Source organism: Pseudophryne corroboree, chromosome 8, assembly GCF_028390025.1.
Source record: "Pseudophryne corroboree isolate aPseCor3 chromosome 8, aPseCor3.hap2, whole genome shotgun sequence".
In the NCBI taxonomy this organism is placed as follows: domain Eukaryota; kingdom Metazoa; phylum Chordata; class Amphibia; order Anura; family Myobatrachidae; genus Pseudophryne; species Pseudophryne corroboree.
The window spans coordinates 361,659,978-361,732,066 of record NC_086451.1 but is presented as its reverse complement, the minus strand read 5'-3'; the positions used below and the strand labels follow the sequence as shown (position 1 = coordinate 361,732,066).

The window sequence follows — 72,089 nt, the reverse complement described above, 5'->3', positions numbered from 1 at the left end:
TCCCTGGATATTATATATATATATATATATTTATTTCTGGGGTACACTGGGTTCCGCAGGAATAATATTATGGGGGGGGGGGGGGGGGCACCAACAGGCTAAAAGCTTTGACTGTTCCCAAGATGCTCAGCGCTGCCTCCTCTATAACCCCACTTCTGTGCACAGGAGCTCAGTTTGTACGTTGGTTGGGCTGCAGCATAGGCAATCCTAGTGCTAGATGGCAGATTCTGACATCTCATGCTGCAGCTCCATCACCTCTCCCAGCGGCGCTGTATACTCCCGCACCCTGGTTGCCAGGTACTTACAGCGGAGGGCTCCGGTTCTTCTGGTCAGGCACACACACTCGCTGTAGCTCTCCATGATCTCGTGGACACATCTAGGTAGGAGGTAAGAGGGTCCCCCAGGCGGGAACCGCTGTAAATCGTGATCTGGCGCGCCCATTAGGAGGCGGGCCGCGCGTGCTGGCGTAGACACTGTGTTGGTACAGGGACCCCACTAGACCACCAGGGCAGGGGCACAGGTTGGATTCTCTTATAATCCATTTTTCTAAGGCCCACAGTACCTGGTGGTGAAGTCCAGCAAAGGGATAAATGGCGCCCTCCCCCAGGGCACCATTTAGAGTAATTGTTCCCGCCTTGGAGCTGCATCTCTCTGTCTGCCTCACTCCCTGTCAGCGTTTGGGCGCCATTACAGACATGCTGAGCTGATTCTGGGACTGCATGGGCAAAGTCTCCACTGTAAAGCCGCCTGCTTCATCAGTGCTGTGCATTTTACAGGACACTTAAGTATTCTACATGTCTGTTGACAGTGTTAGTTAAGAAACAGTGCATTATTTCACGGTTATGTAGTACAAGTACCCTGTGATATACATCCAGTCTTTACTGTGCATTGATATATCTATAAGTCTATATAGCTTTACTTAGTAATACTTAGTATTGCTAGTACAGTGCAGTTTTATTGTTTGTTATAATTTCTACATTGTACATGTTACTGTGTGTGCATATAGCTGCTGTGTGATTTCTGCTTCGTGTTTCTTACTCAGACTGCTATCTCTATATTCTGTACCTTGAGGGGGGCTAAGTGTGTTAGGGTTATTATCTGATATAGGTATTTCACAGGATATACTTATTGTGTATTTTTCTCTGTGATTTTCAGTCACTATATACCTCCTGAATCGTCTGTTTGTGCTCTCACGCTGCACAGGGGGTTCTGGGTTAGGTATTATACTGCTGATATTGTACTGTGTTGCCCGTGGTTCATGCTTTCATATTATGTCAGCTTCTAGGGGCCACGGTTCTGTGGCTCATCCCGCAATACGTGGTGGTGATGTCATAGACACATTTGAGGAAAACATAGCAGCGGAGGGTTCAGGTTCTGGGGGTTCTCTACCCCCCAGTAGGTCTGTAGCAATGGGGGTACAAAACGACCCACCTTGGGTTACTTTCTCTACTTTACTAAATACGCTAGTAACTAGACTTACGTCCCTATGGGACCTCACGTGCTTGTACAGCCACATATTGTCCCTGTGGTTAACCCACCATGGGCAGATCTCCTGACCACTCAGTTACAGAAATTGAATCACTCATTGAACAAACAGAAACCTAACCCTCGCCCGCCTAAGGCCAAGGGGTCCTCTAAGTGGGCCATTACTTCCTCACAATCCACCCATGTTTCAGGCACTTCGTCTGATGAGGATGGCGTGTATACTGACCCCTAAGACACTGATCCAGATGCTTCTGATGGGGAATCTGTTTCACAAGTGGATGTTCCTGACCTACCAGAGGCTATCAGGCTGATTCTTCAAATTGATGATGACCCAGAACCTGTTGTTACCTCTAAGAAACCTGATAGACTCAAACATCAGGAGGTTACTAAATTAGTTTTTCCTCATTCTGACCACTTAGTTGACATACGTCAGGAATTCTGGGAAAATCCAGGAAAGAAATTCACACCTCACATGGAAATGCTGGCTCGCTATCCCCTCGCTGCAGAGTTAAGTAAAAATTGGGAAACACCACCGCCTGTGGATTCGCAAGTAGCTCGGCTGGTGGTGTCATCTGCACTGCCTGTAACTCCTGTCACCTCTCTCAAGGAACCGACGGATAAGCGCGTGGAGGGTTGCTTGAAGGCTATTTATACCCTTGTGGTATCTGTGCATCGGCCCACTATTGCGGCTACTTGGGCTGCAGAAGCTATTGAAGCGTGTGCCCAGGAGGTGGAAGCAGAGCTGCCGTCCAATTTTTCTGATAATGCTAGACAATGTCTTTCAAATATTGTTACAGCCTCTCATTACATTAAGGAGGTGGCTTCTGATGCTGGTGTTCTGGTGGCCAAGGCCTCTACTACGTCCATTCTGGCTCGCCGGATTCTCTGGTTACGGTCCTGGTCTATGGATCTGGACTCTAAGAAAACCCTGGAGGTGCTCCCTTTTAAGGGGAACATCCTTTTTGGTGAGGATCTCAACAAGATTGTTGCTGACTTAGCTTCCGCTAAGACGGCATGTCTACCTAGTACTGCTCCTTCGGCCCCAAAGGTTAAGAGTAATTCCTTCTGTTCCTGTCGACCTCCAGGTAAAGCAAAAGGTCAGGCGTACCCAAAACAGACTCGCACTTCCAAAACCGCTAAGCCCAAACCTAAACGTGCCTGGGCTACACGTCAGCCTGCTTCCAAATCAGACAAGCCCACTGCATGATGGGGCGTGCCTCCCCCTGGGGGATCCCAGGGTGGGAGGCCGACTTCTAAGGTTTACTCAGGTATGATTGAAGACCACTTTTCGACGCCTGGGTAAGGGAAGTTGTCACTCACGAATAAGCCATATCCTTCAAGAATCGTCCCCCTCATCAATTTTGCCTGACAAACATCCCTTCAGATCAGGTGAGGCAAAAACTCTTCATTTGGTGGTACAGTCTCTACTGGACACAGGAATGGTAGTGCCGGTGCCTCTGGATCAGAGAGGCAGGCGGTACTATTCACCACTGTTCCTAGTTCCGAAACCGAATGGTTCCTCTCTGCCCATTCTCAACCTCAAGTCTTTGAACAAATTTGTGAGGGTCTCCAGGTTTCGTATGGAAACTCCTTGATATACAGGATGCTTACCTCCATATTCCTATTGCCATGTTGCATCAGCAATACCTGAGGTTTGCTATTGGCAACCTCCATTATCAATTCCATGCAGTAGCTTTTGGATTGACCATGGCTCCGCGAGTCATGGCGGTGATGACGGTCCTGCTCCGTCGTCAGGGTGTCAGGATCCTACCATATCTGGACGACTTGTTGATCCTGGCGAATTCCCCAGAAGTTCTCCTCCATCATCTGGATCTGACGGTCCAGTTTCTGCAAGCCCACGGGTGGCTCATCAACTGGAAGAAATCTTCCCTGGTCCCTTCTCAGAGCATGGTGCACCTGGGGCATTGTTGGACACTCACAACCAGCGGTTGTTCTTGTCACAGGAGAAGGTCCTGAACCTTCAAGACAGGATTCAATGCTTCCTCTCTCGCCCGCGAGTGTCGATACACTCGGCGATGCAAGTACTAGGCCTCATGGTGTCGGCTTTCGACATGGTAGAGTATGCTCAATTTCATTCCCGCCCTCTGCAGAAGATGATTCTTGCCAAGTGGGATGGCCTGCCTCACCGGATCAGGTCTCAAATGATCTCTTTGTCTCCAGAGGTTCGTCTGTCACTAAGCTGGTGGCTACAGGACCAACGATTGAGCAGGGGTCGTCCCTTCTGGATCTCCAACTGGGTCCTCCTGACTATGGATGCCAGTCTGAGGCGTTGGGATGCGGTGTTGGAGCAACACTCTCTTCAGGGTCGGTGGACCAGGGAGGAGTCTTTCTTCCTGATAAACATTCTAGAATTGCGGGCGGTGTTCAATGCTCTGAACCTGGCCCAGCATTGATACAGAACAGGCCTGTTCAAGTACAGTCGGACAACGCCACCAGGGTGGCATACATAAATCATCAAGGTGGCACTTGAAGACGCATGACAATGATGGAAATATCCAGGATTCTTCAGTGGGTGGAACGCCATCTGCTAGCCATATCGGCATTAAATCTAGCAGGCAGATGAGTTGTGTAACAGAAGTGAGGTAGTCAGGTTTTAAGACTCTGTGATAGTGTAGGACCTGCATGAAGGTGGGGTACCTTGAAAATCGGTATGCAGGCTTCCGTGCATTGGCCAATCCACCAACTAAACCCCCATCATTCATTTATTTATTGAATTGTTGAGGATAAGTGAGTTTACTTTGGATTTGTGGACCGAACTCCAGCTCACAGACACAGATGAGAGCTGAGTTCCTTCTTTTGGGGAGGCAAGACTGTCACCATTAAGGACAGTGGACAGGGGAGTCGAACCTAAAGATACCTTGATGGGAGTACGACGATACTTAGAATTGTGAGTTTGGGTACGCACAAGTTGTTCCACAGATTTTCATGCTACCTTAAAGATACCTTGATGTGTTTACTATCACCTTCATGAGTGTGAGTTTCTGGGTACGCTCCATCTAGACATTATAAGTTTCTAAAGATACCTTGATGTGTTTACCACCCACCTCGCGAGTGTGAGTTTTGGGGTATGCTCCACCAATATATTATTGACTACACCTATTTGCCAGGCGCAGTTCAAGTGAATCAGGCCTTGGTATTGGAAAAAGAAACCTTGATGGGCTTAGAAATATCTGATTAATGTGTGAGTGGGGTACGCTTAGAACCACCACTAGTTCCCTTGTAAAAGACTTATCTGATATATAGAAGGAATTTACTACGCATTGGTTTTTTCTTGTTTCTATATTTCCCTACATGTTGCCATATCCTGGAGAAATTACACCAGCCAATATCTATTGAAGGATTCACCACAGGAAACTGCTAATAAGGGATGTATTGGTGATATTTATATTGCAAGTGGTTTTGTTTTATTAGAGCGCTGTTGGCGTAAATACAGATCTCAAATTTCTGGTATTGTTAGCCATATCGGCAGTTTTCATTCCGGGGTCCTTAACTGGGATGCGGACTTCCCCAGTTGTCAGGATGTTCATCCCGGAGAGTTGAGCCTCCATCCAGAAGTATTTCAACTCCTAGTGGACAAGTGGGGCCTACCAGACGTAGACCTGATGGCGTCTCGACACAATCACAAGCTTCCGGTCTTCTTAGCAAGGACAAGGGATTCTCAAGCAGCATTCGTGGATGCACTGGCAATTCCATGGAACTTTCAGCTGCTGTACGTGTTCCCTTCGGTGTCACTCCTGCCCAGAGTAATAAGGAAGTCCAAGCAAGAAGGAGGAATCCTACTTCTGATTGCTCCAGCATGGCCCAGATGGCATTGGTTCTCAGACCTACAGAGTCTCTCGTTAGAGCATCCTCTTCTACTTCTGCAACGTCCCGACCTCCATGTTCAGGGCCCTTGTGTATACCAGGATTTGGCCCATCTGGTTTTGACGGCATGGCTCTTAAAGCATCAGTTCTGAGGGCCAAAGGATTTTCTGAGGCGGTCATTCTCACTATGTTGAAGACCCGTAAACCGGCTTCTGCTCGGATTTATCATAGGGTCTGGAATTCTTACTTTGCTTGGTGCGTATCTAACAATTATGACACTTACAAGTTTAGGACGGCCAAGCTGTTGGCTTTCCTGCAAAATGGCCTGGAGTTAAGCCTTCGTCTGGCCTCCCTCAAGGTTCATATTTCGGCCTTGTTGGTATGGTTTCAGAGAAAAATTGCGACTCTGCCTGATGTTCATACATTCACTCAGGGTGTTTTATGGATTCAACCTCCCTATGTCCCACCTGTGGCTCCTTGGGATTTGTCGGTGGTTCTGGAGGCCTTGCAAGAGTCTCTGTTTGAACCTCTTGAATCTGTGGACCTTAAGTGGCTTACTCTGAAGGTCTTGTTTATGCTGGCTATTGCCTCTGGTAGATGGGTTTCAGACTTGGGTGCCTTATCCTGTCGGTCACCTTTTCTGATTTTTCACTGTGACCAGGCGGGTGGACCCTGGTTATCTACCTAAGGTGGTGTCTTCTTTCAACCTTAACCAAGAGATTGTGGTTCCAGCCTTTATCTCTACTGACTTGTCTTTCAAATAGCGGTCTTTGGATGTGGTATGGGCTCTCCGTATCTATGTGAATAGGACAGCCTCCATTAGTAAGTCTGATTCTCTCTTTATTTGCCCATACGGATACAGGACTGTTCGGCACTTTCACATATCAAGTGAGTCATATGCATTTGCACATAGACCTACAGTCTATTTTAACAGATAAAAATTGTTATCATATTTAAAACGACACCTCCGGGGTCATATGTTTTAGATTATTAGGAATTTTTACAAAAAAAGAAATTCCATAATCACAACCCATTTGGGTATAGGAATATTGCATGTAATAGATTTTATGTTATGTTGAATTGTCTTAATTATACTCCCGGGAGATCTGTTGTTATAATTATAGTTTTATAAAATAAATGTTTTTTACATTTGATTGTTGAGCGCAACTTGGTTTTTGTTCTATCTGATTCTCTCTTTGTACTTTTTGGTTTTCACAAACGTGGCTGGCCTGCGAATAAGCAGACCCTGGCCAGATGTATTTTAACGGTGATTGCACAAGATTATGTACAGGCTGGTCTTCCAGCTCCTGCTACCATCAAAGCCCATTCTACTCAGTCGGTTGGACCCACTTGGGTGGCCCGCCGTGGTGTGACCCTTGAACAATTGTGCAAGGCGGCTATGTGGTCCTCAGTGAACATGTTCATAAGGTTCCATGCCTTCTATACTTCCGCCTCCCAGGATGCTTCCTTTGGACGTCGGGTTTTTGTGCCCGCTACAGTGCCTTCCCTTCACATGAGGAACTTCTTTAGGACATCCCCAATGTTATCCCTGTGGAACCCAGTGTACCCCACTGCAGAAAAGGAGATTTATGGTAAGAACCTACCTTTGTTAAATCTCTTTCTGCGAGGTACACTGAGTTCCACAGGGCGCCCACCCTGAGGCACTTAGCTTCTTTCGGTTTGTATGGCATTAGCCGCTGATACCTTCTCCTGTCGGGAGAATGTGGTGTAAGTGGCTACTAACTGTTGTCGTCTCTTTTACCTCCTACTGCATTGGACAGGTTAACAAAACTGAGCTCCTGTGCACGGAGGCGGGGTTATAGAGGAGGTGGCGCTGAGCATCTTGGGAACAGTCAAAGCTTTTAGCCTGATGGTGCCTCGGATCAAGATCCTACTCGACCCCCCCCCCCCCCCCCCGATGTTATCCCTGTGGAACCCAGTGTTCCTCGCAGAAAGATTTAGCAATGGTACGTTCTTACCATAAATCTCCTTTTTATATATATATATATATATATATATATATAGAAAAAGCGGATAAGATCAGAGCGACCACCGGTGATAAAAGTATAAAACTAGAGATAAAAATTTAAAAGCAAAAAGCGGGATTTATTTGTAACGAACGTAGTCAATTAAAAAAATATATACTTTTAGACACACATGACGATATATATAAAATGCGTATTTTTCTAAAAAAGATTTTTCGTTTAAAAGTAAACCATAAAAATATTTAGAAAAAAGGCATGTAACAAAAGACAGATGTGTGCTAAAAACAGGTCCTCATAATCATAATAGAGGTACCATGCGAGGCATTAATGTATCTAGAATTAGTTAAAAAAGAGAGGTAATGAATAGAATAAACAGCTTATCTTGAGAATATTCAGTAATGGCAGGAATCACCCAACGCGTTTCGTCTAGTTTGACTTCATCAAGGGGTAGTGAGCACAGTGTGACATGTCATCTATTTATACCCCTATGGGTCAGGAAGTAATTGGTGACATCACTTCCTGTTGCAGGATTTACAGAATACAGGATATGTTAGTAAGTTAGAAAATACAATATAAATAATGTCTGCAGTGAGGAATATTAACATCATGTAAAGCGCCTGAATTGCGCAAAAATACTGTGTCCAGAATCTCTGTAAGTACAAAAATACTTTTCAGTTTGTTTAAGTCCAGTTTTGACGCAAATCGCGTCATTTCCGCCCCATTTCCGGTGTCCGTGGATCCTTTCCGCGCATGCGCCGGTTGCTGTGAGAGGAAGTGCGGCGGCCATTTTCTTAGAGTCCGTATGATGAGACCGCTGCCTGTGCTGGAAGCAAATGACGGCGGCCATGTTTTCGTTGTTTATATGTATATACTTATGCAGTTTGGATACGCTGACTCCGTCTCCACACAGGAAGCCACACATGTAAATAGGAGAAACGAGAGTCAGTGAAGCTGCAGATGTGTCAAATTACTAGCTTATTTAGAGATAACACTGATTTAGTATAGATTGTAATTGGACTATGCATCATGACACTAATCATTTGATATTATAGTACTTCAAGAGTGACATATATTTTGCGGCGTCAGTGGTATTCTATTGGTCTGCATAAGTTATTGGCATGCAGGTTTAAGTTGGATAGAGGGAACTTATGCGGTGAGATCGGCATTTGTGATTGGATTTACGGATATAAATACACATATATTGTTTATAGAGCCAAATGAAAATTAATTTGGTTTAAATGAATACGAGTATAAATATGAGAATAAATATATAGAGACGTACATTAGAATGGGATGGGGGAGAGGGGGTGGGGGGGGGGAAGGGGGGGGTTGGGGGGGGGGGAAGGAGTGGGAGGAGATTGCAGAAAAATCACCAACCCATATTCCAGTTGTTATTACAGTACCCAGTCTTCTTGGGATGTTCCCATACCCAGTACTGACCGGGCCCACATTGCTTGGCTTCCAAGATTGGACGGATTTGGGCATATCCAGTGTGGTATGGCTGTAGTCTGAGGTTAGGGTAGTGAAAGAAGTGGTCCAGATGTTGGGGAGCCCAACGCTCCATGTTCCAACCCGGACTGAGCTAGAAAGAAGGGGGGGGGGGAGAGGGGGGAGGAACGGGGTGGGGGGGGGGGGGTGCGGATAAAATCAAGAATGTGTGGAGGGAATGCGAGCTTACGTTTATAGAAAGGGGGCTATTTCATAGCCTTCGTACAGTCCATTCGGATGAAGGGATTTCAATTCGTGTATCCAGAACATTTCCCTCCTTGACAGGAGGTTGGAGAGGTCCCCCCCTCTTTCTCCTAATGCCACTAACTCCAGGCCTTTGAACGTGAGTTCTTCTGGGTTCGAGCCGTGATGTTGTAGGAAGTGTCTGGAAACCGCGTGTGTTTGGACCCGGTTCTTTATGTTCCTTATATGTTCCTGTATGCGGATTTTCAGTGGTCTTTTAGTCTTTCCGATGTATTTCATCTTGCACGAGCATTCCAGAAGGTAGATGACGGAGCATGTATTGCAATTAATAAAATGCTTGATTTTGTACTCTTTGGTGTCACCTGTGTTTTTGAAGGTTTTTCTATTGGGGTTTACAAATTTGCAAATATTGCAGTGACCACATTTAAAACATCCCACACATCTCGGTAGTGTGTTTCTTGGAGTGTCATGATTCCTTAGCATGCTTGGTGCGAGCAGGTCCTTTAAATTTTGTGATTTCTTGAAAACCACTTGAGGTTCGGTTGGTAAATAGTCTTTAAGGATGGGGTCCATTAATAATATGTTCCAATGTGATTTGAGTGTTTGTTTGATCAAGTTGTCATGTTTACTGTAGGTGGTGATGAATCTAACCGTGTCTTTAGGAGTTTCCTTAGGTTTGTATTCCAGGAGTTTGTTTCTTGCCAGGGTTTTCGCTTTTGCATTTGCAGCTGCTGTAATGTGTTCAGGGTATCCTTTTTCTTTGAATCTCTCTGTATAGACTGTCATTTGGGCATCGCGATCATCCGTCTTCGTGCAGTTCCGTGCAATCCTTGTAAACTGAGAAAGGGGAATGTTATTCTTCCATCGTTTAAGGTGGTTGCTACGGTAGTGGACATAGCTGTTTGTGTCTACTTTCTTAATGAAGTTCTTCGAGATGATTTCCTTCCCTTGATGAGTCAATACTAGGTCTAGGAACTCTATCTGTTCCGTGCTGTTGTTGGAAGTGAATTTCAAGTTCCTGGTGTTGTCGGATATATATGCAAGGAAGTCATTGAGTGAGGTTTCATCTCCGTCCCATATGATTAGGATGTCATCAATATATCTTTTATAAAAGATTAATTTAGCATTAAAGGGATGATCCGTATAGATAAATTCATTTTCCCAGTGGCCCATGAAGAGATTGGCGAAACTAGGCGCGAAAATAGTTCCCATCGCTGTCCCGCAGGTCTGGAGATAAAATTGATCATGGAATTTAAAATAATTGTGTTTTAAAATGAAATTCATAATATCACAAATAAAAATCCGGTGGTCGTCCTTAATAGAAGGGTCATTCCTCATAAAAAAGTTGCAAGCTTGGATTCCTTGTTCATGTTTGATGCATGTATATAAGGACTGTACATCTACAGTCGCCCACCTGTAGGTTTCCTTCCATATTTGTGATTCCATTAGATTCAGAACTGATGTAGTGTCTTTAAGATACGCGGGTAGGTCCATAACATATTTTCTAAGGAAAATATCCACGTATTCCGACAGGTGGGATGTTAGGGAGTCTATTCCTGCCACAATTGGTCTCCCTGGTGGGTTAGTCAGTGATTTGTGCACTTTTGGGAGAAAGTAAAAAATGGGGGTGACGGGGTTGGTGCTAAGGAGATATTGATATTCCTCCTTAGTGAGTGTCTCGTTCCTGAGGCCTTTAAGGAGGATCGCTCTGAGTTCCTCCACGAATGATTCCTTTGGATCTGCTGCTAGTGGTTTATAAGATGATTCATCTCCCAGTAGTCTTTCAGCTTCCACGATGTATGCCGTACGGTCCATAATCACCAGCCCCCCCCCCTTTATCAGCTGGTTTTAAAATAATGTCTTTGTTTCCCTGGATTTGTTTAATTGCTTGTCTTTCTTTGTTGGTTAGATTCTTCTTTTTGATGGGTTGGATCTCAGCCTCACATAGGTCTTTTACCACTAGGTCGTAAAACATGCCTATGTTGTTTCCCTTGGATTCCAGGGGATAGAATTTAGAGATCGGTCTTAGTCCTGATTTTGATTGGTCATAGTTCCTTATAACCGCGTCATCCTTCCTTAAAAAATGGCGTTTCAGGGTAAGCTTCCTTACAAATTTATTCAAGTCTACAAACGTGTCAAATTTATTCATCCCTTTTGTGGGTGCAAATGACAGTCCTTTGTTCAAAAGGGAGATTTCGTGCGTGGTTAAGTCATGTTTAGATAAATTGAAGATGCCTTTAGGTGCGGATGCTTCTATTGTAGGTATCTCCGTTTGAACCGGCTTTTTTCTGCCATTCCCACGGCATCCTCTTCTTCTAGGTGCCTTTTTCGTGGTGATGCGTAGCTTGCTCCCTCCTTGGTAGTTGTGATCGTGTCCCTGACCTTTGTGCTTGGTCCTTGGGATAAAAAAACCTCTCCTGTTGAGTCTTGCTTGCGTAGTGCTGTGAATCTGTTGGAAGTTTGTATGTGTTTCCTTTCTTGTGGGGCTTGGCTTGGTAATCTCCTTTTTCCTTTTTGTGATACTGATTGCCAGTAATCCTTTCTCACCTTCTGTTCTTGTGGTCCCTCTTGGTTGAACCTGTTCCAGTTCTTTACTTTGTTATTTTCGTAGTCCTGTTTGTCCCTGCTGAACTTTTTTTCTTTATTCCTGATTACTGTGTCCTCAATGTGTTCAAGTTTCTTATTCAGAACCTTCTCATTGATTTTGAAGTCCTCCTTATCCTTGAAGGTCTCGAAACCTTTTTCGGTTTCATTAATTTCTGTTTCTAGATTCACTAGAATGCGTTTTTTCTCCGATACGAGCAATTTCATTAGATTGATGGAGCAATTGTGTAGGATGGTGTCCCATTCTTTCATAAAGGTTTGATTTTCAGTACCAAAGGTGGGTTGCTTTAGAATCCTAAGGCCTCTGGGGATTCTATCAACACTAACATAGTGTTCTAGACCTTTAATGTCCCACCATGCTTTTATTTCCTTAACAAGAAGTCTCTCCATGTCCCAAAACATATTGTCGAGGTTAGCTGAGGTGGGTATTTCCTCTGGTTTGTTAGTTTCATTGAAGATTTTATTACACAAATTGCTCCTTTTATCTGTACGTTCGTTTAATCTGAACATGCTGTGTAAATCTACTAACCCAATTTGAGGCAGCTGTAAGAAATAGTACAGAGATAGGTGTATATGGGGTAAACTGACAGCGCCAAAAAAGTAGTAGAGATAGTTTTTCACAGTATGTCTATTATATTCCCTTATAAAATATTTACACTCTGCGATATCACTCCCCTTTCTTTATGGGGCGTCTGCTCAATCTTAAATAAAACCTACACTTGTACGTGTGTAGAATAAAAGGAATTTAGAAAAAGCGGATAAGATCAGAGCGACCACCGGTGATAAAAGTATAAAACTAGAGATAAAAATTTAAAAGCAAAAAGCGGGATTTATTTGTAACGAACGTAGTCAATTAAAAAAATATATACTTTTAGACACACATGACGATATATATAAAATGCGTATTTTTCTAAAAAAGATTTTTCGTTTAAAAGTAAACCATAAAAATATTTAGAAAAAAGGCATGTAACAAAAGACAGATGTGTGCTAAAAACAGGTCCTCATAATCATAATAGAGGTACCATGCGAGGCATTAATGTATCTAGAATTAGTTAAAAAAGAGAGGTAATGAATAGAATAAACAGCTTATCTTGAGAATATTCAGTAATGGCAGGAATCACCCAACGCGTTTCGTCTAGTTTGACTTCATCAAGGGGTAGTGAGCACAGTGTGACATGTCATCTATTTATACCCCTATGGGTCAGGAAGTAATTGGTGACATCACTTCCTGTTGCAGGATTTACAGAATACAGGATATGTTAGTAAGTTAGAAAATACAATATAAATAATGTCTGCAGTGAGGAATATTAACATCATGTAAAGCGCCTGAATTGCGCAAAAATACTGTGTCCAGAATCTCTGTAAGTACAAAAATACTTTTCAGTTTGTTTAAGTCCAGTTTTGACGCAAATCGCGTCATTTCCGCCCCATTTCCGGTGTCCGTGGATCCTTTCCGCGCATGCGCCGGTTGCTGTGAGAGGAAGTGCGGCGGCCATTTTCTTAGAGTCCGTATGATGAGACCGCTGCCTGTGCTGGAAGCAAATGACGGCGGCCATGTTTTCGTTGTTTATATGTATATACTTATGCAGTTTGGATACGCTGACTCCGTCTCCACACAGGAAGCCACACATGTAAATAGGAGAAACGAGAGTCAGTGAAGCTGCAGATGTGTCAAATTACTAGCTTATTTAGAGATAACACTGATTTAGTATAGATTGTAATTGGACTATGCATCATGACACTAATCATTTGATATTATAGTACTTCAAGAGTGACATATATTTTGCGGCGTCAGTGGTATTCTATTGGTCTGCATAAGTTATTGGCATGCAGGTTTAAGTTGGATAGAGGGAACTTATGCGGTGAGATCAGCATTTGTGATTGGATTTACGGATATAAATACACATATATTGTTTATAGAGCCAAATGAAAATTAATTTGGTTTAAATGAATACGAGTATAAATATGAGAATAAATATATAGAGACGTACATTAGAATGGGATGGGGGAGAGGGGGTGGGGGGGGGGGGGGGAAGGGTGGGGTTGGGGGGGGGGAAAGAAGTGGGAGGAGATTGCAGAAAAATCACCAACCCATATTCCAGTTGTTATTACAGTACCCAGTCTTCTTGGGATGCTCCCATACCCAGTACTGACCGGGCCCACATTGCTTGGCTTCCAAGATCGGACGGATTTGGGCATATCCAGTGTGGTATGGCTGTAGTCTGAGGTTAGGGTAGTGAAAGAAGTGGTCCAGATGTTGGGGAGCCCAACGCTCCATGTTCCAACCCGGACTGAGCTAGAAAGAAGGGGGGGGGGAAGAGGGGGGAGGAGCGGGGTGGGGGGGGGGGGTGCGGATAAAATCAAGAATGTGTGGAGGGAATGCGAGCTTACGTTTATAGAAAGGGGGCTATTTCATAGCCTTCGTTCAGTCCATTCGGATGAAGGGATTTCAATTCGTGTATCCAGAACATTTCCCTCCTTGACAGGAGGTTGGAGAGGTCCCCCCCTCTTTCTCCTAATGCCACTAACTCCAGGCCTTTGAACGTGAGTTCTTCTGGGTTCGAGCCGTGATGTTGTAGGAAGTGGCATTAGGAGAAAGAGGGGGGGACCTCTCCAACCTCCTGTCAAGGAGGGAAATGTTCTGGATACACGAATTGAAATCCCTTCATCCGAATGGACTGAACGAAGGCTATGAAATAGCCCCCTTTCTATAAACGTAAGCTCGCATTCCCTCCACACATTCTTGATTTTATCCGCACCCCCCCCCCCCACCCCGCTCCTCCCCCCTCTTCCCCCCCCCCCTTCTTTCTAGCTCAGTCCGGGTTGGAACATGGAGCGTTGGGCTCCCCAACATCTGGACCACTTCTTTCACTACCCTAACCTCAGACTACAGCCATACCACACTGGATATGCCCAAATCCGTCCGATCTTGGAAGCCAAGCAATGTGGGCCCGGTCAGTACTGGGTATGGGAACATCCCAAGAAGACTGGGTACTGTAATAACAACTGGAATATGGGTTGGTGATTTTTCTGCAATCTCCTCCCACTTCTTCCACCCCCCCCAACCCCACCCTTCCCCCCCCCCCCCCACCCCCTCTCCCCCATCCCATTCTAATGTACGTCTCTATATATTTATTCTCATATTTATACTCGTATTCATTTAAACCAAATTAATTTTCATTTGGCTCTATAAACAATATATGTGTATTTATATCCGTAAATCCAATCACAAATGCCGATCTCACCGCATAAGTTCCCTCTATCCAACTTAAACCTGCATGCCAATAACTTATGCAGACCAATAGAATACCACTGACGCCGCAAAATATATGTCACTCTTGAAGTACTATAATATCAAATGATTAGTGTCATGATGCATAGTCCAATTACAATCTATACTAAATCAGTGTTATCTCTAAATAAGCTAGTAATTTGACACATCTGCAGCTTCACTGACTCTCGTTTCTCCTATTTACATGTGTGGCTTCCTGTGTGGAGACGGAGTCAGCGTATCCAAACTGCATAAGTATATACATATAAACAACGAAAACATGGCCGCCGTCATTTGCTTCCAGCACAGGCAGCGGTCTCATCATACGGACTCTAAGAAAATGGCCGCCGCACTTCCTCTCACAGCAACCGGCGCATGCGCGGAAAGGATCCACGGACACCGGAAATGGGGCGGAAATGACGCGATTTGCGTCAAAACCGGACTTAAACAAACTGAAAAGTATTTTTGTACTTACAGAGATTCTGGACACAGTATTTTTGCGCAATTCAGGCGCTTTACATGATGTTAATATTCCTCACTGCAGACATTATTTACATTGTATTTTCTAACTTACTAACATATCCTGTATTCTGTAAATCCTGCAACAGGAAGTGATGTCACCAATTACTTCCTGACCCATAGGGGTATAAATAGATGACATGTCACACTGTGCTCACTACCCCTTGATGAAGTCAAACTAGACGAAACGCGTTGGGTGATTCCTGCCATTACTGAATATTCTCAAGATAAGCTGTTTATTCTATTCATTACCTCTCTTTTTTAACTAATTCTAGATACATTAATGCCTCGCATGGTACCTCTATTATGATTATGAGGACCTGTTTTTAGCACACATCTGTCTTTTGTTACATGCCTTTTTTCTAAATATTTTTATGGTTTACTTTTAAACGAAAAATCTTTTTTAGAAAAATACGCATTTTATATATATCGTCATGTGTGTCTAAAAGTATATATTTTTTTAATTGACTACGTTCGTTACAAATAAATCCCGCTTTTTGCTTTTAAATTTTTATCTCTAGTTTTATACTTTTATCACCGGTGGTCGCTCTGATCTTATCCGCTTTTTCTAAATTCCTTTTATTCTACACACGTACAAGTGTAGGTTTTATTTAAGATTGAGCAGACGCCCCATAAAGAAAGGGGAGTGATATCGCAGAGTGTAAATATTTTATAAGGGAATATAATAGACATACTGTGAAAAACTATCTCTACTACTTTTTTGGCGCTGTCAGTTTACCCCATATACATATATATATATATATATATACATATACATATATAAAATACTATATATATATATATATATATATATATATACCAAAATACAAAAGCCGGCACTCCATGGAAAACAATGCAATACCTTGCCAGGGTGCTCTCCCGGGGCCTGCCAACCCACTACCATACATTCCAAAAGATAGAGGCACTCCCGGACTTGGAACAATTTCAAACAATCATGGTGGTTTATTCAACGTTTCGGGGTACTGCCCCCCGTCATCAGGACACACACAACACACAGTGCAAACACTGTGTTTGCACTGTGTGTTGTGTGTGTCCTGATGACGGGGGGCAGTACCCCGAAACGTTGAATAAACCACCATGATTGTTTGAAATTGTTCCAAGTCCGGGAGTGCCTCTATCTTTTGGAATGTATATATATATATATATATATATACTGTGTATTCATGGCATGGGGTGAAGGATAACGTGAGGATAAATAATAGAAATCCGAGTCGTAATATGAATTTTATTTTCTGATGTAACTATTTTATACAGTAAGCACAGTATAATACAGTATATAAATAGATCTCTGTTTAGTTAGCAGCAACAGTTTGGTCCAACCAGGATCTAAGAGCTGTCACACGAGCATATACTGCGGGAGTGGAGGTAGAGCAGGTAGAACTTCCCCAGGAGACAATTCCAGCCAAGGTCCATGCTCCATTTCTCTGGCACACAAGTGGTCCACCAGAGTCTCCCTAAAATGAAAAAAGGAAACTTTATAATATAGGCACATACCTTAATACATATGAGATTAGAATGTGTATAAACTAAGATGTTGATCATTATTACTTAGATGAATGCTGCCCACAACAAGAAGTCTAAGGGGTCTATTTATTAACATTATTTTTACTACAATAATGTGAAAAAGGGTGTTTTCACACCCTTTTCACATTATTTTAGTATCACCTGAATGTATCAAAGGGCATTTGGAGCAGTTTTCATGAAAAACTGCTCCAAACCCTTTAATTCACTTTTTTTTTAGTAACCCACATCGTATTCCCCATACTTATAATGGGAAATGTGTGTGCCAAATTTACTGAAAAAAAAAAAGTGAAAAAATATTGCAGTGTACCCTGTGATAATCTCACCAGCTCAGGCTGGCAAGATCACGGGGCAGCACTGCGATAGGCAGGCATTTGCCCTGCTTTCTCTGTCCCTGGCAGAGAAAGCTGTGCGGGACCCGGCTCCAGTGATCAGCTCTGTGTGTCCGATGGACACACAAGCTGATCACAGTGTAAAAATAAATAACTAAAAGTTTTAAAAAAACAACAATATACTCACCTGTCCAGGGAGCTGGTGTCCGCTGCTCCGGTGAGTGCTGCCGGGCCCCCCCTATGCTGCAATGTGACCCCAGTGCAGTAAAGTGATGCTGCAAAGCTGCAGCGCACTTTACAGCACTGGGGGTCACTGCAGCGCACAGGATTCGGCGCCCGGCAGCCCAGTAGAAGCAGCGCGGACCGGCTCCCTGGTATGGTAAGTATATTGAACTGATGGGGGGATGACCGCAAGCTCTGTCCTTGCATGCGATAATTGATACATCCCTGCGAAGTAATCAGTAATTGCAGTGCGAGTTGGGGCGATTTTATCACCTGTCATCCGCATCCTGGATGCAATGGTGATAAATAGGCCCCTTAGTGCCTACCCCTCCAGCTAGATTGTGCCATCAATGGAGCAGGGCTCTCTTCCCTCCTGCTCTCACAGACCTCTTCTTTCACTCTTTCACATCTTTCTCCTACGTAGCGAATGACTATACAAACATCTCCTCTTGCTCATTACTGTTTATCTCTTCCAATGGCTGCCTGCCCCTAGTAATACGCCGTTTACGCTTTTCCTTTCGTACATCTCAGCTGCATTGTGTACTGAGAATTGTGGTGCGAACTGTTACCTGTGCTCTGTTTTAGTTTTTCAGTTACTGTAATGTTACATTCTTTTTACCCTGTATTGTTCTAATGTGTGCCATATGTACTGTGCTGCAAAACACTTATGGTGCCTTAGAAATAAAATGTAATAATAATAATAATAATAGTACTACTCTAATGGTGCCCATACACTTGTGAGATATTAGGTGCTATCCTTCGATTTTGACCTCATCTGTGAGAGAAATTGAAGGATTGTATGCACATTTTAGGTACCTTGAGACGCGATGCACGGGCACTCCTCTCAAATGTTGCGCCTCAAGATAGTATGTGCTGCACTTAATATTTCTCGCATCGCAGTGCGATCGCATGTGGTATTAAAACCACATGCTATATATCGCACTGTGATGTGCGATGGACACCCGTGCCGATGACGTGCTGATCACATGATTACCATGCGATCTATCACATGATCGCATGGTAATCACTTTGACAGTTCAGGTGCGATTTCATTGCACCTGAACTGCTGGTGCGATGCCCGCGATGTCGCATCACAGGGCATCGCACAAGTGTATGGGTACCATAACTATCCACCAAGCCACATGAACCATTTTTTATTTAATATACATATGCATCTGGATAACATGAGGGTACATTAGTGTGGTTGGTAGATGGGTTTACACACAGGCCAAATAGATGTCACAGAAAGACAAGATTTTGGCCATGATCTGGAACCCATATCTTTCATTTAGTAAAAGTGAAAAGTTTGCTCGGTGATTATTTGTTAAAGAATACAGACAAATCATACATTGAAATCTATAGTCTACCGTACCATGCAGGATGAGGCACCGGAGGCTCCAGCGCAGATCATGGTGCTTTGGATTCTGGTTCCCCAGTGTCTCTGACATTCAGTGTTGGTCAGAAGAGGAAGAGACACCTGTTGCAGTTTGCTTGGTGTGTTTTGTGCTAAATATCAAAAAGCGATAAAACAATAGTTCTTAAAACAGACTAATACACACTATCATAATAGGGCTATATGATGCCTATACAAGTAAATTACTACACAGTATGTCTATGTTTCAGTGCTAGCAACTTTGCTAATTTACATGTGTATATTTACAATATATATATATATATATATATATATGGAGAGTTGGAGAGATAGGGTTCGGCGCTCAGTGTTGTTAAAAAATGGTAAAAGGCACACAAATATCTAAAAGTTTAAAAGATTTATTTTTTTAAAAAATTTTAAAATTTTTTTTTAATATATGAGAGTAAAACAAGGGTACTTAAAAACATACACGTATGGATCAAGTAAGATCAAGTAAAAAAAGGTCAAGTAAAAAAAAAAAAATTTTTTTCAAGTAAAAACATTTTTTTGGAATACTTCTTTGAAGAAGTCTGTTTGAGACGAAACGCGTTGGGTTTCCTGCACCAATCCCCTGCTGTTTCTTAAAGCTAAGTTAATCCTCTTATCCTTGTAAAAAATTTTACGTATTCCAAAAAAAAAAATTTACTTGAAAAAAAATTTTTTTTACTTGACCTTTTTTTACTTGATTTTACTTGATCCATACGTGTATGTTTTTAAGTACCCTTGTTTTACTCTCATATATTAAAAAAAATTTAAATTTTTTTTAAAAAAATAAATCTTTTAAACTTTTAGATATTTGTGTGCCTTTTACCATTTTTTAACAACACTGAGCGCCGAACCCTATCTCTCCAACTCTCCATAAATCTAGCAGTGTGGTACCGGCACTGCATCCTTAGGGCCCGGCAGACACCTTTAAATGAGGTTATGTGTGTTTTCTATGGTAAATTTTAGGTATATGTAATCCCTCTTTGTAAGGTTGATTCTTTTTACTGAGATATATCTCGCAAGTGGCGCTGCACCTCCCCCCCTTTTTCTATATATATATATATATATATATCCATATAGCAGGTGGCACTCCTGTCACCGGCCTGCTTTTCTGGCATTGGTCATACAGACAAATGGCCCAGACAGCCCTTATATACCCTAGACTCCTCCCCCTCCCGTACTTACAGACAAACAGCACTCGGGCGATTCTCCGTGATGCACGGGACAGCTACACAAAGTCAAATGACATACTTCTCCAAAATACCAAGATTTTAGTGGGTCTTAAGTTATAGGGTGGGGCATCGTTATTAAGCAATTACATTTTCATATAACAACAATTTCTTAACAGACGAGTTTAAAAGGAAAACAAATTTAAAGCGCGGGATGCACGGGACTTTATGTTCACTTCCTGGAGAATCGCCCACTCCAACCACTTTGCCTTTAAAAGAGAGGTCTTTTCAGCTGCTCTATTTTGATCACTCACATGCCTTCAGCTGTACCTCATAGCTCCCTCATAGCATTCCTTTAAATTTGTTTTTCAAATGTTTTAAGGCTGCTAAATAACTTTTCGGCCACTAGACCAATATTCAATAAAATAATGATCACTATGTTCAAAACATTGGTGAATCTTTCATATTCTTACTTGCAGCATTTACATAACCCCATCCAGTAGTAACGCATCTCTCTCCTCCATTGAAAACATCATTGGTAACAGCGAGACAAACAGGAGAAACAATAGTGTTGAAAGTAGCTGTGCTGGTTAGCTTCAAAAGAGTGATATCATTGACAATGGTGAAGGAACTGTAGCTGGGGTGTCTGAAGACCTGCCAAAACAAAACAAATCAATATATATAAAGCTGAAGACTGTTAGAAATGATGTCATCCCATCAACACTTTTGCTATTTCACTTACTCATCACACATGGAGATAATAGCGAATACCTCAGTAGGCGAGACCTTGGATAACAGTGATCACAATATGATCACATTTGACATTAGTATTCAAAAGCAGCACTCTAAGGGTACAACTAAGACTCTTAACTTTGAAAAAGCTAATTTTAACATTCTGAAACACGCACTAAAGGACATAGGTTGGTGAACTTTGTTTCAAGGAAAGAACACTGCTGAAATGTAGGATGTTTTTAAAATTATGTTAGACCAATATACCAATAAGTGCATCCCCTTGGGCAATAAAAATAAGAGTATTAAATTCAAACCAACATGTTTAAACAAAAAGGTACAGGAAGAAATGGCTAAAAAGAGGTGAGCATTCAAAGCTTTCAAATCAGACGGGAAGGCGGAGTCATTCCAGTACTACAAGGAATGTAACAAAAATTGCAAAGGGAAATCAGAGCAGCTAAAATAGAAAATGAAAAGCAAATCTCTAAGGAGAGTAAAAAAAAACCCTAAAAAATGATTTAAGCACATAAAGGTGAGGCTAAAAAAAGAGAATATAGGACCATTAAAAAGCAAACTGGGATTCCTGATAAATGACGACAAAGAAAAAGCTAAAATATTGAACACATTTTTCGCATCTCATCAATGTTTACTATAGAGGACCAGATTGTGGGATTAGTGAGTAACAATAACAATAGTATTGATAAAGGCCCATTGTTTAATACTTATCTGTCTGAGGAAGTAGTCCGTGAACTATTAAAAAACATTAAGACTAATAAATCTCATGGTCCAGATGATCTACATCCTAGGGTTCTGATGGAGCTAAATGCTGAAATAGCAAAGCCACTGTATCTAATTTTCACTGAATCACTTAGATCAGGCATGGTACCAAAAGACTGGCGTATAGCGGATGTAGTCCCAATATTTAAAAAGAGTATTAAACTTCATCCTGGTAACTATAGGCTGGTTAGACTGACATCAATAGTGGGGACCAGGGACGTGCAGTCAGGGGAGGCAGGGGAGGCAGTGCCTCCCCTGTCATTAATCAGTAAAATAATACAAAGAAGATACTTATGACACATAAGTATCTTCTTTATTATTTTACCTATCATTAATGTGTCAAAATCAGTTTGGGAGGCACCGATCGTGGTGCCTCCCGTAGTGATTGGGGAAGGTATGGGGAGCGGGGGGCGGGCGCGGGTGGGGCCTAGCAATGGGCAGGAAAAGCCCATTGAAATAACATGGGAAAGCGGCACCATTAGTGGTGCCGCTTTCCTACAGGGATGTGCTTTCAGCCTATGAAAGCACGTCCCTGTGAGTGAAGCCACAGTGATTGGCCAGCGGATCCGTCACTGGATCCGCTGTCAATCACAGTGTGGGCGTCAGTACCAGCGGAGGTGCGGGCGGCGGAGGTGCGGGATGCGGCGGGCCGGGCGGCGGAGGTGCTGGCGGCGGAGAGGTGGGCGGCGGTAGCGGCGGCGGGACGCAGCATTCAGGCCCCTTGTGCAGAGTTTGGCAGCGGAAGCGGTACCCATTTCAAAATGGGTCATTTTTGAAATTCAAGATGGCCGCCGCGAGCCAATCATGGGTCGCCGCGTCATCGCCCCGCCCCCTCCCGCTGACTTATATAAGTCAGCACGAGGCAGCGGCTGTCAGTCCAACGGCGGAGGAGGAGCGGAGAAGAGCTCCGGAAGACTGAAGACGCCGTGGAAGTCCTGGATGGGCGTCGGCTATGCAAAAGAGCTTAGCAGCCGCCGCCCACCAGGTGAAGATGCTGGAAGTCCTGGGAAGGCGGCGGCCATGCAAAAGAGCTTAAAGGCCGCCGCCTCCCAGGTGAAGACGTCGTGGAAGTCCTGGATGGGCGGCGGCTATGCAAAAGAGCTTAGCAGCCGCCGCCCACCAGGTGAAGACGTCGGAGGAAGACCCCAGAAGCCCTGGGGAGGTGGCGCCCCCCCAGGTGAAGACGCCGGAAGCTCTGGGAAGGCGGCGGCCATGCAAAAGAGCTTAAAGGCCGCCGCCCCCAGGTGAAGACCCAGTTTAATAAAGGATTTTTTAAAGAATGTGTCGTGGTTTTTTTTCAATATTTTCTTTACAGGTGGACTACAGGTGCCAGCGGGCGCTTTATGTCCGGGCATGCTGACACTTGTGGTTCTCCAAGTTCCAGCATGCTGGGGCAGGCTTGCTGGGACCTGTAGGCCACCTGTAAAGAACAATATTACTATTATTTGCAGGTGGACTACAGGTGCCAGCGGGCCCTTTATGTCCGGGCATGCTGGCACTTGTGGTTCTCCAAGTGCCAGCATGCTGGGGCAGGCTTGCTGGGACCTGTAGGCCACCTGTAAAGAACAGTATTAGCATACAATGAACCCCGCACCCACCGCCACCAGGGGTGCGGGGCATAGCACTGGGCTATCAGCCCAGTGCTGGTTGTTGCTCGGGAGGGGGGACCCCATTTAGATTTTTTGGGGGCCCCACTTTCCGAGGAATTCCAGCCCTGGGCTGACTGGTTTGGGGGGTGTTTAATGGCATGGCTGGGGGACCCCACACTGAGTGTCTCCCCTGCTATGGCATTATCCCCCCTGGCTGGTTCTGCCTGGTGCTGGTTTTAGTGGTGTGGGGGGACTGCACTTTTTTTTTTTTTCGGGGGGGTTTAGCTGCAGTGCCTCCCCAGCCACTGACCTCACCGCACGTCACTGGTGGGGACACTATTGGAAAGTATACTAAGGAACAGCATACAAGACTACTTGGAGAACTCCCATGCTATTAATAAGAACCAGTATGGTTTTGTGAGAAATAAGTCATGCCAAACTAATTTGATTAGCTTCTATGAGATTGTAAGCAACAATCTCGACCAGGGTAATGCAGTAGATGTGGTTTATCTGGATTTTGCAAAAGCTTTCGACACAGTACCTCACAGGAGGCTGATTTTCAAAGCTCTGTGTAGGTGACACTATTTGTACTTGGGTGAGTAATTGGCTTGATAACAGGGAACAACGAATGGTGATTAATAGGATGTTTTCCACCTGGGCTAAGGTAATTAGTGGAATACAACAGGGTTCTGTGCTGGGGCCACTATTGTTAAATATATTTATTAATGATTTAGGAGAAGGACTAAAAAGCACAGTGTCAATTTTTGAAGACGTTACTCAAATATGTAGGGTAATCAAGTCAGATGTGGATGTGGAGTGTCTTCAGAGTGATTTATTTAAACTGGAGGTTTGGGCAATGAAATGGTGTATGAGGTTTAATGTGGAAAAATTAAAAGTTATGCACATTGGGACTAAGAATAAACATGCAACCTACCAAGTAAATGGGGAAAAAATAGGAGAAACTGTATTAGAAAAAGATTTGGGGATGTTCATTGATAGTTGATTTAGGCAGTAACACACAATGTCAAAGTGTAGCAACAAAGGCGAATAAGGTGTTAGCATGAATTAAAAGGGGAATTGAGACAAGGGATGAGAGCATAATGCTGCCACTGTACAAAGTATTGGTACGGCTGCATCTTGAGTATTGTGTACAGTTCTGGGCACTGCACTATAAAAGAGACATATTAGAACTTGAAAAAGTTCAGGGCGGAGCTACCAAATTGATTAAGGGTTTGGAGACACTGGACTATGAGGAGAGGCTTTCTAGGTTAGATATGTTTACACTAGAAATGAAACGACTAAGAGGAGATATGATTAATATTTACAGATATATAAAGGGGCAATATGCAGAGCTACCATGTGAGTTATTTACTAAGAGACCTCTACACAAAATGCGCGGACATCCGCTAAGGCTTGAGGAGAGGAAATTTCGTACTCAGCGCAGGAAAGGATTCATCATTGTAAGGGCAATACGAATATGGAATACACTGCCAGAGAAGGTTGTAATGGCGGACTCAGTCAATGCGTTTAAAAATGGGTTAGACAATAGATAAAAAGATATATGAGGATATAGTCTTTAACCTACATAGAATAGGGAATGCAATATAATTCAGGTTGAACTTGATGGACTACTAATCCTTTTTCAACCTCACCGACTATGTTGCCCATCATGACAAAAACACAGACACTGAGAAACAACATCACAATATTATCCACAATCAGTGCCGTAACTAGACATTTTAGCGCTGTGTGCCAGAAACAGCATTAGTGCCTCCCCCACATGTTTAAAATAAGGCCAGTGCACGCCATAGGTGCGTGCAAAAAATATAGGGGCATGGCCACAAAATAATACCAATTCATATTACACTGCACAGTAGTCTCCATTATTCAAATTACATTGTACAGTAGCGTCACTTACACACATTACACCAGGTAGTGCTTGTCGCACATTACGCCAGGCAGAGCTCGCTTTTACACATTATGGCAGGTAGAGTCCCAATTTTACACATTACAGCAGATAGAGTCCCCTTTTACACATTACAGCAAGTAGAGTCCCCTTTTACACAGTACGGCAGGAAGAGCTCCCTTTTACACATCATGGCAGACAAAGCCCCCTTCTACAGAGAATTAGGCAATGGGCTGTAGTAAAAGGTTGTAACAGCCAGTGGAGGGACTGAGGAAGTCGGAGGTTACAGCAGCTGCCAAGTGCCAAGACACACAGCACAAGTGCACAACCCATGATTCGTGGGTCTTTGAAGGGAACGAAGCCATATTTCAGAGGGAGCGGGGCTTAAATAGCGGCTCGTGGCTCTGGCTTCTTTAAATAAAAAAAAGTCAAAGACCCCACCGCATGCAGGGCAGCACTGCAGTGGAGGTCGGCGGGAGACAGTAAGATAGAGCGGGCATAGGCCTTGTGGGTGGTGTTGCCAGATGGCACCACTGGCACACACCTAGTTACCGCTGTGTCCACAACCAACAATGTATAACAGTATAGATTAAAATAAAAGGAACACAGGGATACACAGGCCACATATAGAACAAAACATGCACTGAAGAGGAGATAAATGAAGAAAAAATGTGACACTGAGGATAATCGATATAAAGTAAAGCAGGTGCTTATAAGAGTAATAAAGGGAGAAGAGAGAAATGGAGCAAGAGGAGGTGAAAGAGGGGGACAAAAAGCGTAGAGGGAGCACTGACAAAAATGAGGAGAAAATAGGCAGGAGAGAGAGAGAGAACACAGGTCGGACCAGCTACAACATTTAGTTGTCCAGAAAAATCCTAATTTATATATAAAATCAATGCATTTTCTATCAGTAAACTAATATGGGGGTTGAATTCAAATTAATCCCAATTTGTAAACAACTGTACCATATTAGGATGCGGTACTGTGCAAGTAATGAAGTAACCTTAACGTCATCTAAACTTTTTCTATATTAAAGTGCTTATCATATACTTAATCGTTTTGCTTTAATTATTGTAAAAGACTTTTGGAATTGTGTTTTCTGTTGATTGTATTTAACTTACCCTGGAAATAGTTTTGGTTTGAATGGGCTCAGCATTGGAAGAACGATCATATTCCCCCAGAACGACACGGTGGGCAGTTCTGTGTGTATGAAATGTATAGCAGTTATAGTTACTGTTGTTACTTTGATTATAGTGTCAATTCAATTCATTATAAAAATGTTAAAAGTTCACACTTTTCCTTAGGATTCCTTAGTTAGACGGAAATGTGCCTCTGGAGTTTTACAACTGAGAGTTTTTCTTTCTTTCTACTACAAATCATTCATCAATTCTAGATAGCGTTACTACTGTACAATTCAACTTAAATACAAATCATAATATACATTTCTACACTCACATGCATACACAATATGGGGTAAATTTACTAAAAATTGTGATTGCACAGTTAATCAGAAGTCCTGTTACCATGGTAGCAGGCACTGATTGACAGGCAGCCATATGTGGGAACCATCACTTGCCAACTCATGTAGGTTCCGTCATTTGTAAAAGAAGAGCTATATGTCTACACATACTGTATGTATTGCTCTACTTAATCCAGATGGATTGGGATTGCTTTTGTTATTTTACTACCACCCGGGATGCTACTGGAGAAGAGGACCGACCAGCGCCTTGGATTTCTACTGGCCAGGGGACCGACCGGAGCCAGGGACAAGGTAAGCGTGTACAGTGTGTGTGAGTGTGTGTGTAATAAAGGGCTATCACATTCATGTGTGTGTCTTGTAATTATTTTTATATTTATTTTACAGGGGAACTATAGGTACCAGAGGGCCCTTAATGCATAATGCTCTGTATGCTAGCACTTGTGGTTCTTCGAGTTTCGCATGTGGGGGAGGTTTGCTGGTACCTGTAGTTCCCTGAAACAAATTATCTTTTATTAAATGCTATCGACCTCACACCCACCTCCCAGGGGTATGGGAGATAGCACTTAGCTTCAGCCCAGGCCTGGGGGTACCACACATCCTGAGGAATCCCTCTGTGAAGTGTGTCTCCTGGCTGCAGCATTACCCTCCTGCTAGTGGAGCTCAGTGCTTTTTTCACAGCCCTGTGCTGGTTAAGCTTGGGGGGCACACTCCTTTTTTCAGTTTTTTAAGGCTTTCTTAACAATTCAGACACAAACACCAATGAACACGCACACTATTAAATGGGATCCAGTCAAGATCCTGGCAGTCGGAATCCCGGCGGCAGAATCTTGACACTCCATGGAATGCTGACACCAGCATCCGGACATGGATCAAAATGCCATCACTGGGATCCTGATCGAGCTGTGCCAGGACTCCTGCATGGTAAGCTGTGGATGGGAAGGGGTGGGGTGGGGGCTTATGTTTGGGGTGCAGGGTGAGGATTAGCATTAGCCTTTGTAAGGGAGTGTTAGGCACCCCCGGGGAGGGTTACGGTTAGTCTGCAGGGGTTGGAGGGTTAGGATTAGGCATCACTGGGGAGGGTTAGGGTTAGGCTGCGGGGGGGGGGGGGGGACACTTTAGAGTTATGCTGCTGGAGGGGTAGGTTGGGGGGACGGTTAACATACTTACCCAACCCCTGTCGGTATTCTCTGCTTCGGGATGCCAGTGTCGGTCACATGACCACCGTCATCCCATCAGCCGGGATATCATACGTATGTATCCCCTATTAAACATGACTAAACACGATGGCATACACCTTTGTAAAACATGGTTCTGTGAAACACAATTCTTATTAAATCTGTGTATTTGATCTTGAAAACCTCTTGCATATCCCTGCGATGCCAGTCTTGTTTCAACTCAGACCAAACACGATTGTTAGTAAATGTCTGTAAATATATATTTAGTTCTTATCTTAGTAAAGTCTGTTGCACATTACTTACGTGACACCACAGTGAGCAGCAGTTACAACCCAGAGACTGTTGATCAGAGAACCACCACAGAAGTGGAATCCGGTGTTGTCCTACCAATACAGTATGTAAACAAAATCAGCGTTATTAATGCACTACAGTACATTACCGAGCAATGCATTATACTGGCTTGATGACGCTACACATATTCCAGGGACTAAGAAATTGTGTCTTGCTCTATGATTGTTGTAAAATGCTTATCAAAAATATTTGTTTACCTTTGTTTTAGTCTACAGTATTTTGCATTAAGTATGTGTCAATTAATTGTGATATTGGCATGTGATGCATTCAATATATTTTGTTTGTTGAATACTGCTGACAAAAATTCCTATGACCACTTACAGTAACTGGCTAATAGTTTTCAAATACATTCTCTAAAATTGTCTATTTTATTATTAAATTGTGTAAATCACATCTTTTTACATGTTTTAAAATGGCTCTATGCAATTTTATTGTAAACTAGTCAAGGGACATCAGTCTGCTCTGTCCATTCTGTCCACTTCCCACTGTCTAGCCCAAACCCACTCCACCCCGCGTCTGGCCCCACCCACTCCACTCTGTCTCTCATTGTCTAGCTCCCACCCACTCCACCCCACCTCCCACTGTCTGGCCCCCACCCACTCCTCCCCACCACCCAGTGTCTGGCCCCACCCTCGCCACCCTGACTCCCATTGTCTGGTCCTTACCCGCTCCAACTCACCACCCACTGCCTGGCCCCACCCACTCCACCCTGTCTCTTATTGTCTAGCCCCCACCCACTCCACCCCACCTCCCACTGTCTGGCTCCCACCCACTCTGCACTGCCTCCTATTGTCTGGTCCCAGCTCTGACTGCTGATGATCCTGTCCCTCCATCTCTACACTCCAATCCATCCCAAACTCCTCCCCGCTTCTTTACATCCTGATTGAACATCACTATTGCCTTGGAGAGGAGATGAAACTGGAGGGGAGCCCCTGCAGTGAGCCAATAACAGCTGCTGGTGGGCAATCCTGCGGCTGTGAGTGCATGAACCTTTTGGTATAGCTCTCCACTATGGATTGGTGGGAGGAGGCTAGGTGTAGAGGGGAAAGCACAGTGCACTGAGACTAACAGGTCACTCAGCTTGATCTGTTGGGTCTTGTTTTTGCTAAAAAGCATTACAGTATACAGTATATACAGCATTGTAAACAATTTCTTTGTAACACAAACAAAGCCTTTAGTACCTCATATGGTGGAGAGGTGAATTTTAACAAAATTATAATAATTAAAGCTCTTTGTATACTTATCTCTAAGTACTCAATAAAATTGCAATGATTCTAATTTGGTATATATAACCAATGCAAAATAATATACAGTATATATATACATAGTAAAGCAATGCATTTTAGGTAGAAATGTGCGCAGACCCTCATGTGTTGGTTTGAGTTTTGCCCAAACCTCCCTTAGTATTTTGTTTTTGTTTTTTGATTTTGGCAAAACCACCTTCGAGTATTTTGGTTCAGATTCAGATTTGGTTTTGGATTTCTTGAAAATTGATAAAAACATCTTAAATGATGTACGGTAATTTGGACATATTTTCATTCTTACAGTATAATTAACACCAATAATTAACACCAATGATTAATTTCCAGCCATTTCCAGACAATTTTATCCACACTCTGCTGTTTGAAATGGCACCTGAAATCACAAGGGAGGGACTTACAAGCAATCCAAATCCCAAGATTCGGAACGTACATTTGTGTTCCGGCACAAGAGAAGCTCCAAATCTGTACTCCATTCAATTCGGATCCTCTAAAGAGGATTAATACTCGGTTTGACTCGTAGCCCCTAAATATGGGTGAGTATGTAGTTTTTATGGTAACCCCCAGCTGCTACCTTATTCACTTTCCCTAAGCTTGTATAAAGTAATCTAATAAAAATACTTAATTACAGCAGGATAAATAATATTGCCAGAAACACTCTAAGATCAGCTGTGTGTAATTATTCTCTGAAATTATTTTGGACTGTACCTTAAAAAAAGGTCTCCCCATTAAATACTGTAGCTGTGACACATTGCACTTGGGGCTGTGACTGATTAGTACGAAGCCACTTTCCTAACACTCAGGCAGCGTTAAGCTTTGGATAAGAGGACAAGTGTTCATCAAATAAAGCATGTGCAGTAATTTAATAGTAACAGCAAACTAGTTAATGAGCTGTTCTTACATTACCTGCAGAGACACTTGCCATGGCCAAGACCCAGAAACGGCATTCTCACCATTCACAATCCTGGCATACCCGGAGACAACAGGTCTGATGCTTGGCACACCACAGCCTGATATGAAAGGTAAGGATATATTAGGTATATGTAAGGACTAGCTAGGCTACACATACACGTAAGATGCTAACGCAGACACATGTCTACTTACCATAGGTACCCCCTAGCACGGCAAGGCAGGACAGAAACCAAAGGATTGCCATCGTGATTCACTTCTTTCAGGTAAGTAAACTATGAAAGTGTGTTTGGTTTATATACTATCAATGGTTTATATGCGCTCAATGTATAACAGGTACGGAATATATTTTTAAACTCTGCTATCTAAAGACCTTGAATTAATCTAGAATAGTTCACCAGCTGTGCTTATACCAAAGATACGTGTGGGGAAATGAGGTGTTTCACAGCCAGCTTTTATATAATTCTATTACTATTCTTATGAAATTAACTGATTCCAAACATATATCACATGTAACAATTTCTTTCAAATGAAATGCTTGAAACTTTAAGTGGGAAGAAGCCTTTATTAAAGTGAATCAATACAGTAGTTCCAGTTCATTATTTAATAAGCTCTGAAAAAGTATAAACCTTATATTCAGGGTTGCATCATATGGATGTTGCGGCACATGTCTCTAGCCTGCAGGTACCTGGGTTGGTGTACCAGTGTTCAAAGAGGCAACAGCACCTCCTTAGGTCACGCCAGGAGCCCAGTCTACTGCTCCCTGCAGCGAAGGCTGGAACAGGGTGCAGGCGAGTCCTGGTACTACATTATTATTAGGGATTCGCGGGCACCCCCTTTTGGTAAGACGGCAAGTGTGTTCTCCCCCTGTGGTTGGACTACGGACGTTCCCATGCGGTTTCGTCCATTGCTCTGCTAGATGAGACATATATAAAGAAACTTGATGGATTAAAAATATGTGCATTCCGCTATTATACATTTGGTACATGTGTTGTCCATGTATTTTATATGTTTTGTCTAATCACTGTGGTTTTCAAAAAGCATTTGCTATGATGGTTGTCATGGTAACCATTGCATACTCTGCCCCCTGTAACCAGGAAGCCCACTGCTGTTGCTCGGTGATAGTGCGTTTGCTGGCGTCACTACCAATGTGTGGCATCATCAGCGGCGGACGGCGGCTCCCAGGTATGCAGCACGTGTCTTGGAGGGCTGGACGGCGGGCAGCGGTGCTATGGCAATCAGTTGAGCACAATTATGTAATTTACAGACATGTTAAATACCAGCTTTTGTGAGGTGACTTTCCCCTGATGACGGTTGGGGACCGAAACAGCTGTAGGGATGAGCTGACAATTTCTGTTTGGACATTTCTATATAAATTCAATTGATCTTGCACCTGCAATGGATCTTGAGGCCAGAGATGGGGAACCTTCAGCCCTCTAGCTGTTGTTGAAATACACATACCAGCATGCTTTGCTACAATTGTGCTATTTAGCCATGCTAAAACTGTTGCAGGGCATGCTGGGATGGAGTGACAAGGGGCAGTGTTCTTAGGGCTGGAGTGATTGGTGTCAGAAGGTTGAAGTTACAGGGGGCTTAGGGCTAAAGTTATAGGGGGCTGAAGGCTGGAATGACATAGGGCAGGAGGCTGAAGACACAGGGTGCTGGAAAAATGGAGCAGGAGTATGGAGTGATAGGGGGCAGGAGGCTAGAGAGACAGGAGGCTGGATAGACACAGGGGCAAGAGGCCAGAGAGATGGGTTGGGGTGACAGGAGGCAGGAGGTTGGAAAGTCAGGGAAAAGTGATTGGACACGCCTGAACACACCTCCTCCCTGGGGGGCGCCACAGCTCACACAAGATCTGGGCACCATGGAGACACGCTACGCCTCTGAGACTAAGTATGGGGCAGACTCAGAGCAGTGGGAGTGATCATAGACTCGGGCCCCTCATCCAGCCCCGGGGTAAATAATAACTGGCGACACTGCAAAGCATTACAATATTTCATGAGATGCTTCTTTTGTGATGTACAAAATAAAGTTTGGGTAACACTACAATAGGCCTCATCTCACAGAGAGGGGTTCTAATTCTTTATTGCACATACTCAGAGGCGTATCTACCCATTGGCTAGTATGGCACTCACCAGGGGCACCAGCCAAAGAGGAGCACCGCCCGGCGGTGTCACCCACGGCCGCGGGGTAGATTTACCTTGTAGTGGCAGCACCTGTGTCCCCTTTGGCAGTGCAGCATGTATTTTCCTGCCCGGCAACAAGTGGCAGGCAGCAGCAACCACTTTACTGGCGCCGGTATCCGCCACTGCTCCGCCGCACTATACTGTATAAACTGAATAAACTACAGCTCCTAGCAGCCCTTGGTGCAGGGAGCTCACGGCAGCAAGGACTGCTGGGAACTTTAGTTTATTTAGAGTTCTTGATTGTAGTGCAGTGCGGAGCCGGACAGGATGTGTGCCTACGCCTGGCTCTAAGGCTCCTCGCTCTTTATGCAGCAGAGCCTGATGAGGATCTCTGCAGAAGGGACATGCTTCCACCTCTCTCCCAGAGCCTGTTACCAGCCTGCTGTTACGGATGCACTCTGGAGCTCCCTGACTACAGCCCTCCTGCTCTGCTTCTTCCCCTGGGATATTCACTGCTGTCAGCAGGCATCCATCCCCAGCAGCTGAGGGCATTGAGAAGGCACTGTAGAGATAGCACACTGCCCCCCAGCAGCCAGCCAGGCAGTGCCAGTGGTACCCCATGACTGCATACTGTCCATTTACAGTACTTTTTCTGAAGCTGAAAGACTTAGGATCAATGCCAGCTTCTTCCAATCTTCCAAGTCTGCCAACACTATCAGAAGCTTTGTGGAAAGACACAGACCTGCAGATACAGTATGCATTGTACATTTCCAGCATTTGCATTGTTGAGCTTTCCATAGCTGTGTCCCCATACAGAGAAGTCATAACGGGTTGGGTATAAAATGGCGGCTGTCGGCAGTCAGGAGACCAACAGCAGCATCCTGACAAGAACTGAAAAGTACTGTAACCCTCCCTCTACCCTACCCTAACTTTTAGGTGCCTAATCCTAACGCCCCCACCTGCTCCATCTAGGAGTGGCACTGCAGTGTCACGCAGGATGGCCCTTCCAAAAAACACTCCCCAAACAGCACATGACGCAAAGAAAAAAAGAGGCGCAATGAGGTAGCTCTGTGACTAAGCTCAGCAACCCAAGTGGCCGACACAAACACCTGGCCCATCTAGGAGTGGCACTGCAGTGTCACGCAGGATGGCCCTTCCAAAAAATACTCCCCAAACAGCACATGACGCAAAGAAAAATGAAAGAAAAAAGAGGTGCAAGATGGAATTGTCCTTGGGCTCTCCCACCCACCCTTATGTTGTATAAACAGGACATGCACACTTTAACCAACCCATCATTTCAGTGACAGGGTCTGCCACACGACTGTGACTGAAATGACGGGTTGGTTTGGACCCCCACCAAAAAAGAAGCAATTAATCTCTCCTTGCACAAACTGGCTCTACAGAGGCAAGATGTCCACCTCATCATCATCCTCCGTTTAATCACCGTGTACATCCCCCTCCTCACAGATTATCAATTCGTCCCCACTGGAATCCACCATCACAGCTCCCTGTGTACTTTCTGGAGGCAATTGCTGCTGGTGAATGTCCCCACGGAGGAATTGATTATAATTCATTTTAATGAACATCATCTTCTCCACATTTTCTGGAAGTAACCTCGTACGCCGATTGCTGACAAGGTGAGCGGCGGCACTAAACACTCTTTCGGAGTACACACTTGTGGGAGGGCAACTTAGGTAGAATAAAGCCAGTTTGTGCAAGGGCCTCCAAATTGCCTCTTTTTCCTGCCAGTATACGTACGGACTGTCTGACGTGCTTACTTAGATGCGGTCACTCATATAATCCTCCACCATTCTTTCAATGGTGAGAGAATCATATGCAGTGACAGTAGACGACATGTCAGTAATCGTTGGCAGGTCCTTCAGTCCGGACCAGATGTCAGCATCAGCAGTCGCTCCAGACTGCCCTGCATCACCACCAGCGGGTGGGCTCGGAATTCGTAGCCTTTTCCTCGCACCCCCAGTTGCGGGAGAATGTGAAGGAGGAGATGTTGACAGGTCGCATTCCGCTTGACTTGACAATTTTCTCACCAGCAGTTCTTTGAACCCCTGCAGACTTGTGTCTGCCGGAAAGAGAGATCCAACGTAGGTTTTAAATCTAGGATCGAGCACGGTGGCCAAAATGTAGTGCTCTGATTTCAACAGATTGACCACCCGTGAATCCTGGTTAAGCGAATGAAGGGCTCCATCCACAAGTCCCACATGCCTAGCGGAATCGCTCTGTTTTAGCTCCTCCTTCAATGCTCCAGCTTCTTCTGCAAAAGCCTGATGAGGGGAATGACCTGACTCAGGCTGGCAGTGTCTGAACTGACTTCACGTGTGGCAAGTTCAAAAGGTTGCAGAACCTTGCACAACGTTGAAATCATTCTCCACTGCGCTTGAGACAGGTGCATTCCACCTCCTACAGTATATCGTGGTCAGATGTATAGGCTTGAATGGCCTTTTGCTGCTCCTCCATCCTCTGAAGCATATAGAGGGTTGAATTCCACCTCGTTACCACTTCTTGCTTCAGATGATGGCAGGGCAGGTTCAGGCGTTTTTGGTGTTGCTCCAGTCTTCTGTACGTGGTGTCTGTACGCCGAAAGTGTCCAGCAATTCTTCTGGCCACCGACAGCATCTCTTGCACGCCCCTGTCGTTTTTGAAATAATTCTGCACCACCAAATTCAAGGTATGTGCAAAACATGGGACGTGCTGGAATTTGCCCAGATATAATGCACGCACAATATTGCTGGCGTTGTCCGATGCCACAAATCCACAGGAGAGTCCAATTGGGGTAAGCCATTCTGCAATGATCTTCCTCAGTTGCCATAAGAGGTTTTCAGCTGTGTGCGTATTCTGGAAAGCGGTGATACAAAGCGTAGCCTGCCTAGGAAAGAGTTGGCGTTTGCGAGATGCTGCTACTGGTGCCGCCGCTGCTGTTCTTGCGGCGGGAGTCAATACATCTACCCAGTGGGCTGTCACAGTCATATAGTCCTGAGTCTGCCCTGCTCCACTTGTCCACATGTCCGTGGTTAAGTGGACATTGGGTACAACTGCATTTTTTAGGACACTGGTGAGTCTTTTTCTGAGGTCTGTGTACATTTTCGGTATCGCCTGCCTAGAGAAATGGAACCTAGATGGTATTTGGTACCGGGGACACAGTACCTCAATCAAGTCTATAGTTGGCTCTGAAGTAACGATGGATACCGGAACCACGTTTCTCACCACCCAGGATGCCAAGGCCTCAGTTATCCGCTTTGCAGCAGGATGACTGCTGTGATATTTAATCTTCGTCGCAAAGGACTGTTGGACAGTCAATTGCTTGGTGGAAGTAGTAAAAGTGGTCTTACGACTTCCCCTCTGGGATGACCATCGACTCCCAGCAGCAACAACAGCAGCGCCAGCAGCAGTAGGCGTTACACGCAAGGATGCATCGGAGGAATCCCAGGCAGGAGAGGACCCGTCAGAATTGCCAGTGACATGGCCTGCAGGACTATTGGCATTCCTGGGGAAGGAGGAAATTGACACTGAGGGAGTTGGTGGGGTGGTTTGCGTGAGCTTGGTTACAAGAGGAAGGGATTTACTGGTCAGTGGACTGCTTCCGCTGTCGCCCAAAGTTTTTGAACTTGTCACTGACTTATGATGAATGCGCTGCAGGTGACGTATAAGGGAGGATGTTCCGAGGTGGTTAACGTCCTTACCCCTACTTATTACAGCTTGACAAAGGCAACACACGGCTTGACACCTGTTGTCCGCATTTCTGGTGAAATACTTCCACACCGAAGAGCTGATTTTTTTGGTATTTTCACCAGGCATGTCAATGGCCATATTCCTCCCACGAACAACAGGTGTCTCCCCGGGTGCCTGACTTAAACAAACCACCTCACCATCAGAATCCTCCTTGTCAATTTCCTCCCAAGCGCCAGCAACACCCATATCCTCCTCATCCTGGTGTACTTCAACACTGACATCTTCAATCTGACTATCAGGAACTGGACTGCGGGTGCTCCTTCCAGCACTTGCAGGGGGCGTGCAAATGGTGGAAGGCGCATGCTCTTCACGTCCAGTGTTGGGAAGGTCAGGCATCGCAACCGACACAATTGGACTCTCCTTGTGGATTTGTGATTTCGAAGAACGCACAGTTCTTTGCTGTGCTTTTGCCAGCTTAAGTCTTTTCATTTTTCTAGCGAGAGGCTGAGTGCTTTCATCCTCATGTGAAGCTGAACCACAAGCCATGAACATAGGCCAGGGCCTCAGCCGTTCCTTGCCACTCCGTGTGGTAAATGGCATATTGGCAAGTTTACGCTTCTCCTCCGACGATTTTAATTTAGATTTTTGAGTCCTTTTTTTACTGATCTTTGTGATTTGGATTTTACATGCTCTGTACTATGACATTGGGCATCGGCCTTGGCAGACGACGTTGATGGAATTTCATCGTCTCGGCCATGACTAGTGGCAGCAGCTTCAGCACGAGGTGGAAGTGGATCTTGATCTTTCCCTATTTTTGGAACCTCAACATTTTTGTTCTCCATATTTTAATAGGCACAACTGAAAGGCACCTCAGGTAAACAATGGAGATGGATGGATACTAGTTTACTTATGGATGACGAGTGACTGACGACACAGAGGTAGCTACAGCCGTGGACTACCATACTGCGTCTGCTAGTATAGAGATGATAATTAATGATATAAAAAAAAAAAATATATAACTACTATAGGTATATATAATATAATGACGGACCTGGTGGACACTGTCAGCAGACTCCTAAACTACTAGTATGAAGAAGATAGAAAAAAAAGCCACCACAGGTAGGTATACAATTATGGACGAGTGACGACACAGAGGTAGGTACAGCCGTGGCCTACCGTACTGCGCCTGCTAGTATAGATAATATACTAAATATATTACTACTGTAGGTATATAATATAATGACGGACCTGGTGGACACTGTCAGCAGACTCCTAAACTACTAGTATGAAGAAGATAGAAAAAAAAACCCCACCACAGGTAGGTATACAATTATGGACGAGTGACGACACAGAGGTAGGTACAGCCGTGGCCTACCGTACTGCGTCTGCTAGTATAGATAATATACTAAATATATTACTACTGTAGGTATATAATATAATGACGGACCTGGTGGACACTGTCAGCAGACTCCTAAACTACTAGTATGAAGAAGATAGAAAAAAAAACCCCACCACAGGTAGGTAGGTATACAATTATGGACGAGCACTGACGACACAGAGATAGCCACAGCCGTGGCCTACCTTACTGCGTCTGCTAGTATAGATAATATACTAAATATATTACTACTGTAGGTATATAATATAATGACGGACCTGGTGGACACTGTCAGCAGACTCCTAAACTACTAGTATGAAGAAGATAGGAAAAAAAACCCCACCACAGGTAGGTATACAATTATGGACGAGCACTGACGACACAGAGATAGCCACAGCCGTGGACTACCGTACTGCGTCTGTGTTATGCACACCAGTGCCTGCAGGAATGTACTGGTGTCTGAACGGAGAGGTATGCAAAACAAATTAACTCACAGACAGACTGGGGAATATGACATTACGTACACAGAAGGTGATATGGTAACAAAATAAACACAAAGTGAACAGAGAAGCCCAGAGGCCAAGAAACTGGGTGTCTCCCTAGCATTAGGAGTGCTCAGATGGAAAGAAGCAAGATGTTGTGTTTTAATACGTAGAGAACCAGAAATGCTGTTGCTAAGGGCAACAGCAAAACCCTAAAGGGTTACCAACGGGTGTGGCAGTAAACTCCTTGGTCAGAGATGGAATAATAGACACAAGGAGAGTCTCCACAATCCTAGTCCTCACTTGCAGTGCACTGGTTCAGCTTACTGCCACTAAACTGACACCAGAACACATTGCACAGTGAGAAAGGATTTTTGGCAGGCAAGTCTGAGAATACAGCCGCAAACTTGCTAAGTTCACAGAGTAGCAAAAGAACCCCAGCAAGTTAAACGACTGACTCCAGTCTTACTGCTAGGTCTGGATTGGCAGAGTGTAGTACCAAATCCCAAGGCCTATTTGCAGTAAGCAACAAACAAATACAAAGCTACACAGTACTGGCTAACTTTCAGGAACTGACTAACCAACAAAGATTCAGCAGCATCTGCTTAACCTGAGAAAAGGCCCTATATAGCAGGTGCTGTCCACGCCCCACTCAGACCTCACAGACTGTGAGCACAAAAACCAGCACCGGATCCCCTTCCGTGCACAAAGCCTGCAACCAATGCACAGCAAAAGACCCGAACCGGAGCATCAGCTGCGCTCAGGCCACTCCGCCAGCACTTGTCTCCCAGTTGCCATGACGACGTGGCAGCACAGGGCAGGAGACCCTAACAGTACCCCCCCTCTGACGAGGGGTCAAAGAACCCCTACCACCGGGTTTATCGGGGAACTGCGAGAAGAAAGAGCGTATCAGTCTGGGGGCATGAAGATCACAACTGCGCACCCACGACCGCTCCTCCGGGCCATACCCCTTCCAGTGCACCAAAAATGACAGCCGACCCCGAACCATCTTGGAGTCAAGAATCCTTTCAACAACAAACTCCCTCTGGCCACGTATCAGAAGAGAAGAAGGTCTTCCACTGGAAGGATTACTAATCGCCCGTTTTAAAAGGGAACAATGAAATGTTTTATTGATACCCAAAGAACGGGGCAGATCTAACTGAAATGCCACCGGGTTGATAACCCTAGTGATCTTATAAGGGCCGATGAACCGGGGGCCTAACTTATGAGATGGCTGTCTCAACTTCAAATTCTTGGTAGACAACCAGACGAAGTCTCCTAATTTGAAGCTGCAGGGTCTTTTCCACTTATCAAAAACCCTTTTGGTCACTAATGACACAGACACAAGGGCTTTCTTTACTTTCCTCCAAATACCCCTAAGGACCGAAACCACAGAGGAACCACCAGGCGTGGAGTCCAGGGGGTCAAAAGAATTGGCCTTAGGATGATGCCCATACACACAAAGGAAGGGAGAGATCCCTGTAGCAGAGTGAGCCGCGTTGTTATAGGCAAACTCCGCCATGGACAGATGAGCAACCCAGTCAGTCTGACACTTGGAGACATAACACCTGAGGAACTGCTCCAAGGACTGGTTCACCCTTTCAGTCTGCCCATTAGACTGCGGATGGTAGCCTGACGACAAGCTGACAGAAATCTGGAGATCGGAACAAAATGCCCTCCAGAATTTGGCCACAAACTGGGATCCGCGGTCAGAGACCACATCAAGTGGCAGCCCGTGGAGGCGCACAACATGCAGCATAAATAATTCAGACAGGCGTCTGGCCGATGGCAGCCCAACCAGTGGAACGAAGTGCGCCATCTTCGAAAACCTGTCAACGACAACCCAGATGGCTGTCATCCCCGAGGATTTGGGCAAGTCCACCACAAAATCCATTGAAATGTGGGTCCATGGCTTAGATGGAATAGAGAGTGGATGTAATGGGCCAACAGGAACCCCTCTAGGAGTCTTATTTCGGGCACATATGTCACATGCCCGAACCCACTGATCCACATCTTTAGCCACCGAGGGCCACCACACCGCCCTAGATAGCAACTCCCGAGTTCTGGCAATACCCGGGTGACCTGCCGACTTCTTGCCATGGAATTCTAGGAACACTCGCTGTCTTAACCTAGGAGGCACAAACAAAAGACCTACCAGAAGGTCTGGAGGAGCCTGCTCCTGTGCTCTAAGGACTAATGACAAGAGGTCCTGGGTAATGCCCACTTTAATACATGATGGGGACACAATGGGCAATGGCTCCTCGGTGGTCTCCTGGATTGGAGCAAAACTCCGCGAGTGCGCATCAGCCTTGATGTTTTTTGACCCAGGGCGATATGTTATCAAAAAATTAAAGCAAGCAAAAAACAAAGCCCATCGTGCCTGCCTGGCATTGAGACGCTTCGCTGACACTAAATATGCCAAATTCTTATGGTCGGTGAGAATTGAGACCACAAACTTAGCCCCCTCAAGCCAGTGTCTCCACTCCTCGAGTGCATCCTTAATAGCCAACAATTCCCGGTTACCCACGTCATAATTCATCTCGGCAGGCGAAAATTTACGGGAAAAGTAAGCACAGGGATGAAGGCGATTATCAGACACTACCCATCTCAGCGGCATCCACCTCCACCACAAAAGGACGCTCTGGATCTGGGTGTCGCAGCACCTTGGCCGAGACAAATGCCCTTTTGAGACGGGCAAAAGCCGCTTTGGCCTCACAAGACCAGTGAGCAACATCCGCCCCTTTCTTAGTGAGTGCCACCAAGGGCGCCACTATAGACGAAAATCCAGCGATAAATCGTCTATAAAAATTCGCAAAGCCCAGGAAACGCTGAAGCGCCTTCAAACTAGTGGGCTGCACCCAATCCAGGACTGCCTGTACCTTGGAACCCTCCATTTGGAAACCTTCTGGGGAGATAATATATCCTAGAAATGCGATTTGCTGAACTTCAAATTCGCACTTCTCCAGCTTCGCCCCAAGCCGGTGGTCTCTGAGTTTCTGGAGGACTAAGCGTACATGCTTCCGATGTTCCTCCAGGGAATGGGAGAAGATTAGGATGTCATCTAAGTATACAACTAAGAATCTGTCCAAATATTCCCTGAGCACATCGTTCATGAAATCCTGGAAGACTGCCAGCGCATTACAGAGCCCAAAAGGCATCACCAAATATTCATAATGCCCTGAGTGGGTATTAAAGGCAGTCTTCCATTCATCCCCCTCTCTTATTCGGATTAGATTGTACGGTTACGCGGTGCGCGTAGGTCAATCTTAGAAAAAAATGGTGGCAGTACGAAGCTGGTCAAACAAGACCGAAATGAAAGGCAGTGGGTATGAGTTTTTAATCGTGATACGGTTCAATTCCCTGAAGTCGATGCAGGGTCGCAACGAACCGTCCTTTTTACCCACGAAGAAGAACCCCGACCCAACTGGAGACTGTGAAGGTCTGATAAATCCCTTAGCCAAGTTCTCCTGCATGTACTCTGCCATAGCCTGAGTCTCAGGACGTGACAGGGAGTACAACCTACTCTTGGGAAGCTTAGCATTCGGCAACAAATCAATGGCACAGTCATAGGGGCGATGGGGAGGTAGTACCTCTGCAACTTTTTTGGAGAACACATCTGCAAAATCTGCATAACATCCTGGCAATCCTGGCAAACTTAGCTGCGAAAGCTTGACTGGAAGGCTCAAGCAACTCCTGAAACAATCAGTACCCCAACTAAGAATCTCCCCATAGACCCAGTCAAATTGAGGATTGTGGGCCCTTAACCAGGGTAACCCCAACACCAATGGGGCAAAAGTACAGACAGTCACATAAAAGGACAATTTTTCAGAGTGTGTGGCTCCAATAAACAAAGAAATCTGGCTAGTACAAGAGGTAATTTTACCCTGGGATAATGGTTCCCCGTTTAACCCAAAGATCTCAATTTCCGATGCCAAGGGTACTAAGGGAACAGAGTGTTTTAGGGCGAATTGGCGGTCCATAAAAACCCCGTCGGCCCCACTGTCCACAAAGGCCTCAGTCTTGACAGTTTGACCGAGGATCTTCAAGGTCACCGGAATGATAAAAGTCTTCTTGGGAAATTCTGACTTCTGGCCTGACAGGATATTTCCCATCACCCTCAGGCCCTGAAGTTTTCCGGCTTTTCTGGGCATGATACTACCACATGACCTTTATTCCCACAGTACAAACACAACCCCTGCTGTCTCCTCCGCGTCTTCTCACGCGAGGAGAGGCGGGTAGCCCCAATCTGCATAGGCTCCTCGGAAAATTCCTCAGAGTCTGAGGTTCCCTTGGGAAAGAAGGAAACCTCGGTCTCCCTTTCAAGCCTACGCTCTCTCAGCCGTCTATCCACCCGGATGGATAACTGCATGAGCTGATCCAAGCTATCAGGCAAGGGATATTGTACCAGTTGGTATTTTATCTGGTTAGAAAGACCTCTTCGGTACTGGTGTCTCAGGGCTGGGTCATTCCACTGGGTATCATGGGCCAACCTCCGAAACTCCGTACAGTAAACCTCAACTGGCCTTCGCCCCTGCTTAAGGATCGAAATCTGAGCCTCAGCTGAGGCCGTCTTGTCAGGGTCATCATACAACATGCCCAGTGCCGTAAAAAAAGCATCAACACTTTTAAGCGACGGACAGTCAGGCTGCAACCCATATGCCCAGACCTGTGGGTCTCCTTGTAGCAAGGAAATCACTATGCCCACCCGCTGAATCTCTGACCCAGAAGACTGAGGCCTAAGCTGGAAATATAGCTTGCAGCTCTCCTTGAAACAAAAGAACTGCGAGCGATCTCCAGAAAAACGATCCGGGAGAATTACTTTCGGCTCCTTAACCCCTGAAGGTGCTGCTGCTGCGGGAGCTCCGCCAGCGGCCTGGGAGGTGTGCATTTTAATGGACAAATCATTAAATTGTCGAGTCAAGACCTGCACCTGATCGACCACCTGTTGCAAAGTATTTTGAGGGGTATGCTCCATATTCCCACAAAATTTCAACAGGAGTATTTGGCTGCTGAATATGTTATGCACACCAGTGCCTGCAGGAATGTACTGGTGTCTGAACGGAGAGGGATGCAAAACAAATGAACTCACAGACAGACTGGGGAATATGACATTACGTACACAGAAGGTGATAGGGTAACAAACTAAACACAAGGTGAACAGAGAAGCCCAGAGGCCAAGAAACTGGGTGTCTCCCTAGCATTAGGAGTGCTCAGATGGAAAGAAGCAAGATGTTGTGTTTTAATACGTAGAGAACCCGAAATGCTGTTGCTAAGGGCAACAGCAAAACCCTAAAGGGTTACCAACGGGTGTGGCAGTAAACTCCTTGGTCAGAGATGGAATAATAGACACAAGGAGAGTCTCCACAATCCTAGTCCTCACTTACAGTGCACTGGTTCAGCTTACTGCCACTAAACTGACACCAGAACACATTGCACAGTGAGAAAGGATTTTTGGCAGGCAAGTCTGAGAATACAGCCGCAAACTTGCTAAGTTCACAGAGTAGCAAAAGAACCCCAGCAAGTTAAACGACTGACTCCAGTCTTACTGCTAGGTCTGGATTGGCAGAGTGTAGTACCAAATCCCAAGGCCTATTTGCAGTAAGCAACAAACAAATACAAAGCTACACAGTACTGGCTAACTTTCAGGAACTGACTAACCAACAAAGATTCAGCAGCATCTGCTTAACCTGAGAAGAGGCCCTATATAGCAGGTTCTGTCCACGCCCCACTCAGACCTCACAGACTGTGAGCACAAAAACTAGCACTGGATCCCCTGCCGTGCACAAAGCCTGCAACCACTGCACAGCAAAAGACCCGAACCGGAGCATCAGCTGCGCTCAGGCCACTCCGCCAGCGGTTGTCATGACGACGTGGCAGCACAGGGCAGGAGACCCTAACAGTCTGCTAGTATAGATAATATACTAAATATATTACTACTGTAGGTATATAATATAATGACGGACCTGGTGGACACTGTCAGCAGATTCCTAAACTACTAGTATGAAGAAGATAGAAAAAAAAAACCACCACAGGTAGGTAGGTATACAATTATGGACGAGCACTGACGACACAGAGATAGCCACAGCCGTGGACTACCGTACTGCGTCTGCTAGTATAGATAATATACTAAATATATTACTACTGTAGGTATATAATATAATGATGGAACTGGTGGACACTGTCAGCAGACTCCTAAACTACTAGTATGAAGAAGATAGAAAAAAAAACCCCACCACAGGTAGGTAGGTATACAATTATGGACGAGCACTGACGACACAGAGATAGCCACAGCCGTGGACTACCGTACTGCGTCTGCTAGTATAGATAATATAATAAATATATTACTACTGTAGGTATATAATATAATGATGGACCTGGTGGACACTGTCAGCAGACTCCTAAACTACTAGTATGAAGAAGATAGAAAAAAAAAACCCACCACAGGTAGGTAGGTATACAATTATGGACGAGCACTGACGACACAGAGGTAGGTACAGCCGTGGCCTACCGTACTGCGTCTGCTAGTATAGATAATATACTAAATATATTACTACTGTAGGTATATAATATAATGACGGACCTGGTGGACACTGTCAGCAGACTCCTAAACTACTAGTATGAAGAAGATAGAAAAAAAAAAAACCACCACAGGTAGGTAGGTATACAATTATGGACGAGCACTGACGACACAGAGATAGCCACAGCCGTGGACTACCGTACTGCGTCTGCTAATATAGAGATGATAAAGATGATAGAGATGAAAAAAAATATATATAACACTACTGTAGGTAAATATTTATATAATATAATGAATGACGGACCTGCTGGACACTGTCAGCAGAATGCGTTTATAGAATAAAAAAAAAAAAAAACACCACAGGAGTGTTTAACTTTTTCAGGCAGACAATATACTGGTGGTCACTGGCAGCAAAAGTGTGCACTGTACTCCTGCTATAACTGCTCCCCAGTCTCCCCCACAATTAAGCTGTGTGAGCAGTGAGCACTCAGCACAGTCAGATATACATAGATGATATATATCATGCAGCACACTGAGGCTGAGCACAGATATGGTATGTATCGTTTTTTTCAGGCAGAGAACGGATTATAATAAAACTGGTGGTCAGTGTCACTATCAGCAAAACTCTGCACTGTACTGAGTACTCCTAACAACTGCTCCCCAAAATTAGTAGTAAATCAAATGTCACTCGTCTCTCTAAACGGAGAGGACGCCAGCCACGTCCTCTCCCTATCAATCTCAATGCACGTGTGAAAATGGCGGCGACGCGCGGCTCCTTATATAGAATCCGAGTCTCGCAAAAATCCGACAGCGGGATGATGACGTTCGGGCGCGCTCGGGTTAACCGAGCAAGGCGGGAGGATCCGAGTCTGCTCGGACCCGTGCAAAAAAGGCTGAAGTTCGGGCGGGTTCGGATTCTGAGGAACCGAACCCGCTCATCTCTACTACAAATACCAGCCTTCTTGGGGGGGCGACAGTCCCATACTTCACCAGGGGTGCTCAGACCCCTTAGATACACCCCTGCACATACTGTATAAGAATACAAATAATTATAGGTTAATACAATAATAGAATTGCATGTTCCAAAAATATGGGTTCATTGTTATATTCCTTTAAGAAATATTGCAGAATTACATCATACTTTTTATGCCATATTATGATACCTGAATACATTAAAAAATTATAAAATGAAAGACTTTTGTCTTTGTTCATCTGGCACCTCCACTTACTCTGAATGTCTACATCCCTCATGTGAATTATTTATGGCATTCTAGATGTCTTCAGTAATCTTTAAAGCTGAATACACAATATAATGGATAATGTGCCCGATTCCGACATTATGGGGGTTATTCAGAGTTGGTCACACTGAAATTACATGCTGGGGGCAAGGCCGCCAAGCATGTTTGGCACCTCACTGCGATGTGAATACAATTCAATTGTGATCGCATCAAATAGGTTGACCCAGAGGCGGATTGGCCATAATGTCTACAGGGAAGATTCCCGGTGGGCCGACGCACCTGTGGGGCCTGTTTTGTTTGAGGACATGTGGTCCTTTTTATAGACATAATGAATAAGATGCAAACTAATTGCATATATGAAAATTTCTTTACCACTTAGCCTGTGATTGCAGATGATCTAGTGTATACTCTGTCTGCCTGCTTGGCTGAGATTGAGTGAATAGTGATTGGGATACGGTTGGTGTAATAAGCAAGAAAATATATCTTTCTAAAGAATGATATCGTTTCCTAAATTCTGAAGGTAGATCATATAATGTGCACATAATATTTAATTTTATTTCTTTTTAACTTCCCCCTTGATGTTGGACATGCCCACTATCTGGAAAGTCTTGGGGGGAAGGTGCTGCTGCCATGGCCCATGGCTAGACCTTACTCCTCTGGTGCTGCCCATAAAGGGCCACCAGTACAAATTTTTCCAGGGCCGCTTTTTGTTCCCAATCTGCCCCTGGGATGACCCCTGCCTACACAGCATGGCTGCGTAGGCAGGCGATCTGGCGCCATGTTTCATATCGCAGGAAACGCAGGCAACGTCATCGGGCCATGCTGAAAACAGCCATGACAAGCCTGCGTTTCCTCCTCCCCCCCCCCCCCCCCCCAAAGCTGCCCACAGGCACCCATCACCTGTCACTCACTATGTGATCTCATCCTTCCAGGATGTGATCAAATAGTGAAGGGTTGCGCACATGCACTGTAGCCACTGCGCGTGCACAGACCCTATGGACGTGCCATGCACGTGAATGCAACAGTTGCATCCAACTCTGAATAAGGCAGGGACGTGTGGTGAGCTAAATGGCTCAGGAGGCACTGGCTAACCCCAGAGCCAGATTTAAATGCAATACATGAGCCAAAGGGTACATCTGGGCATTATACACAGGTGCAGCAATGTAAACTCCTGGAAATTTGGTGAGTTTTGATTAGAGATGTATGGAAAGGATACACAGGTGAGGCACCGCCTCACCTGCCATAGACTTTTTACTCCCGAGTTTGGGCTATAAAAATCAGAGCCGGCCTTAGGCATAGGCAAACTAGGCAAATGCCTAGGGCATTTGGTATGCTTAGGGGCACCAGCAGCTTCTGCTGATTAAAATGATATGCGGCATGCCTATATTCTGTGTGTGACTGCGGCTGTATCTGCCTACAAAATGCTACATTGCAGTGTAGTCCTGGAAATCACTGTAATGTAGCATTTCATATGCAGATATAGCGGCAGTCGCACACAGAATATAGGCATGCTGCATATCATTTTAATCAGAAGCTGCTTGCGCATTCTAGCCACATAGTAATGCAAATAAGATGCATTTTCATAAACAAAATGTGCCCGACGTTAGCAGAGCTGCCAGCTGACTCATGCCAGGCATCTCCTGCAGAACTAGCGGCGGTGCTAGGGGGCACCAGCCAAAATCTTGCCTAGGGCATCATATTGGTTAGGGCCGGCTCTGATAAAAATGATTAGAATAATGCAAAGAAGATATTTCAAACAAATTATCAGTATTTTTCATATATTTTATTCAGTCAAAACTCTGGTTTAAACGTAAGTATGACAAGAAAGGCTCTGCCTCACCTGCCTCTCCCCACCGCAAGTCACTGGAATAAGGCCATATGTCGCTGGCGATGCTCACTCCGCGCCGTCTTTCACCGCTTCCGGCATCAGCAAATGTGTATGCACTTACTGATGCCATCCCTGCCACCGGGTTCCGTCACTGCCGTTATCGCTGGATACACACATTGTCTAGTACCCAACATAAGACTTAAAAAAACAAAAAATCACATAACCCTTACGTAGATATCAAACATTAACAGAACTTTACAGACCTATCTTCTTAATGATCCTGATCATAATGATTACTCAAACAATAGATATAAAACAAACACTAATAAAGTTATATTATTAATACATATATTAACATGATTAAACGACTATAATGAAACTAATTACAAATGAGAATAAATTGCTAATAAGGGACTATTTGCTTAAAGAAATTATAATTTTTTTTATTAATGTTCTGTTCAAAAACTATTTAAAAAATTGTTTTTGAGCAGCATATATTTTGTTAAAAAAAAAGCCCTAAAAAGTGACCACTATGAAACAAATAGGCTTTTAAAAAAACACTTTTTAAATGATTTTTGTGTTGGCACATTAGTATTGCAAAAGTAAATGTTCACAAATGTCCATCCATCCTTGGCTTTCAGTGGCTTTCATAATGGGGGTGCGTTATGGAGGGAAGATATGGTTTCATTTAATTATTTCCAGTCCAGGTGTTGGAGTAACCATTGAAACTGAATGTTGAGTTCTGCCAATGTAGAGGTGTGCACTACCCAGCTATCCCACCAGGCCTCACTAGAGATTACAGCAAGAAATAGTCCCAAGTGGCACTCAATAATACATACATAAACCAGGCTATGTGGAGGGGGGGGGGGGGGAGGGAGAAAGGTTATATTTTTTAGTGGTTTGTCTATATATCTATATGATACAACTGTACTTTTTAAGTATTAGGAAAGTTTTTTTTCCTGCGCACTGCGCCTCTTTTTGTTTGGATAAGCTGCTGTGCTTTTATAGGTGACCAACCTATAGAAACAATTGTAGTGGGGAAATATAGCACTGTGCTCAATCCGTAACTTCGTGCTGATGGGTAGATTGATTTTAATCTGTGTGTGTGCTGGCAATGTAAGGTACCTATATGTTAAATTAAATGAATCAGGTAGGGTGCCAGTTACTGAGCAGATGTGTATATGGATAAATATAATCATTCAAATATACTCAAAACTTGGTTTTTATTAATAAATAAAGGTTAGACTAGATATGGTACTGATGGTCTATATATTTGCGTATCGCAACCGCTGTGAAGTCCATAAATTTAAACAAAAATTCAAGAAATTTAAAATCCAAAAAAAGAGAAAAAATAAAATAAAAAATGCACAATGTCCTTCAGTTCAATACATAGATAAATCTCCTCTCAGGGGTACAGTCTTATGGCATGCGGCGTCCCGCAAGCAGTGTGTAAGCGCTTATAGATACAAGATGGTGCTGGGATGTGCCTGCGAGTTTTAGAATCCGTATAGTGCTGGGCAGTGTGGTTGGATTTTAGGGAGTGAACAAGTATGCAACTCCGGACTCGTTCCTCACCCCTACCATGGTCTCCAGTGGTTCACCTCGGTACAGGCGCCCCAGTGGAGTCTGGTGGGTTTGGGGGAGAAACACCGTCAAGGGTCAAGGAGATTGCAGTGAGCGCTCCTCCGAGCTGCTGTCTGTATACTCCCCGCCGCACACGGAGACTCACCCAGGTCGCTTCCCACTGTCCGCCACGGCTCTGCTCCAGTTCTCGGTCTGTCTTCCCCGGCAGCTCCCTGGTTGCCTGGTGACACCTGCTGGCCGGATTTCCGTATCGCTGGGTCACACTTTCTATTTCTTTAGCGTCTTGCTGTACTTGTATTGTGGAGGATTGTAGGATTATAGGTCTGTGTCTCCAACGCGTTTCAACCCCGTTAGGGTCTTCCTCTGGGAGTAATGATTATCTCTGGAATTAGTTGTCTGTCTTTTAAGTCCATATCGGTCCATGTACTGTGTCACCTGATATCCAGATGTGCATGTAATTGGCTCTTCACTTGTCAATCATGCCTAAATGTCCAATAGACAATATTATTAGTCCATTTCTCTGTCCATCAAATAAATTAATTATGGACTTGCAAATACAGAAAAAGGGGCTGTTGTTGCCAATACAGTGTTAGGATCTCCTGCTCTGTGCTGCCACGTCGCCATGGCAACCGGGAGGCAAGTGTTAGCGAAGTAACCTGAGCGCAGCTGATACTCCTGTCCGGGTTTTTACTGTGCAGTGGTTACAGGCTCTGTGCACGGCAGGGAATCCGGCGCTGGTTTTGTGCTCACAGTCTGTGAGGTCTGAGTGGGGCGTGGACAGCACCTGCTATATAAGCCATCCTCTCAGGCTAGGCAGGTGCTGCTGAATCTTTGTTTGTTAGTCAGTTCCAGAGAGTTAGCTAGTACTGTGTTACCTTGTATTTACTTGTTGCTTACTGCAAATAGGCCTTGGGATTCGGTACTTCATTCTGCCAATCCGGACCTAGCAGTAAGACTGGAGTCAGTTGTTTAACCTGCTGGGGTTCTTTTGCTATTCTGTGAACCCAGCAGGTTTGTGGCTGTACTCTCAGACCTGCTTGCTTAATCCTCCCTCACTGTGCAGGGCGTCCAGGTGTCAGTTTAGTGGCAGTAAGCTGAACCTGTGCCCTGCAAGTGGGGGTTAGGATTGTGGATACTCTCCTTGTGTCTATATTTCTATCTCTGACCAAGGAGTTTATTTCCACACCCGTTGGTAACCCTTTAGGGTTCCTTCTGTTGCTCTTAGCAACATCATTTCGGGTGCTCCACATGTTAAATCACTACATCTCGCCTCATTGTCCGCTCTATTCCATCTGAGCGTTCCTGACACTAGGGAGACACCCAATTCCTGAGCCTTCGGGCTTCTTTGTTCACTTTGTGTTTATTAGTTATTCCATCACCTTCTGTTATGTTATACTCCCAAGTCTGTCTGTGAGTTTGTTTGCTTTGCATCCCTCTCTGTTCATACACCGGTATACTCCTGTCAGCACTGGTGTGCGTAACATATTCAGCAGCCCTACTCCTGTTGAAATTTTGTGGGAATATGGAGCATACCCCTCAAAATACTTTGCAACAGGTGGTCGATCAGGTGCAGGTCCTGACTCGACAATGTAATGAGATGTCCATTAAAATGAACACCCCGCAGGCCGCTAGCGGAGCTCCCGCAGCAGCAGCGGCATGTTCAGGGGTCAAGAAGCCGAAAGTAAATCTCCCGGATCGTTTTTCTGGAGATCGCTTGCAGTTCTTTTGTTTCAAGGAGAGCTGTAAGCTATATTTCAGGCTTAGGCCCCAGTCTCCTGGGTCGGAGATTCAGCGGGTGGGCATAGTGATTTCCTTGCTACAAGGAGACCCACAGGTCTGGGCATATGGGTTGCAGCCTGACTGTCCGTCGCTTAAAAGTGTTGATGCTTTTTTTACGGCACTGGGCATTTTGTATGATGACCCTGACAAGATGGCTTCAGCCGAGGCTCAGATTACGGTCCTTAAGCAAGGGCGACGGCCAGCTGAGGTTTATAGTACGGAGTTTCGGAGGTTGGCTCATGATACCCAGTGGAATGACCCAGCCCTGAGAAACCAGTACCGAAGGGGCCTTTCTGACCAGATAAAGGACCAACTGGTACAATATCCCTCGCCTGATAGCTTAGATCAGCTCATGCAGTTATCCATCCGGGTGGATAGACGGCTGAGAGAGCGTAGGCTTGAAAGGGAGACCGCAGTTTCCTTTTTTCCCAAGGGAACCTCAGACTCTGAGGAATATTACGAGGAGCCTATGCAGATTGGGGCTACCCGCCTCTCCTCGCGTGAGAAGACGCGGAGGAGACAGCAGGGTTTGTGTTTGTACTGTGGGAATAAAGGTCATGTTGTAGTATCATGCCCAGAAAAGCCGGAAAACTTCAGGGCCTGAGGGTGATGGGAAATATCCTGTCAGGCCAGAAGTCAGAATTTCCCAAAAAGACTTTTCTCGATCCTCGGCCAAACTGTCAAGACTGTGGCCTTTGTTGACAGTGGGGCCGATGGGGTTTTCATGGACCGTCAATTCGCCCTGGAACACTCTGTTCCCTCAGTACCTTTGGCATCAGAGATTGAGATCTGTGGGTTAAACGGGGAACCATTGTCCCAGGGTAAAATTACCTCCCGCACCAGCCAAATTCCTTTGTTTATTGGAGTCACACACTCTGAAAAATTGTCTTTCTATGTGACTGTCTGTTCTTTTGCCCCATTGGTTTTGGGGTTACCCTGGTTAAGGGCCCATAACCCTCAATTTGACTGGGTCTCTGGGGAGATTCTTAGTTGGGGTAGTGATTGTTTCAGGAGTTGCTTGAGCCTTCCAGTCAGGCTCTCGCAGCTAAGTTTGCCAGGATTGCCAGGATGTTATGCAGATTTTGCGGATGTGTTCTCCAAAAAAGTTGCGAAGGTACTACCTCCCCATCGCCCCTATGACTGTGCCATTGATTTGTTGCCGGATGCTAAGCTTCCCAAGAGCAGGTTGTACTCCCTGTCACGTCCTGAGACTCAGGCTATGTTAGAGTACATTCAGGAGAACTTGGCTAAGGGATTTATCAGACCCTCACAGTCCCCAGTTGGGTCGGGGTTCTTCTTCGTGGGTAAAAAGGACGGTTCGTTGCGACCCTGCATCGACTTCAGGGAATTGAACCGTATCACGATTAAAAACTCATACCCTCTGCCTCTCATTTCGGTTTTGTTTGACCAGCTTCGTACTGCCACCATTTTTTCTAAGATTGACCTACGCGGTGCCTACAATCTAATCCGAATAAGAGAGGGGGATGAATGGAAGACTGCCTTTAATACCCACTCAGGGCATTATGAATATTTGGTGATGCCTTTTGGGCTCTATAATGCCCCGGCAGTCTTCCAGGAATTCATGAACGATGTGCTCAGGGAATATTATGATAGATTCTTAGTTGTTTATCTTGATGACATCCTAATCTTCTCCCATTCCCTGGAGGAACATCGGAAGCATGTACGCTTAGTCCTCCAGAAACTCAGAGACCACCAGCTTGGGGCGAAGCTGGAGAAGTGCGAATTTGAAGTCCAGCAAATCGCATTTCTAGGATATATTATCTCCTCAGAAGGTTTCCAAATGGAGGGTTCTAAGGTACAGGCAGTCCTGGATTGGGTGCAGCCCACTAGTTTGAAGGCGCTTCAGCGTTTTCTGGGCTTTGCAAATTTTTATAGACGATTTATCTCTGGATTTTCGTCTATAGTGGCCCCCTTGGTGGCACTCACTAAGAAAGGGGCGGATGTTGCTCACTGGTCTTGTGAGGCCAAAGCGTCCTTTGCCCGTCTCAAAAGGGCATTTGTCTCGGCCAAGGTGCTGCGACACCCAGATCCAGAGCATCCTTTTGTGGTGGAGGTGGATGCCTCTGAGATAGGTATTGGGGCAGTGCTCTCTCAGATGGGGGTGTCTGATAATCGCCTTCATCCTTGTGCTTACTTTTCCCGTAAATTTTCGTCTGCCGAGATGAATTATGACATGGGTAACCGGGAATTGTTGGCCATAAAGGATGCACTCGGGGAGTGGAGACACTGGCTTGAGGGGGCTAAGTTTGTGGTCTCAATTCTCACCGACCATAAGAATCTGGCATATTTAGAGTCAGCGAAGCGTCTCAATGCCAGGCAGGCACGATGGGCTTTGTTTTTTGCTCGCTTTAATTTTTTGATAACATATCGCCCTGGGTCAAAAAACATCAAGGCTGATGCGCTCTCGCAGAGTTTTGCTCCAGTGCAAGAGACCACCGAGGAACCATTGCCCATTGTGTCCCCATCATGTATTAAAGTGGGCATTACCCAGGACCTCTTGTCATTAGTCCTTAGAGCACAGGAGCAGGTTCCTCCAGACCTTCTGGTAGGTATCTTGTTTGTGCCTCCTGGGTTAAGACAGCGAGTGTTCCTGGAATTCCATGCCAAGAGGTCGGCAGGGCATCCGGGTATTGCCAGAACTCGGGAGTTGCTGTCTAGGGCGGTGTGGTGGCCCTCGGTGGCTAGGGATGTGGATCAGTGGGTTCGGGCATGTGACGTTTGTGCCCGAAATAAAACTCCTAGAGGGGTTCCTGTCGGCCCATTACATCCACTCTCTATTCCATCTAAGCCATGGACCCACATTTCCATGGATTTTGTGGTGGACTTGCCCAAATCCTCGGGGATGACAGCCATTTCGGTTGTCGTTGACAGGTTTTCGAAGATGGCACATTTCGTTCCACTGGTTGGGTTGCCATCGGCTAGACGCCTTTCTGAGTTATTTATGCAGCATGTTGTGCGCCTCCACGGGTTGCCACTTGATGTGGTCTCTGACCGTGGATCCCAGTTTGTGGCCAAATTTTGGAGGGCATTTTGTTCTGATCTCCAGATTTCTGTGAGCTTGTCGTCAGGCTACCATCCACAGTCTAATGGGCAGACTGAGAGGGTGAACCAGTCCTTGGAGCAGTTCCTCAAGTGTTATGTCTCCAAGTGTCAGACTGACTGGGTTGCTCATCTGTCCATGGCGGAGTTTGCCTATAACAACGCGGCTCACTCTGCTACAGGGATCTCTCCCTTCCTTTGTGTGTATGGGCATCATCCTCAGGCCAATTCTTTTGACCCCCTGGATTCCACGCCTGGTGGTTCCTCTGTGGTTTCGGCCCTTAGGGGTATTTGGAGGAAAGTGAAGAAAGCCCTTGTGTCTGTGTCATTAGTGACCAAAAGGGGTTTTGATAAGCGGAGAAGACCCTGCAGCTTCAAATTAGGAGACTTCGTCTGGTTGTCCACCAAGAATTTGAAGTTGAGACAACCATCTCATAAGTTAGGCCCCCGGTTCATCGGCCCTTATAAGATCACCAGGGTTATCAATCCGGTGGCATTTCAGTTAGATCTGCCCCGTTCATTGGGTATCAATAAAACATTTAATTGTTCCCTTTTAAAACTGGCGGTTAGTAATCCTTCTTCCAGTGGAAGACCTTCTCCTCTTCTGATACGGGGTCAGAGGGAGTTTGTTGTTGAAAGGGTTCTTGACTCCAAGATGGTTCGGGGTCGGCTGTCATTTTTGGTACATTGGAAGGGGTATGGCCCGGAGGAGCGGTCGTGGGTGCGCAGTTGTGATCTTCATGCCCCCAGACTGATACGCTCTTTCTTCTCGCAGTTCCCCGATAAACCCAGTGGTAGGGGTTCTTTGACCCCTCGCCAGAGGGGGGGGGTACTGTTAGGATCTCCTGCTCTGTGCTGCCACGTCGCCATGGCAACCGGGAGGCAAGTGTTAGCGAAGTAACCTGAGCGCAGCTGATACTCCGTTCCGGGTTTTTACTGTGCAGTGGTTACAGGCTCTGTGCACGGCAGGGAATCCGGCGCTGGTTTTGTGCTCACAGTCTGTGAGGTCTGAGTGGGGCGTGGATAGCACCTGCTATATAAGCCATCCTCTCAGGCTAGGCAGGTGCTGCTGAATCTTTGTTTGTTAGTCAGTTCCAGAGAGTTAGCTAGTACTGTGTTACTTTGTATTTACTTGTTGCTTACTGCAAATAGGCCTTGGGATTCGGTACTTCATTCTGCCAATCCGGACCTAGCAGTAAGACTGGAGTCAGTTGTTTAACCTGCTGGGGTTCTTTTGCTATTCTGTGAACCCAGCAGGTTTGTGGCTGTACTCTCAGACCTGCTTGCTTAATCCTCCCTCACTGTGCAGGGCGTCCAGGTGTCAGTTTAGTGGCAGTAAGCTGAACCTGTGCCCTGCAAGTGGGGGTTAGGATTGTGGATACTCTCCTTGTGTCTATCTTTCTATCTCTGACCAAGGAGTTTATTTCCACACCTGTTGGTAACCCTTTAGGGTTCCTTCTGTTGCTCTTAGCAACATCATTTCGGGTGCTCCACATGTTAAATCACTACATCTCGCCTCATTGTCCGCTCTATTCCATCTGAGCATTCCTGACACTAGGGAGACACCCAATTCCTGAGCCTTCGGGCTTCTTTGTTCACTTTGTGTTTATTAGTTATTCCATCACCTTCTGTTATGTTATACTCCCAAGTCTGTCTGTGAGTTTGTTTGCTTTGCATCCCTCTCTGTTCATACACCAGTATACTCCTGTCAGCACTGGTGTGCGTAACATACAGATGTATATTGTTGCAATTACAAATGTGTATTGTTGCAATTGGTTACATGTATCAATTCAGCGGGGCAGTGGCAAGATTCATTATAGAAACATATTAAGAATGTTACTGCTGACAGACTCTGTTTCTAAGATGAGTATATATTTCCTTGTGAATAATTAGGTGAGGGTCACTTGTGCCGATGGTTATCTAGACCGCTGTGTTAGTCTCATTCAGTATTCAGTGTATATTGACAGGGTGTCAGTAAATAAAAATTGGTTTGAAAATTGCTTCAATAGTAACATGATTCTCAATTAAGATGTGTATACAGTGAAAAAGAGGAATTGTATATGGAATTGTATATGGGATATATGAGAAATGAGAAACGAAGTTGTGAATAGATAGTTTATTAAATAAATACATAAATAAATAAATACAATACATCTAATAGACCAGGTATAGAAAGTATTGCTGGTAAGGTGCCAGTGGAGAAGAATTTAATTTGAATGTTGCTTCAGTAATTGGTCTGTGTTTCCAATGAACTGTAAGGACAGTGAGAAGGAAACTGGTCTATAACTATCTAGACTGCTGAGGTATGGAAAAATGTTCTTGTGTTAAGCCTAAATAAGTAAATAAATATTACTATGTATCCGATTGGTTATTGACTGTGTAAATCCCTAATCACTTGTTACATATGATGGATTTCACCTCGTTGTCTAAATTCAAACCGAGAGGGGACAGGGTCTTCAGTTCGTACATCCACCTTAATTCAACTGTATTGATCTTAACCATGAAATCGCCCCCCCCCCCCTCCAGTTTGTCTGCACTTCTTGTATCCCCATAAACTTCAGGGATCATGGGTCACCTTCATGAAAGTACTTGAAATGTTTGGATAGGTTGTGATCTTCTTATCCTTTCTTAATGTTTCGGATGTGTTCATTTATTCTGGTTTTCAGTTTGCGTACAGTTCGTCCCACATACTGTTTTTTACAGCTGCACTCCAATAAATAAATGACCCCTTTGCTGTTACATGTGAGTCTACTTTTGATTTTATATGTTTTATGTGTGTTATTGGAGGTAAATTCAGTTGTTGGTTTTGTACTTGATATTTTCATGTTTTTGCATCCTGAACATGTTCCATAGTGGTAATATCCTATCCCTGGTCCTGTATGATCAATGAACGCTTGTTTCAGCTGTTTTTGTGGTATGTGGCTGTGTACTAGTTTTTGTTTAAGTTCTGATGTTTTTCTGAAAACAATTTTGGGTTTCTCTTTAAGGACATCATTTAAAATCTCGTCCTCTAATAGTAGTGGCCAGTGTTTGTTTAGAATCCGTTTCAGTGATCTGGCCTGTTGTCTGTAGTCTGTCACAAACAGTACATCAGTCGAGTATTGTGTGCCTGTTTTGTTTTTATTTTCCAAAAGTTCACTCCTATCCTTTTCCCCGATTTCATGAAATGCTTCCTTTAATACTTCCTCCTTGTACTTTTTTTTTCTATAAGTTCCCCCATAAGTTCTTTCCCTTGAGTGATGTAGTCTGCTTTTTTTGAGCAGTTTCTTCTAAGCCGTGTAAACTGGCCCTTGGGTATAGATTTCAGCCAGTTGGGGTGGTGTTCGCTGGTGGAGAGGATATAACTGTTTACATCTACACTTTTCCTAAATGTGTTGGTCTGTAGTGATCTTCCCTCTATAAAGATGTTCAAATCTAGGAATTCCACATTCTTTTTGCTGTATTTGGTGGTGAATTTCAAGTTACTGTCGTTCATGTCCATGGTCTGTATAAAGTCAATCAATGTCTGTTCTGAGGCTCACCTTTCCAGATGAAGAACAGATTGTCTATATACCTAGTCCAGAGCACGAGATTCTCCCCAAGCTGCATGTTGGACCAAATAAAATGGTCCTCCCACCAACTCATAAATAGGTTGGCGTAGCTTGGGGCGAATCTTGTGCCCATCGCTGTGCCTGTGGTTTGTAGGTAGTAAGTCCCCTTGAACCACACGTAGTTATGTTGAAGTATAAATTCTATGCTGTCAATAATGAACTATCTTTGTAGGTCTTCCAGACTGGGATCTTTTTCTAAGTGGTATTGAATACTGTCTAGTCCTTGATGATGATCTATTACCGAATAGAGAGAGGTGACGTCCAAAGTGACCAGCCATAGTTCCTCCCCCCATTGGATCTCCTGTAATTTGTTTAGTATGTGTGTTGTGTCCCTTAGATATGATTTCTGCTTTTGGACATATGGTTGTAGGAAAATGTCCAGATATTCTGAAAGGTGGGTTGTTAGAGAACCAATTCCGGATGTTATTGGTCTCCCTGGTGCTTTCACTGGATTCTTTAAGAATTTAACATGTGCTTGTTACTATCACATCTATGGCATAATTAGGTTAAAAAATGTCATGCAACCTGTGCTCATTATCTGATTGATCCACCTGGGAACAAGTAATCACATCGTTCTAGTGATTGGTCACCTATTAGTTTAAATAAGAGAGCTTGTCACCACACTGCTCTAACCTTCTGATGAAACCGTGGTTCTACCCTCACAGAGAAACGTGTCAAGGATAAGCCACGTTACCGGCATCTGTCTCCCTGACTTCACTCCAGCACTTCACTATAGCCCATAACAACACAGTGGCTTTTGCCACAGATTGATACCCGTGAGCTGCGCCCTCCCTCCCCGGACATCGAGCCGAGCACCGCCGCTCCCACATACCATCTTGGACCCTGCATGCTGACGGCTGGTCTCGCTGAGACCTTAAAAGCAAATTCATCTGGCGGCTGGGGAGGTGGTAGCACAGCGCAGGCTCTAAAGCACTGACTAGCACCAAAGATAATGTTCAATATTCCTCCTGCATTCCCTTCGGAGCAGGTTGTGACTGTATCTTTTGAAATCTAGTGGAGCATTTAATTCCCAGCAAATTGGCTTGGAACTAGTTGTGTGCGATTTATATATGGGTCAGGTTGTTGCTAGCGTGGCATAACATCAGCAGTGATATACACTTATCATTATATTATATTTTATGTACTGTATCATTATATGTTTACACTTTTATAATAAATTGTCAATGACAAAAATCTTTTATATACAAACTCCCTTGTTGTTATAGTATTTATCCTATATTTTTGTTCTTCCTTTGAGTAATCCAGAATACTCGTATGGGAGCTGCTTTTTAATTATTGATACCTTTAGGTGACCAATTAATTGTATTTATATTGAATTGTTATTTTAACGGAGCGCCTGATTAGATAAGTATAGAGGTCTATAATTGTCAAGCGTTAGATTCCCTTTTAGAAAGGTCTGTACTTCAGGAACTACCACCAGTTGTTTTTGGAAGAAGATAGAGAGAGACAAAATCTTAACTTTGATGGAGCCTAATCGTAGGCCCTTATCCACGTCTACTTGCAGAAAAAGTAGGAAACAGCCCTGGCAAAATTCCACAGGGGAATAATTTCTACCTTTGCACCTAGAAATATATTTCTTCCAAATACGGTGGTAATGTTTGGATGTGACCACCTTCCAGGCCTGGATCATAGTTGAGATAACCTTGGATGGGAGACCTTTACTGGTTAAAATCTCCCTCTCAACTTCCAAGCCATCAAACATAGCTGCTGTGAGTCTGGATAGACAAACGGTTCTTGTTGAAGGTCCTTGAGTAGCAGCAGAGGCCAGGGTTCCTCTAGCGACAAGGTCAGGAGGTCCACAAACCAGGCCCATCGAGAACAATCTGGAGCAGTTAGGATTGCCTGACCTCTTTCCTTTTTTAGTCATTTTAGAACTCTTGGAATGAGAGGAATCAGAGGAAAGAGATACACAAACTGGTAAGTCCACAGCATCGTCATAGCGTTTACCACGATCGCCTGCGGGTCCCCCGTCCTGGAACAGTAACGACTCAGCTTTGTGTTGAGATGGGAAGCCATCAGATCTATTTGTGGACAACTCCACCGGTGAATCAGTTTTTGAAACACTTGAGGGTGAAGGCTCCATTCCCCTGGATGGAGGTCATGCCTGCTTAGGAAGTCCGCTTCCCAGTTGTCCACTCCCGGAATGAATATGGCTGAGATGGCCCTTGCATTGACTTCCGCCCAGAGGAGTATCCTTGACACCTCTCGCATTGCGGCCCTGCTTCTTGTTCCTCTTTGTCGGTGATGTACGCCACTGCTGTGGCATTGTCCGACTGCACCTGGATGGCCTGATTCTGAAGGAAGTATGAGGCTCGCAGGAGAGCTTTGTAAATTGCCCTGAGTTCCAGGATGTTGATTGGAAGTGCGGATTCCTGATTCAATCACTTCCCCTGGAATTGGGTCCCCTGGGTCAGGGCACACCAACCGCGGAGGCTGGCATTCGTTGTTAGCAGAATACACGACTAGGTATGGAAACGCCAACCCTCCACAAGATGGGAAACTGTTAGCCACCATAACAGGGAAATCTGTGCTTTCGGGAACAGAGTTATACTCTGGTGCATGTGCAGGTGAGATCCTAACCACTTGTCCAGCAGATCCAGCTGGAATGGTTGTGCATGGAACCTGACGTACTGAGTTGCCACGTAAGAGGCTACCATCTTTCCCAGCACTCAAATGCAAAGATGAACAGAGCTATTGCGTGGTTTTAGCACAGAGCGGACCAAAGACTGAATTATCAAGGCCTTGTCCAATGGAAGGTATACCTTCTGAGACACTGTATCCAGGATCATCCCCAGGAAATGAATTCTCTGAGACAGTTCCAGGTGCGATTTCTGTAAATTTAGGATCCATCTATGATCTGTAAGCAGGTGAATAGTCAAGTCGATGCTGTGCAGCAGCTGTTCCCTGGACACCGCCTTTATCAAGAGATCGTCCAGGTACGGGACTATTTTTATGCCCATCATGCACAATTGCAGCATCATCTCCGCCATGACTTTTTTGAATACTCTTGTGGCTGTAGGGATACCAAAAGGGTAAGGCCTGAAACTGGAAATGTTGGTTCAGTACAGCGAACCGGAGGAACGCTTGATGAGGGGGCCATATTGGAATATGCAGGTATACATCATTTATATCCATGGAAACTAGAGACCCCCCCTCCTCCAGACTTGAAATCACTGCTCTTAGTGATTCCATCTTGAATTTGAACACGTGTTCAGGGATTTGAGGTTCAAGATCAGCCGTACAGAGCCGTCCGGCTTCGGGACTACAAAGAGACTTGAATAAAATCCCTTTGTGTGTAGCAGAAGAGGTACTAAAACAATAATTCTTGTTGAAAGCAGTTTTTGAACTGTCTCTTGCAAGGTATATGTGAAGCTGGTAAGCATGACCTGAAGAATCTGAGAGGGGGAAGTTCCTGGAATTCCAGCCAGTATCCTTGGGATATGAGATCCCTCACCCAAGGATCCTGGCACAACTCTGGCCATATGTGGGTGAAGTGTTGAAGGTGAGCACCTACCTGAAAGTCGCCTTGCTACTGGGGCCAATCACCAGGAGGGCTTTGTGGAAGAGTATCTGGATGTCTGGTCCGATGTTCCAGCAGCTGCTGGTTTACGGGACTTTCTGCAAGTTCTTCTAGCAACATTGGAGGCACCTCTGGCTTGTCTCTGTATCTGGCCACCCGAAAGGACTGCAGAGAGGGCCCAGGATAGGGATGTTTAGCAGGTGGCGCAGCAGATGGCAGATATGTAGATTTACCTACAATTGCCTGAGATATCCACTTCAATTCTTCCCCAAACAAGGCATCACCTGTAAATGACCTCTACACTTTTCTTAGAAACAGCATCTGCTGACCAGTGTCGCAGCCACAGGGCTTTACGAGTCGATACTGCCATAGCAGTGGTGTGGCCATTAATGATACTCAGTTCCTTAACAGCCTCACTCTTGAAATTTGCAGCATCTTGGATATGTTGTAGCTATGTAACTTAGAGATGAGCGCCTGAAATTTTTCGGGTTTTGTGTTTTGGTTTTGGGTTCGGTTCCGCGGCCGTGTTTTGGGTTCGACCGCGTTTTGGCAAAACCTCACCGAATTTTTTTTGTCGGATTCGGGTGTGTTTTGGATTCGGGTGTTTTTTTCAAAAAACCCTAAAAAACAGCTTAAATCATAGAATTTGGGGGTCATTTTGATCCCATATTATTATTAACCTCAAAAACCATAATTTCCACTCATTTTCAGTCTATTCTGAATACCTCACACCTCACAATATTATTTTTAGTCCTAAAATTTGCACCGAGGTCGCTGGATGACTAAGCTAAGCGACCCTAGTGGCCGACACAAACACCTGGCCCATCTAGGAGTGGCACTGCAGTGTCACGCAGGATGGCCCTTCCAAAAAACACTCCCCAAACAGCACATGACGCAAAGAAAAAAAGAGGTGCAATGAGGTAGCTGTGTGACTAAGCTCAGCGACCCAAGTGCCCGACACAAACACCTGGCCCATCTAGGAGTGGCACTGCAGTGTCACGCAGGATGTCCCTTCCAAAAAACCCTCCCCAAACAGCACATGACGCAAAGAAAAAAAGAGGCGCAATGAGGTAGCTGTGTGAGTAAGATTAGCGACCCTAGTGGCCGACACAAACACCGGGCCCATCTAGGAGTGGCACTGCAGTGTCACGCAGGATGTCCCTTCCAATAAACCCTCCCCAAACAGCACATGACGCAAAGAAAAATAAAAGAAAAAAGAGGTGCAAGATGGAATTGTCCTTGGGCCCTCCCACCCACCCTTATGTTGTATAAACAGGACATGCACACTTTAACCAACCCATCATTTCAGTGACAGGGTCTGCCACACGACTGTGACTGATATGACGGGTTGGTTTGGACCCCCACCAAAAAAGAAGCAATTAATCTCTCCTTGCACAAACTGGCTCTACAGAGGCAAGATGTCCACCTCATCATCATCCTCCGATATATCACCGTGTACATCCCCCTCCTCACAGATTATCAATTCGTCCCCACTGGAATCCACCATCTCAGCTCCCTGTGTACTTTGTGGAGGCAATTGCTGCTGGTCAATGTCTCCGCGGAGGAATTGATTATAATTCATTTTAATGAACATCATCTTCTCCACATTTTCTGGATGTAACCTCGTACGCCGATTGCTGACAAGGTGAGCGGCGGCACTAAACACTCTTTCGGAGTACACACTTGTGGGAGGGCAACTTAGGTAGAATAAAGCCAGTTTGTGCAAGGGCCTCCAAATTGCCTCTTTTTCCTGCCAGTATAAGTACGGACTGTGTGACGTGCCTACTTGGATGCGGTCACTCATATAATCCTCCACCATTCTTTCAATGTTGAGAGAATCATATGCAGTGACAGTAGACGACATGTCCGTAATCGTTGTCAGGTCCTTCAGTCCGGACCAGATGTCAGCATCAGCAGTCGCTCCAGACTGCCCTGCATCACCGCCAGCGGGTGGGCTCGGAATTCTGAGCCTTTTCCTCGCACCCCCAGTTGCGGGAGAATGTGAAGGAGGAGATGTTGACAGGTCGCGTTCCGCTTGACTTGACAATTTTGTCACCAGCAGGTCTTTGCACCCCAGCAGACTTGTGTCTGCCGGAAAGAGAGATCCAAGGTAGGTTTTAAATCTAGGATCGAGCACGGTGGCCAAAATGTAGTGCTCTGATTTCAACAGATTGACCACCCGTGAATCCTTGTTAAGCGAATTAAGGGCTGCATCCACAAGTCCCACATGCCAAGCGGAATCGCTCACTTTTAGCTCCTTCTTCAATGCCTCCAGCTTCTTCTGCAAAAGCCTGATGAGGGGAATGACCTGACTCAGGCTGGCAGTGTCTGAACTGACTTCACGTGTGGCAAGTTCAAAGGGCATCAGAACCTTGCACAACGTTGAAATCATTCTCCACTGCGCTTGAGACAGGTGCATTCCACCTCCTATATCGTGCTCAATTGTATAGGCTTGAATGGCCTTTTGCTGCTCCTCCAACCTCTGAAGCATATATAGGGTTGAATTCCACCTCGTTACCACTTCTTGCTTCAGATGATGGCAGGGCAGGTTCAGGCGTTTTTGGTGGTGCTCCAGTCTTCTGTACGTGGTGCCTGTACGCCGAAAGTGTCCCGCAATTCTTCTGGCCACCGACAGCATCTCTTGCACGCCCCTCTCGTTTTTTAAATAATTCTGCACCACCAAATTCAAGGTATGTGCAAAACATGGGACGTGCTGGAATTTGCCCATATTTAATGCACACACAATATTGCTGGCGTTGTCCGATGCCACAAATCCACAGGAGAGTCCAATTGGGGTAAGCCATTCTGCGATGATCTTCCTCAGTTGCCGTAAGAGGTTTTCAGCTGTGTGCGTATTCTGGAAAGCGGTGATACAAAGCGTAGCCTGCCTAGGAAAGAGTTGGCGTTTGCGAGATGCTGCTACTGGTGCAGCCGCTGCTGTTCTTGCGGCGGGAGTCCATACATCTACCCAGTGGGCTGTCACAGTCATATAGTCCTGACCCTGCCCTGCTCCACTTGTCCACATGTCCGTGGTTAAGTGGACATTGGGTACAACTGCATTTTTTAGGACACTGGTGAGTCTTTTTCTGACGTCCGTGTACATTCTCGGTATCGCCTGCCTACAGAAGTGGAACCTAGATGGTATTTGGTAACGGGGGCACACTGCCTCAATAAATTGTCTAGTTCCCTGTGAACTAACGGCGGATACCGGACGCACGTCTAACACCAACATAGTTGTCAAGGACTCAGTTATCCGCTTTGCAACAGGATGACTGCTGTGATATTTCATCTTCCTCGCAAAGGACTGTTGGACAGTCAATTGCTTACTGGAAGTAGTACAAGTGGGCTTACGACTTCCCCTCTGGGATGACCATCGACTCCCAGCAGCAACAACAGCAGCGCCAGCAGCAGTAGGCGTTACACGCAAGGATGCATCGGAGGAATCCCAGGCAGGAGAGGACTCGTCAGAATTGCCAGTGACATGGCCTGCAGGACTATTGGCATTCCTGGGGAAGGAGGAAATTGACACTGAGGGAGTTGGTGGGGTGGTTTGCGTGAGCTTGGTTACAAGAGGAAGGGATTTACTGGTCAGTGGACTGCTTCCGCTGTCGGCCCAAGTTTTTGAACTTGTCACTGACTTATTATGAATGCGCTGCAGGTGACGTATAAGGGAGGATGTTCCGAGGTGGTTAACGTCCTTACCCCTACTTATTACAGCTTGACAAAGGGAACACACGGCTTGACACCTGTTGTCCGCATTTCTGGTGAAATACCTCCACACCGAAGAGCTGATTTTTTTGGTATTTTCACCAGGCATGTCAACGGCCCTATTCCTCCCACGGACAACAGGTGTCTCCCCGGGTGCCTGACTTAAACAAACCACCTCACCATCAGAATCCTCCTGGTCAATTTCCTCCCCAGCGCCAGCAACACCCATATCCTCCTCATCCTGGTGTACTTCAACACTGACATCTTCAATCTGACTATCAGGAACTGGACTGCGGGTGCTCCTTCCAGCACTTGCAGGGGGCGTGCAAATGGTGGAAGGCGCATGCTCTTCACGTCCAGTGTTGGGAAGGTCAGGCATCGCAACCGACACAATTGGACTCTCCTTGTGGATTTGGGATTTCGAAGAACGCACAGTTCTTTGCGGTGCTACTGCTTTTGCCAGCTTGAGTCTTTTCATTTTTCTAGCGAGAGGCTGAGTGCCTCCATCCTCATGTGAAGCTGAACCACTAGCCATGAACATAGGCCAGGGCCTCAGCCGTTCCTTGCCACTCCGTGTGGTAAATGGCATATTGGCAAGTTTACGCTTCTCCTCCGACAATTTTATTTTAGGTTTTGGAGTCCTTTTTTTACTAATATTTGGTGTTTTGGATTTGACATGCTCTGTACTATGACATTGGGCATCGGCCTTGGCAGACGACGTTGCTGGCATTTCATCGTCTCGGCCATGACTAGTGGCAGCAGCTTCAGCACGAGGTGGAAGTGGATCTTGATCTTTCCCTAATTTTGGAACCTCAACATTTTTGTTCTCCATATTTTAATAGGCACAACTAAAAGGCACCTCAGGTAAACAATGGAGATGGATGGATACTAGTATACAATTATGGATGGACTGCCGACTGCCGGGTAGGTGGTATACAATTATGGACGGACTGCCCAGTGCCGACACAGAGGTAGCTACAGCCGTGGACTACCGTACTGTACTGTGTCTGCTGCTAATATAGACTGGTTGATAAAGAGATGTAGTAGTAGTATGTATGTATAAAGAAGAAAGAAAAAAAAACCACGGGTAGGTGGTATACAATTATGGACGGACTGCCGAGTGCCGACACAGAGGTAGCTACAGCCGTGGACTACCGTACTGTACTGTGTCTGCTGCTAATATAGACTGGTTGATAAAGAGATGTAGTAGTAGTATGTATGTATAAAGAAGAAAGAAAAAAAAACCACGGGTAGGTGGTATACAATTATGGAGGGACTGCCCAGTGCCGACACAGAGGTAGCTACAGCCGTGGACTACCGTACTGTACTGTGTCTGCTGCTAATATAGACTGGTTGATAAAGAGATGTAGTAGTAGTATGTATGTATAAAGAAGAAAGAAAAAAAAACCACGGGTAGGTGGTATACAATTATGGACGGACTGCCCAGTGCCGACACAGAGGTAGCTACAGCCGTGGACTACCGTACTGTACTGTGTCTGCTGCTAATATAGACTGGTTGATAAAGAGATGTAGTAGTAGTATGTATGTATAAAGAAGAAAGAAAAAAAAACCACGGGTAGGTGGTATACAATTATGGACGGACTGCCGAGTGCCGACACAGAGGTAGCTACAGCCGTGGACTACCGTACTGTACTGTGTCTGCTGCTAATATAGACTGGTTGATAAAGAGATGTAGTAGTAGTAGTATGTATGTATAAAGAAGAAAGAAAAAAAAACCACGGGTAGGTGGTATACAATTATGGACGGACTGCCGAGTGCCGACACAGAGGTAGCTACAGCCGTGGACTACCGTACTGTACTGTGTCTGCTGCTAATATAGACTGGTTGATAAAGAGATGTAGTAGTAGTATGTATGTATAAAGAAGAAAGGAAAAAAAACCACGGGTAGGTGGTATACAATTATGGACGGACTGCCGAGTGCCGACACAGAGGTAGCTACAGCCGTGAACTACCGTACTGTGTCTGCTGCGACTGGATGATAAATAATGATATAAAAAATATATATATATCACTACTGCAGCCGGACAGGTATATATTATATAATGACGGACCTGCTGGACACTGTCTGTCAGCAGAATGAGTTTTTTATAGAATTAAAAAAAAAACACCACACAAGTGAAGTCACACGACGAGTGTTTAACTTTTTCAGGCAATCACAATATAGTATACTATACTACTAACTATACTGGTGGTCAGTGTGGTCAGGTCACTGGTCAGTCACACTGGCAGTGGCACTCCTGCAGCAAAAGTGTGCACTGTTTAATTTTAATAATAATATGTACTCCTGGCTCCTGCTATAACCTATAACTGGCACTGCAGTGCTCCCCAGTCTCCCCCACAATTATAAGATGTGTGAGCTGAGCACAGTCAGATACGAGTGTTTAACTTTTTCAGGCAATCACAATATAGTATACTATACTACTAACTATACTGGTGGTCAGTGTGGTCAGGTCACTGGTCAGTCACACTGGCAGTGGCACTCCTGCAGCAAAAGTGTGCACTGTTTAATTTTAATAATAATATGTACTCCTGGCTCCTGCTATAACCTATAACTGGCACTGCAGTGCTCCCCAGTCTCCCCCACAATTATAAGATGTGTGAGCTGAGCACAGTCAGATATATACATAGATGATGCAGCACACTGGGCTGAGCAGTGCACACAGATATGGTATGTGACTGAGTCACTGTGTATCGTTTTTTTCAGGCAGAGAACGGATATATTAAATAAAACTGCACTGTCTGGTGGTCACTGTGGTCAGTCACTAGTAAACTCTGCACTCTCTACAGTTCTACAGTACTCCTAAGCTCCAGTAAATCAGGTCAATCTCTCTCTCTCTCTCTTCTAATCTAAATGGAGAGGACGCCAGCCACGTCCTCTCCCTATCAATCTCAATGCACGTGTGAAAATGGCGGCGACGCGCGGCTCCTTATATAGAATCCGAGTCTCGCGAGAATCCGACAGCGTCATGATGACGTTCGGGCGCGCTCGGGTTAACCGAGCAAGGCGGGAAGATCCGAGTCGATCGGACCCGTGAAAAAAAACATGAAGTTCGTGCGGGTTCGGATTCAGAGAAACCGAACCCGCTCATCTCTAGTAACTATCTCATCCTGAGGCAGTGTAAGCAACCCTTTCAAAATACCATCAGACCATTTTACCATGGCTCTAGAAATCAAGCTATGATAAGGCATTGGGCTACGCCTGCTGCAGTATAAATTGACTTGAGAGTGGTCTCAATTTTGCGATCATCTAGGTTTTTGAGAGAAATAGCCCCAGGTACAAGTAGTACAATTTTACGTGACAGCCTGGACACAGACGTATCCACTGTTGGATGGTTTTCCCAGCCTTTCCTATCCTCAGCAGGGAAAGGAATTTAGGTATAATACATTTATTGTCAGGATTTATCCATGCTGCCTTTGAAAGGGAATCTAATTCCTTAGAAATAGGTAAAGTTGCAGCGGCCTTTTGTTTTACGTTAAAAAACAATTCCTCTGCTGGTTCTGCTTCCTTATCTGGAATGTTGAGGACCTCCCTAATAGCGTAAATTAGGGCCTCAACTTCAGGGGACAGGAAATTATCCTTGTCCACCTCTAATTTACCCTCATCTAACTTTGGTCATTCAGAATCAGAGTCAGACTGCAATATCTGTGGGAGAGTGCATTTATGAGAGACCAACAGGGAGGGCTGAGGAGCCTGTCTGTGGTCAGCAGCAGCTAACATAAAAGTGTCCATAGACTGTTTCAGGGTTTGCCTGTCTTCCTTAGCAATAGCTAACTCTGAATTTATGTTAGTAATCATTGTTTTAAATGATTCCATCCACTCAGGTTCCTGCATATTACTACCCTGTGAACATTGGCGTTTCTATAATGGGTGCAATGTGTGTGGTGCACACTGGCCCCTGGGTGCAGGGGGGGCCCACGCCGCACTCACTGCACCCATTTAAATTCTAACCTTACCGGAGTCCAGTGGCACAATGCCGGAATCTACAGCGCCGTTCAGAGGAGGGGGCCCACTCGGAGGTGCTCTGTAGAAATGCCCTTGCCTGTGAAGATAGTGAGCATTTGGTACACTGCAGAGACCCATGTGAGGAAGGTGTAAACCTAGCCTTGCGTGTAGTACACACAGACTTATTTGCAGACATGCTTTAGCAGAAACACAGAGTTAAGCAGGAAATACAGTGCAGTATTAGTGAGACAGCACACTTATTGCAGACAACCCTGAATGGAGTGACACAGATAGGAAAGGGACCAGCACACAATACTGCAGTCAGAGCAGCGTCCCGCTGGGTATCTCTTATGTGTAATTTACCTCACAGCGGTGTAACCACTGATTATGTGCTCCCCCCTTCTCTATAACCCCTTGGTACCAGTACAATTGGTGATTTAGTGAGTCCTGTGGAGGAGCTGTCTCCGCATGCAGCCTTTACACAGCAGTAGCAGCAGGAAATGGCTTCTGGTCCCGCTCTCTGGGTAGCCCCTCCCCCTTAATGGCGTGCGGTCCTTCTGATTTATTTATACTGGCTATCTCCATTTTGTGTATAAAAGAGAGTGCACAACCGCTTTTTTTTTTTTGTATAATGCCAGTGTGGCTACATAGCGGGCACCACAGCCCGAAGCCAGGTGATCGCTGTCCCTTAATGCCGCCTTTGTCACCGGGGACCTTTTAACTGGGACTCCCAGTACCTGTACTCAGCACACCGCATCTTCAGCATCTGTTAGGGGTGGTGGCATGCTGCAGACATGGGCTCACAACTTGGGGATGTGAAAAACAGCACTCCAGGAGCTCAGTCTCCTGTCAGTGGGAATACGAACCATTAACTCTGAGGAAGTTGATCCGGTATCCCCCCTTAGTCCCACAACGCAGGCAGACTGGTTGCCAACCAGTGTGCCTGAAAATAATAAACTAAAATAAATTTATGAAGAAAACTCTCTGGAAAACAACAGTATGCACACGGCTCCTTGGGCACATTTTTCTAAACCGAGTCTGCTAGGAGGGGCATAGAGGGGAGGAGACAGCACACACTATTCATTTCTTAAAGTGCCAGGCTCCAATGGACACAATCTTTACCCCATGTTAATCTACAATTCCCAGTATCCACTAGGACGTAAGAGAAAAAGAGATTAAACCTATATTTTAAAACTGCAGCTGCTGAAGTCCAATATGAAATCAATGCGGAATTGATCCACTTGTAAACACAATGAAGAATATCTGTACAATTGTGTGCATACACACGCATACACACACAAATGTACATAGGACCAGCGCTGTTACTCATGATACCAATGTGACTAAATAAAATACTTTAAGACCCAGCAAACGAAGATATATATATAAAATGTATTATTCAATAGAAGTATCCATAAGAATTATTGCAATTACAATTATAAAATATACAATACATGTAACATCACACAAATATACGTATTTAAAAAGCTATATAATTGTAAACCGAGCCACTCCAGTTCTTACATCACTCCCATGCTGGGTTCCTATTTCCTTTATAGTGGTGGAACTACAAGTCCCATACTGGAAATGTTAAATCACTGTCAATGGGAATTTTTAATCCATTGTTGTTCAGAAGTGTGGCCTAGTGTAAAATGTGAAAAAAAGATGATACAATACCTGTCGCTTATGCGGCTGTGTCCCTATTAGCTATACTCCACAAACAGGTGGCTGCTGGTAAGTTTGGGGTTTCCTTATAGCACTGCGGCTACATAAGAACATTCAATAGTCCAACCTCTGGTAAGTATAACTGATGGTGAATCCTTACCGCTTTGTGCCTGCGGATGCCAGTAGTGGAGCCTTGGTGCTTGGCTAATTACAGCTCCATATGCCGATTGGATTCTATTTCTATGCAGACGTGGGGTATAGCTGTCAGCTCATGGGACACTGCAGTTATGTGGGCTGAAGTTGCATAATTACCGCCCCTGTCGGGGCTGTTTGACAGGTACTTTACCAGCTACAGGTCCTTGGACTGCTGTGGTCTCCCTGTACATGTGTATTAGGGAAGTAGATCCTTTGGAATCCCTGCGGAGATGGTCTGGTCACCACTAGCAAATATTGTAAATGCCTTGACGCGTTTCACCCACAAATCTGTAAACTTTATCAAAGAGAACATATCAAAGAGTAAATGTCTGCACCCGGCAGCGTCGCTGTAATCCTGCTGCCACCTGCAAGAGGTATCCTGCCAATTACGAGGGAAAACAAGGAAACAACTTTTAGGTAAGTAACCCATGAAGGCTCTGCGGGAACCACAGACAGTACAAATCTTACAGCCCGATGGGTGGTTTGCACTTATAAACAGCATAATAAGAAAAACACTGGGGCACAATACAGTACATATGGAGCCGGGGGGGGGGGGGGGGCTCAGTAATGAACTTACAGATGGGTGAGGGAAAACAATATCTCCTGAGGAAGCCTGACGGGCAAAACGCGTTGAGAAACTGAAGGACCTACCTACCCACCTACCTGTATCTTTAAGCTAAGCCTTTTTTATGTTTTATTTCTATATATTAAAAAGTTTTTTGTTTGAAATAAGGCTGTCTACTATTGTTCTATACGGACTAAAGAGGATCTATTTGATACGTACTGTCTAAAGAATTTGTTTGGTACGCATGATTTATAGGGGTGGTATTCCCAGATTTATCTAAGGTACTACACCATATGGCGATGCTCTGTGTTTCCTGATATACAGGTGGAATATACCTACTGAACCAGGATTTGTTATATCACAATACAAGGTGATATTTGGTGGTAAACTCCTATTGGATAAAGGAGTGATAGGCACGAACACAAGTGGTTATCTGGTACGGACCTTTTCATTTATTATATATGTAACACATTATTTAAAAATACTGCACCATATGGCGCTTGTTCTTCTTTCCCAATACTATAGAATTTCCAATGACTGAACATATCCGGGTCATTTTCTGAGGAACTGAGCTGCCGCCAGGAAGTCTGGAGTGTGCCTCTAGGATTTAGATGATCCTACCATTTTACTGTGGACATTGACTTTTTAAGAAAGATTTTCTAAATTGCAAATTTCTGACCCCTAGTGGGCATTTCCGATTGTTGGATAAGCGCACTGATCTATAAAAACAATTGTCGAAGTATATATATATATATATATATACCGTATATACTCGAGTATAAGTCGACCCGAATATAAGCCGAGGCACCTAATTTTACCACAAAAACCTGGGAAAACTTATTGACTCGAGTATAAACCTAGGGTGGAAAATGCAGCTCTAGCAGTACACAGCCCTCATACTGCCAGATATGCCCCCACAATGCCAGATATGCCCTCAGAGTGCCAGATATGCCCCCACAGTGCCA

General features: G+C 45.0%; 1 protein-coding gene across 1 annotated transcript; it reads right to left on the bottom strand.

Moving 5' to 3' along the window:
• Positions 1-16,694: 16,694 nt before the first annotated feature.
• Positions 16,695-30,464, bottom strand: LOC134947802 (chymotrypsinogen A-like). The gene is made up of 7 exons (XM_063935681.1): positions 30,413-30,464; positions 30,215-30,318; positions 28,002-28,081; positions 26,165-26,243; positions 20,516-20,696; positions 18,850-18,983; positions 16,695-16,856 (listed from the first exon to the last, which is right to left on the bottom strand). Exons 1-7 carry the CDS (start codon positions 30,462-30,464, stop codon positions 16,695-16,697), a joined length of 792 nt encoding a protein of 263 aa, XP_063791751.1.
• Positions 30,465-72,089: the final 41,625 nt, after the last annotated feature.

What these genes read in the sequence shown, in the direction of transcription:
- LOC134947802 (XM_063935681.1), bottom strand. Translation starts at nt 30,464, where the DNA reads ATGGCAATCCTTTGGTTTCTGTCCTGCCTTGCCGTGCTAGGGGGTACC. An exon ending in CATGGCAAGTGTCTCTGCAG is followed by an intron (nt 28,082 to 30,214) that starts GTAATGTAAGAA and finishes CTGTATTGGTAG; the next exon opens with GACAACACCGGATTCCACTT. An exon ending in GCTGCTCACTGTGGTGTCAC is followed by an intron (nt 26,244 to 28,001) that starts GTAAGTAATGTG and finishes TCATACACACAG; the next exon opens with AACTGCCCACCGTGTCGTTC.